This window comes from Salarias fasciatus, chromosome 9, assembly GCF_902148845.1.
Source record: "Salarias fasciatus chromosome 9, fSalaFa1.1, whole genome shotgun sequence".
In the NCBI taxonomy this organism is placed as follows: Eukaryota; Metazoa; Chordata; class Actinopteri; order Blenniiformes; family Blenniidae; genus Salarias; species Salarias fasciatus.
This window is the reverse complement of record NC_043753.1, coordinates 907,651-979,575: the sequence shown is the minus strand read 5'-3', so window position 1 is coordinate 979,575 and position 71,925 is coordinate 907,651. Positions and strand designations below refer to the sequence as shown.

Genomic DNA, 71,925 nt, shown 5'->3' with positions numbered 1-71,925 from the left:
TCTGTTCACATTCTCTTCTGTTTTCCATTCATCAGCAAACCGAAGCAGGAAACAGCAGACGAATTAAAATCCCACGAAAACCGACGAGTAAATAACAAGCAAGGGCAGACACCAGGGACTTCAAACATAAGGCCCGTGGGCCTAGATCCGGCCCGTTCATTAGGCATTACAGGCGAGGGCGCCAAAAAAAATTCACCTTCAACGAAGTTTTTAAAACTAGTTCTTACTATGAACTCCGAGGACGGAAAAATCACACTGATTCAAAAGCAAAGCTTTTCTCTACGTAATGTCACTGCAGATAATAAAACCAAAGAGGACGGAGGAAAGAGCAGGACGGACTAATATGAGAATATTTCACCAAATTGAGTAAAAAATAAAAGCTGGTTCACGTTCTGTTCAAAGACGATCGCTTGAACTGCTTCTGCTGCAGAAAGATTCGACAGTCAGATTTAAACTGACTGAAGGACGGAAACATTCAAACTACCAGCTCCAGTGAACCGTCCTCATTCACACAGTGTTACGCAGAGTTACATACAGAACTGTTCGGTGAAAACCCACTGTGGTCCGTAAACCGCAGAGCCCATCAGCTCCATTTGAACTTTAAGGTTTTGCTTTCTTGTGGTGCAGATGATGACAATAATGTCACAAAGCAGAAAGAACAAGAAAAACGCCAGCACTAAAACCGATTCCAGTATCAACATAAAGTCCATTAAACACAGTGAAACGACCCTGCTGGCCCACGGGCCTTATGATGGGAACCCCTGATCTATAAGTTGGAACAGTGAAGGTCACATAATGTTTCTGTCACTGATTTGTCGTCAGGATTTAAAATAAAGCAGAGAGAAGATTCAGTTCATCCGTCGAACTGCTGACAGTCAGACACTTCACGAGCCGCGTCTCACAAAATCTGCAAGTCTCAGTAATGACTGCGTGTGTGTGTGTGTGTGTGTGTGTGTGTGTGTGTGTGTAAGCAGACAATGGGAGGAGGATTTGGGAGGCTTCACGCTGAGCTGCAGGCAGCGGCGCTCTGAGCGACTTCAGCACCACGGACAGAGGCAGGGACAACGTTCCGGACTGAAAACAGAACTTTTTCACCAAACTGCTGCTGCAGCTGCTCTGGAGAGGAGCTCCGCCTCTCCAGATGTTCTGAGGCATCTTCACCACAACCCCACCGTTCAGCCACGTGAACCTGAAACTTCTCTGACACCAAAACACAAAGACTGGGTCTGAACGAGGTCCAGGATGCTCACAGCACCACATTCTCCATCCGAGTTCGCTCTTTCTTTACCTTCTCTGCTTTTGAACATTTAGCAGAAGTCCAGTTAACGGCACGGTGGAGGGAGCACCGTCAGAAATCCCCTCGCCGTCCTGGAATAATAAGAATCTCGTCTCCAAACAGCGACAGCCTGGTAAACAACCTGGAGCTCATTCTGCTACTGAGGAAGAAGAAAGTGAAACAAGAACGCCTCGTCCACCTGATTAGAAACCACTCAGAGAATCCGCTGCTGAAAGCAGACGGCAGTAAATACGGACGTGATTGGTCGTGACTGTGTTCGCTGAAGTGTGCACGAAGGGCGCGCACACCACAGATTACATCCGTCACAACTATCAGAATGATTTCTTGAAGTGCAGAATTGCTTTCTCCTCTAAAACAAAAGCGCTCGCGTCCCCCTGAGACGTGCTCCGACTCCCTCCTCTGATCGCAGCACCGGTTCTCCGGTGATCTGCGTTTGTCTCATTCAGACCTCCAGGAAAAACAGCGCTCTCTGCAGACGACGCCGTCCTTATGAGACCAGAGCGCCGGAGCCGCCAGCTTCCACTGAGCAGAGGAGCGTGGCTGCTGAGGGGCTCAGGTCTGAATCCAGGGTTCTATTACAGGAATTGACTCCTTCCTGCAGCTGTAGTGCTCATGAGCAGCAGCAGTGTTTCTGCACGGAGTTGGAGCCTCGACTGCTCATGGCCGAAGCGCCGCCGGCAGTCGACAGTTCATTCATCACCACTCGGCGTCCCAACGCCGCGTCGGCGCTCATTTATTTGCACAGATGATTTGTGTCAAGTCAAATTCAATTACAGCAGCGAGGCGGGGTGTGTGTGTGTGTGTGTGTGTGTGTGTGTTGGGGGGGGGGGGGGGGGTCGCCTGTTTGCTGAAGATCTCTGAGTAAATCCTGCCGGTTCGTCATGAAGCCCACAGCGGAGAGAACGGCTGGAAGTGACAGAGTGGGTCAGGGTGGAGGAGCTGACGGGGTCAAATGTAATTACAGAGTGTGTACACACACACACACACACACACACTCTCTACACACACGCCGCGTGAAAGCTTGTTTGGTCAGAGCCAACAGATTGATGATTATCAGGATCTGTATGTGGCGAGAACAAAGTGCCTTATCTCTACTGATGGGTGGGGGGAGGCGTGTGTGTGTGTGTGTGTGTGTGTGTGTGTGTGTGTGTGTGTGTGGGGGGCGGGGGCACTTGCACTTGCTCGGCCAGCGGCAGGCCGGGCGGCACCGACAGACAATCAGAGGAGGAGGACGGGTCTTCAGAGACCCGGACCGCCGCTCTGCTGACTGGACTGTGTCCACAGAGGGACGGAGGAGACGGAGGAGACGGACGCCGCTGTGACGCGTCTGTGAGGACGAGCGACGCGCTGGAACTCCTGCAGAGATACTCAGTCCAGACGCAGCGACAAGTACGAGCGCATGACGATATTTCATCAGAGCAGAATTCAGTCTGTCTCTGTTCTTCACTCATTAATATTAAAGGACCTCCAAACCGCGGACGAGTCCTCCCGGCAGTATCGGCCCCGATAGCCGATACCGGTGTCGGTATCGGTGTGAGGGAGGACATCCGTCATTTGACACCAGCAGCTCTGGCTTCAGCACTTTCAGCTAATGAAAAACCATAACCAGAGTTTCCTTTAACCCCCTTAAAACTCCTCCAGACCGAAACACCGGGCAGCAGGAGAACCGAGAGAACCTGAATGATTCAACGGCCGTGAAATATTCAGCAGCTGTAAATCTGGGAGGAGCAGAGGGTGGAGGAGGCGGAGGAGGTGGAGGAGGTGGAGGAGGCGGAGGAGGTGGAGGAGGTGGAGGAGGTGGAGGAGGCGGAGGAGGTGGAGGAGGAGGAGGAGGTGGAGGAGGAGGAGGAGGTGGAGGAGGCGGAGGAGGCGGAGGAGGCGGAGGAGGCGGAGGAGGCGGAGGAGGCGGAGGAGGTGGAGGAGGTGGAGGAGGTGGAGGAGGTGGAGGAGGCGGAGGAGGTGGAGGAGGTGGAGGAGGTGGAGGAGGCGGAGGAGGTGGAGGAGGCGGAGGAGGCGGAGGAGGCGGAGGAGGCGGAGGAGGCGGAGGAGGTGGAGGAGGTGGAGGAGGAGGAGGAGGTGGAGGAGGTGGAGGAGGTGGAGGAGGTGGAGGAGAGCTGTAACAGAAACTCCGCTGACCGGTCCTCCACTAATGAAGAAGAGAGGAGGAGCTTCGGGAGGCGGGGCAGAGGAAGAAGACAAATCTGTTCTCCAGGAGGGACGGGGACCATCTGACTGACTGGAAGGAGAGGACGAACCGGGACAGAGACAGACAGGCGCCGTTTCCACGGCAACTGAAAACCATTCTCCTATCAGCATCATGGCTTCACAAACGACTGACGTTTACACTGCAACTTTTAGGAAACCGTAGTTTGTAGTTGTTGTACCACTAGTTGGCGCTGTTGGTTTCTGTAATGAAACCACACACACACACACACACACACACACACACACACACACACACACACACACCAGAGAACAATACGTAAACTGTGACTTCTGAGTTTCTTCTTAAAGCTATCATGTGTAACTTTAAATGTCTCTGAATGTCCGTGTTAGCCAGGACACTACTAGTGGAGATGACAAAATGCAGATTCAGCCGATCGGCTCCTCTAACATGTCGCGGGATTTTTCAATATATATAATTCTTGCTTTGCGTGTCGACCGGCGACATTCTCGCGCTGGCGCAGGAAATTACGCATTTTACGTCACAACAAGAAGGGAGGGGAGGACGGGAGCGTCTCATGGCAACAGGCAGCGCCAGGCAGACCGAGGAAGCGACATGGCAGAGAATCCAAAGAAACGGCCGAGAAAGAGTCCTGAAGTGGATCCTACCACCAAAAAAAGCCTGGACAGTGGGCAGAAGGACTGCTGGGGAAGAAGGACAGTGACCGACGGAGAAGGCAAACGAGGATTTGTATTGGCGTGGCTTTTCCTCGGTGGAGAGCGTTGAAAGCAGAAAAAAGAAAACAATAATTACGGAAGAGTCCATCTTTTATTCACCAGCTGTCCTTATTCACACAGAATAAAAACTGTTTCCAACGGTGATTCGCGCTGTGGAAACGCGAATCACCGTGGCAGCGGTTGGGGGTTGGGGGGGGGGGGGGGGGGGGGGACACCGGGGACACCGGGGACAGCTGGGCGTTCATCATGTGGAAGCGCCGCTTTATTGTTGTAAGAACGCAGAATTCCGCTAGAGGGGGACCGAAGTTACGCACCATAGCAATTAAGTTCACTAAATAGGATATCATGTGGTGATATTATGGGATGGTGATGCAGATCACATGCTGACATCCTCATCGATATTCACCTCCACCCGAAACGGACGCTCCGCATTTCAAACCAAAACATTCACACGGTGCGTTTAACAGCAGCTAAGGGACAGAAGTCCAAGTCCAGTGGCTCAGCAACCCCCTGAACCCAAACCAGGAAGAGCTTCCAGAACCGATTCTCCCCTGAACCCAAACCAGCAGAGCTTCCAGAACCGATTCTCCCCTGAACCCAAACCGGCAGAGCTTCCAGAACTGATTCTCTCCTGAACCCAAACCAGGCAGAGCTTCCAGAACCGATTCTCTCCTGAACCCAAACCGGCAGAGCTTCCAGAACCGATTCTCTCCTGAACCCAAACCGGCAGAGCTTCCAGAACCGATTCTCTCCTGAACCCAAACCAGGCAGAGCTTCCAGAACCGATTCTCTCCTGAACCCAAACCAGGCAGAGCTTCCAGAACCGATTCTCTCCTGAACCCAAACCAGGCAGAGCTTCCAGAACCGATTCCCTCTCAGGGGAACTGGACCACATAAACCATGGCAGTCCAGCTTCCTCCAGTGGCGTCCTTCAGCCCAGCAGCCGGTCCGTTTAAAAGTGTCTGTCTGTTGACTTCACAGGGTTCCTCGTCTGGGTTCCTCCGGAGCAGAGTTCTGCCCTGGTTTCAGTCTCGGCTGCCGTTCCCTCCGGATCTTATTAAGTTCTGTTTAACAATCATCGCAGCAGCTGCAGAGGCCTGCTCACGCAGGAGAGGGAGGCTGCAAAACAAAAACACTCCAGCTGACAACCGCTCCATCCGTGACCGAGTGTTAGTCTGACTGCCGACTGTAAAACAAGCGGAAGGCTCTGGAATGAAACCCGGCGGTGGAACCGTCACAACAACTGTCACTGGCCGAAACAGCACTGTGTTCATTTAATGTTCATCGACACACACACAGATACACACTGCTGTTCCTGTCAGTTCATCCCTCCATAGAAAACCCAAATGAATGCATGAAATAAACCTAATGTGGGAACAGACGACTGAAAGCAGCTGCTTCAACATGTCTGAGCGAGACTGAAGCTTTTCTTTCTAATAGAAACGCTGTTATTCCTTTACATTTCCATCTGTCACTGCTGTCCTGGAGTCTGAACTGTCAAACTGATAATGACACAACGATCATTAAACAATGTGAACTGTGGCTTGAAGGAGGCTCGTCACTCAGAGACATGATTCACCTGTTTTCCTCGTCGCCTCAGCTGAACCGTCTTATTCACCTCCAGAGCTCCAGCACCTCGGCACTGGGCTCGTGGTGCTGCTGCCAGCTGACGGGCCGGTTCTGGATCAGAAAGGCCAAGTTCAGAGCAGACCGACTGACAACAAGACCCACTGACAGCCCAACCGATGGACCGACAGAAACAAGCAGACTGACTGACAGACCAACCAACCGACTGACTGACCAACAAGCAGACTGACTGACAGACCAATTGACCGGCCGACGACAAGACCGACCAACTGACCAACCAATGAGCAGACTGAACAACCGACCAACGAGTCGACTGACTGACCGATGAGCGGACTGACCAACCAACCAACTGATCAACCAATGAGCAGACTGATCGACCGACCATCGAGTAGACTGACTGACCAACCAACCAACGAGCAGAATGGCAGACCAATCGAGAAGCAGCCTGACCAACCAACCGACTGACGAGCAGACCGACTGACCAGCCGACAGAGGAACAGAGGGACCGACTGATTGAGGCTCATTGGCCAGTGGAAGATCATGAGCATGAAGAGAAAACTGAGCAAAGCAAGTAGAGAAGGTAAAAAGGTCCAGGGCTGTGCCCGTCTACACAACAACAATAGCAACAACAACAACAACAACAACGCTCGAAGTCACTGAAAACCCAACCATGTGTGAAAACAACCAACAGCAGGAACAGCCTGGCACGCTCACCGCAACACACACGGACTGTTGCCATGGAAATGAAGCTAAACCACAACAACAAGGTTTTGGCCTGAGACGTTGCGTGAGCGGTTCCTCCTCGGTATGGGAACGTCACAGTTTCCTCAACAGTCCGGATCCACGCACAACTCAGACTGAAGGAGTTCGTCCACTCGGTCAGATCCAGGTCCAGATCAGCCGTCGTCAGCTGACTCGTTCAATCAACTGGAGATATACCGTCAGCGTTTTCACAAAGAAAAGCCTGAACCGGGAGCAGAAAGCAGCACCCGGAGTGTGACCTGGACCAGCAGGGCTGCGGTGCGGAGCCAGGATCGCCGCCGTCCACAATGACTCACGCCGGAGGTCTGTTCGGGCTCATCCAGGCCAGACGAGGCCGAAGCACAGACCTCTGATGAGGAGGGTCAGATTAAACCTCCTCAATGGCTCCTTATCTCGCCGTCTCATTTCCTCCTTTACCAGATACAGCAGATAACATCGTTACCACGGCTTTAGCCACCAATTAAAGCCGGCCGCCGATTACCAACACACAATGCAGCGGCCGGCAGGCGGAGTGAGTTATTCTCCTCGCGGCTCTGTCCACACGACCTTTACTGCTGACCTTTCTGCCAGCGAGGCTTTGATTGAAGCCTTCAGGGGAATCTCAGCGAGGCGGGCCCGGCAGGGTCTCCATAATGCTCCTCACTGACGGAAAACCTCTTCAGCATCCATTCATTTCTAATTATTTTATGGTGGAATTTTAACAGATAATCAATAAAAACCCCAAGAGAAGCTCGAGTAATTCATTTTACTCACAGTGACGTTCGTCACAACAGCAGATTCCTGGAAAACAGGCTGGACAACGCCGGGAAACACTGGGAAACGCTGGGAAACACTGGGAAACACTGGGAAACACCGGGAAACGCTGGGAAACGCTGGGAAACACTGGGAAACGCTGGGAAACGCTGGGAAACGCTGGGAAACACTGCTTATATCTGTGAATGAAACGCTCCACTGTGGCTAGGCTAACATGCTAACAGCTGACTGAGCGAGTGGCTAAGCTAATATGCTAACAAGTGATCAACGCGAGTGGCTAAGCTAATATGCTAACAGCTGATCAACACAAGTGGCTAGGCTAATATGCTAGCAGTTGATTGAGGCAAGTGGTTAAGCTAATATGCTAACAGCTGACTGAAATGAGTGGTGAGGCGGATATGCTAACAGCTGACTGAGGTAGCTAGGCTAATATGCAAACAACTGATTGAGGCAAGTGGCTAGGCTAATGTGCTAACAGCTGACCAGGCTAGCGAATACACAAGAGTAAAACGCTACGAATGAGAAAGATGCTCAACCCATCAGCAGCTGCAGAATCAAGACTCCATGATGTAAAAACAAAACTGACGACTCTATCGTAGACGAAATATTTATCACACAAATCAAACTGCAGAACATGTAGATGCTACATGCTAACAATGGCGTCTTGTTTAGCATGACTTCACTGAGAACAGAGAGATGAGCTTTGTTTTGTTTGGGTGGACAAATTAGCGTTAGCATTAGAACAATATTACCATGCAGTGAACGGGACAACCTGCTGTTGTTGCCTTCATTCATCCATTCATCCATCCATCCATTCACACCCATCAGTGAAGGTTCATGTGAATTTATTCACCACTGCGTTCTGGCGGCTCCGCATGGAGAAGACATCAGAATTTCTGCTGTCTTGCCTTTCCTGCTAAAGCATTTTCATTTTCAAATTTGACATTTAATATTGGGTTTTGGTCATTATTTGACGGGGCATGTTCAGAAAGAAGTACATCTTTCAGTTCCTTTTTCATAATAATGAAGTCACGGAATCAGTCGTTCTAAAGATGGAAAGGAAAACGCAGTTTTTATTTCTAGTAAGTTCATGTGAAAGTCTTCATAAGGTCTGAGTGAGTCATGCTAAAAGTTAAATTCCAGGTTAAAGACATTTCTTCCGTCTTACACAGCGGATGTGGTGAATGAAGAGACGGGAGGAGAAAAAAGAAAGAGAAAAAACAGAAGAGAGCAGGTGGTGCAGAGGAACGAGGGCTGACCAGGCTGAAGAGGAGGAATGATCCGAAAACAGCAAGAGAGAGAGAGAGAGAGAGAGAGAGAGAGAGAGAGAGAGAGAGAGAGAGAGAGAGAGAAAGGAGCGGCGAGAGCAAACGGCTGTCAGGGAAACGGGAGGGAGGACGAGATGAAGAGGGTTCAGAGTGATGAAGGAGTGCGAGGGGAGAGGTGAAGAGAAATAAGATGTGCTTAAAAGGCAACGAGAAAACGAGGGAGGAACGGCAGAATGAAGGAGTGGAGGAGAGGTCCTCCACCCTCCGCGCGGGAGGAGGAGAAAACAAACTGCACCGCAGATAGACAGATAGAGAGGTTCTGTAGGTCTGGACTTCCTTCATCCGGGGGGGGGGCAGAGGGAGGGAGGGAGAGAGAGGGAAACAGAGAGAGCGAGTACAGAATGAGACATAAATCCAGATCAATTGAATAATGGAGGAGTGTTAATGGTTTCCTAATTATAACCAGGCCTCCATTAGCCGCCGCCGGCTGACAGGCTGGATGGATGCTGCTGCCGCTACGACACACACACACACACACACACACACACACACACACACACACCCACACACACACACACACACACACACACACACACACACACACACACACCACACACACACACACACACACACACACACACACACACACACACACACACGCTCTTCATGACGACATTCATTTCCAGGTCATATGAAGAGAATCCTGAGGTGACCTCTGACCCCCAGACGAAGCTCCAGTTTCACGGCGTTTCCAGTGAAAAGCTGCTTCCAAACCTGCGGCTCCAGGGCCGTCCTCAGAGAGACGTGTTTTCAGAGGCTCCGACTCGTCGTGTCAATGAATGAATGAATGAATGAATGAATGAATGAATGAATGAATGAACACCAAAACACAAGTTCTGCTTTTTCACTTCAAACGAGGCCTGAAGCCGAGAAGAGCTCAGAGAAAAATGAGAACAAATGAAGATAATGTCCCGTGTGTGTGTGTGTGTGTGTGTGTGTGTGTGTGTGTGTGTGTGTGTGTGTGTGTGTGTGTGCGTGTGTGTGTGTGTTTCTGGGGACGTGGAGCCTCAGGTGTCCTCCTCCGAACATCATTACCACCATGTTAACATGGTCCATCATCACGCTGCTTAATCGACCTTCGCTCGGCCACGTCAAGGTCAACGGCTGCAGACTCCCTGCAGAGAGCCCAGAGAGCTCCGCAGGGAGAACGCCCAGAAGGAAACGAAGCTCTGCTCCTCTGAGCCTGGTTCTGCAGGCTCGTCCTCTCAGCCGTCCTCAGTGACGGACACCGGAGCCGTGGTGAAAACGGCCTGAGGCTGGTTTTACTGGATTTACTGGCGGTGTGTTTTTCCCGCCTGCTGCTGGAGCGTTTCACCCCGGCCAGGTAGGTCCAGGTGAACGAGGCCGGCGTGGGGAGGCGGAGAGAACCAGTTCTCTGATCGGGAACCTCCTCATATTCAGTCGGCGTCCTGACTGTCAGGACCGGACCAGACCGGAGCGGACCGGACCGGACCGGACCGGAGCGGACCGTACCAGACCGGAGTGGACCGGACCGGAGCGGACCGGACCGGACCGGACCGGAGCGGACCGGAGCGGACCGGACCGGAGCAGACCGGAGCAGACCGGACCGGACCGGACCGGAGCGGACCGTACCAGACCGGAGTGGACCGGACCGGAGCAGACCGGACCGGACCGGAGCAGACCGGAGCGGACCGGAGCGGACCGGAGCGGACCGGACCGGAGCAGACCGGAGCGGACCGGAGCGGACCGGACCGGAGCAGACCGGAGCGGACCGGAGCGGACCGGACCGGAGCAGACCGGACCGGAGCGGACTGGACCGGAGCCTCCACCCAAAACAAAAACAGCTGATCCTGCTGCTGGAATAGGAATGAAGGGAGAGCCGGGCTCAATCCAGAGAGGATGAAGAGGAGCAGCTGCTGATGTGATGAAGAGCAGGAGGATGAAGAGCAGGAGGATGAGGAGCTGCAGGAGGAAGAGATGCAGGATGAAGAGCAGGAGGAAGAGGAGCAGCAGAGCCTTCATTACAGGCGGACTGATGGTCTGACCTGTCAGCAGGACCCTTCATGTTCTGGTGAATCACCACGGAATGAGGGTGGAATGAAGTGTGTGTGTGTGTGTGTGTGTGTGTGTGTGTGTGTGTGTGTGTGTGTGTGTGTGTGAGAGAGACTGGACACACTCCAGTCACCTTCAGACGAGGGTGACATGGCCGACCTCTGGTCCGACGTCAGCGGGAATCGATGGAGCGTTCTCCGCTCTGCCCCTGGGAGCCCGTTGCCAGGCCGAGCGAGAGCGGGATTAACACACACACACACACACACACACACACACACACACACACACACACACACACACACACACACACACACACACACACACACACACACACACACACACACAGAGGAGTAAAACCCTCCTCATGCACGCTGTAGATGAAGGGAAGTCTTGAAGGACGTTTGTGAAAAGAGGAAATGAAACAGGAAGTGTTCCTGAATATTTCTGGTGATGAATGTTCTTCCATCGCCGCCTCGCAGTTTCACCACCTTGAAACATTGACCTCCGCTGCATGGCGTGCGCTCGGCGCCGCCTCACACGTTTCTCACACGTGGCGTCTTTTCGAGCTTCGAGCTCTGAACCAACAGGAGGATTTAAAGTTCACTGATCCAGTGAAGCCAGAGCTGGAGATTCATTAGAAAACCAACTTCGGCCGATCAGAAAGTCTGTTAAAGGTAAAACTTTCCTCAAACAAAAACCCTGAGTGGACATCCACCCGCCACCTCAAGCAGTGCAGACGGTGACGGCTGGATCCCCGCCGATTCATTGACCACTGGATCCCTGCCGACCCAGTGACTGCTGGATCCCTGCCGACCCAGTGACCACTGGATCCCTGCCGACCCAGTGACCACTGGATCCCTGCCAACCCAGTGACTGCTGGATCCCTGCAGATCCAGTTACAACTAGATCCCTTCCCTGCTGATCCAGTGACCACTGGATCCCTGCCGACCCAGTGACCACTGGATCCCCGCCGACCCAGTGACCACTGGATCCCTGCCAATTCATTGACCACTGGATCCAGTTACAACTAGATCCCTGCTGATCCAGTGACAGCTGGATCACTGCGGATCCAGTAACTGTTGGACCCCTGTAGATCCATTGACTGCTGGATCCCTGCTGATCCAGTGACCGCTGGATCCCTGCAGATCCAGGGACAGTCAGACCCCCGTTGATCCAGTGACCGCTGGATCCCTGCTGATCCAGTGACAGCCGGATCCTTGTTGATCCAGACCCTGAAGAACAGCAGCCAGCAGAAACAGGCTAAACATCGGGACACTGAGTCTTCATGGTACCGGGGCTGAAGCACGGTTTCAGTGGCTCTCCAGGATCCGCCTGAGCCGGGACCTGGTCTCTCTGGAGTCCAATTGAACTTCACCTTTTTCAGGAATCACAGGAAAACAGGAGGAATTCGTCAGGAACTGTCAAACATTCAGTCAGATGAAGCTTTACTGTCGAGTTCTCTTCTTACAAGAAGCTGAGAGACGACAAACTGCTTCACTGAGGCTCAGGAGCGACAGGACGAGAGGGACGAGGGACGGGGTATGAAGGGACGAGGGACCGGGTATGAAGGGACGAGGGACGGGGGACTGACGGAGGGATGGATGGATGGAGGGACTTTGTTAAAAAAACATCTTTTAAAAGGTTTGAGTGAATGTTAGGATAAGAAAAACACCTCTGAGTGTGTGTGTGTGTGTGTGTGTGTGTGTGTGTGTGTGTGTGTGTGTGTGTGTGTGTGTGTGTGTGTGTGTGTGTGTGTGTGTGTGAGAATGAGGCTGGTTTTCAGCAGCAGATGAAAGAGGAATCTCCTAATGACCGTTCTCCTCATTAGAAGTTTCCGTTCATGATGCTGGATGAAGAGACGTTCTCTTCTGATCGGACTGCTGCTGTTCACCTGCAGAGCCGAACAGCAGAACAGCCGAACAGCCGAACAGCCGAACAGCCGAACGGCCGAACAGCAGAACAGCCGAACAGCAGAACAGCAGAACAGCCAAACAGCCCAACAGCAGAACAGCAGAACAGCCGAACAGCCGAACGGCCGAACAGCAGAACCCTCTTTATGAATATGAAGCAGAACAGCAGAACCCTGTTCGAGAACATGGACCCGGAGGAGAAGAGGAAACACAGAAACACCGGGGAGGATCACCAGACCTCTGGACGGCTGCAGACGGTTTCCAGCAGCTTCCGGGGTCCAGAAGCTTCTGCAGGTGAAAACCTTCCGTAACACCGGCGGATGTAAAGACGCGTCCTTCACCGACACCGGCGGACATTTCTGACCACGACGGGACAATTCACAGAGACGAAAAGGACAGAAACACTGAGAAAAGGATGTTTGACTGAAGAGAAAATCGATCAAATCAAGATTCTTTAAAGGTAGGGGTGTGACGGTACACAAAAGCCACGGTACGGTACGTACCTCGGTGTAAGGGTCACGGTTCGGTACGTTTTTCGGTACAGCGGGGAAAAAGTAAAAAAAGCTCACAAATGTACCAGAACATTTTTCCCAAGCTTTCCCACGCGACACATTATTGGCCCAGGTTACATGGTGTTTTTTTAGATCCGATTGTAAACAATCGTATTAAACACGAGTGTATTCATGTACAGCATACAAAGCATCCACGATGAATCCTCGTTTACAAGGACCCTGGGACGTGAGCACAAAGTCTCACCAGGAACTTGCAGGTCTTCTCTCTGCAGCAGCAGTCCTCAGCGCCGAGCAGAGAGTTTTTATCTGCTGATCTCTGCTCTAATAATGTCCCAAAATCTCCATGATACCTGCTGAAGGAGCGGCTGCTCCCCTGACCGCAGCACCGCCGCGCCGAGCAGCACGTCTTGGTGTGAGGTCTGCGCTACATGCCGATGTTTCGAATTAACTGGTGACCGTGTTAACTTGTGACCAATAGACTGAAACATGTAGTTGTTCTGGCGAACGTCGGTTATGGACAGTTCCAGTGAGTGTATACGTGTAAAGTCTTTTGTGAGTCTTACTTTAACAACTGCTGTAATCAGCAGGTGTTTACGCAGACCTCCGCCGTCATTCGTTAACACGGGAACCAGTTAATCCATAACACCAGCCGGCGATCGCTGGTATTCTGCTATGGAGCTCTTTATACAACTCGCTGTTGCACAATTTGGTTCCATCTGGCCTCTCCAATGTTTTTTATGTCGGGGTTTTGTATTAAAAAAGTGTTTTTCCACCACCGTGGCGTTCTCTGCTGGTTTTTTGACTGTGCTGCTTCCTGTTTACTGGCACGTCACACGTCACTCCGTATGAGGGAACGCACGCGGAACAAACACTCTCCCGTTTAATCCGCTCCGCCACACGCTGCAGCTCTCATTCCGCTTGTACTTTCTTCTTTGTTTGTTCATGTTTGGACCTGCTTGTTCTACTTCTTCTTCTTCTGTGGTAATGGTGGTAGTCGGCAGCTTTTAGGCTCATTACCGCCATCTAAGGCTGGAATTTTTTTTTTTTTTTTTACTCACTGGTGTATTCGTCCTGTGATTGTGTGTGCCGAACCGTGACCCCCGAACCGTGACCCCCGAACCGTGACGGTACGGGACGAATACAAATACCGTTACACTCCTATTTAAAGGTTCAACAGTTTAAACTAGGGATGCACATGGTCAACCGTTGAACGTTAACTGATAACAGGAACTTTGACCTATTAATACCATCAGTTTTTGTTTTTTAGGTTTTTCTTAGCTCCAGCTGGGAGCTCTCCACAGAGCCGTCTTCATGCAGCTGGTGTTACATCACAGATATCAATGACGACACCTGAAGTCGCCGACTAATTCCAGATGCCATCATGTTGTGCAGTAGGGAGGGTGTGTGTCTTTGTGCACATTCACGCAGGTGGCACAAAACTGCGTTACAGTGATTTTTTTTTTTATCTCCAGACACGCTGCGGGTCGTTTTGGCCTCATTCTGGGCTCAGCTTCGGCGCTACAGGCTGTTTATCTGCTCCTTTATTACAGATTATTTCGAGATTAAGCTCATTAAGCGCATACACTGTCAGTACGTTATCATTTAAACCGACACTAAGGAACTTTTCAACCTCAATAAAACATTTTAATATCTGTTGTGATGATACTTCGACTTCCAGCAGCTGAATGAGCCTCTGTCAGCCTGAGGGCGTCAGTGTTGCTTCACTTGGACTGAGCAGCTGAGAGGAGGGTGGTAGGAACCCTGCACACTGAAACACTCCAGATGTGTGGACTGCTTTACGGTGTGCGTCACATCATGATAGAACATTGTTTAGCCACCGTTAGATTCATGACCTCGTCGCTATCCGTCCTTCACACAGCCACTGGAAACAAATGAAGGCGAGTTCAGTCCGACAGCACGCCACCGGGAGCAGCAATTTACCACGCCACGCGCTAGGCCTCATGGGAACTGTAGTATTGCTTCAGGCAAAACACCACCGCTTTGTCCACTGGCGCCGCCAGAATCAACCAAAACTGAAAGTTTCTCAGTGTTGCTTTAATATTAAAGTTTATTTAGCCTTTTTTTCTGTTTCTGAATCGTGGGGCGGCGCCGGAGCGATTAGATACTTTCACTTCTGTCTGCAAACCTTCGCCTCCCTCCAGACAGAGTCTCTCTCTCCGGCCACGAGTTTTTCTCTCTCTCGGTGTCTTTCTGTGGAGCCGTCAGGCTGGAGCTCCGTCTCCTGTCACTTTTACCGTCAGGTTGTGTTTGCTGTGGCGCTGTGGCGATGCGTACACCGGCGCAACACGCGGTCACAAATTCTGGCTGCGCGGACGTCCGCTGATCGGTCCGCACGGACCCGAGCTGACAGGAATTCATGACGATTTTTACGTCACGCGGACCAATGCGCAACGCACACCCACGCGGACACGTGAAGCATGGACAGGTGGTTATTAACTGGTTATTAACCGGTTAAAGGGCGTCAGTTATCGGTCATAAAAAAAAAAAATTTACGTATGCATTCCTGGTTCAAACAGGTTTTTATGAAACAGCTGGACGCTGCGTTTCTCAGTACCGGTAACAGGCTCCCCAAGGCGCCGAGCCGCTGAACCCTCACAGGAAAACACCCTACAGAGAACAGAGCGGCGTACAGAAACTATGGAGGACGGGGAGGAACTCTCAGCACTCCGCCCCCATTCACAAAGAGGAAGGAGAGGGCAAAGGTCAAAGCCATTCGCTCCTGTTTACGGTGGATTTGTCACTGTGGGGTTCTCATGTTCCACCCAATTCATTCAGTACATCAGGGGAAGGGGTGATTTATAGGGGGAGGGGTTATTTCACATGACATCATGAAGGGAGGAGGAGTCAAAGACACTGTGACGGCAGCCAAGACGAGGACGAAGAGACACAACTCAGCCGGAACGCTGCCAGAAGAGTCAAACATACGGGTTGTTTCATTCATTCACTGAAGAAGGAGAATCCAGAAGGTCCTGAGCAGAGTGTGTGTGTGTGTGTGTGTGTGTGTGTGTGTGTGTGTGTGTGTGTGTGTGTGTGTCTGGCAGCACAGAAGGGCCTAATTGCAGGGGCAGAGGGTTGGAGGAAGTGTCTGTCTGGAACGCTTCACACAGTCAGAGACAGAAAAGAGACCAGTGTTGACTAATTAGGCGATATTACATGTCCAGCTGGCTGGAGCTCCGCTGCAAGGCTAAATGAGACACACACACACACACACACACACACACACAGCTACAAGCGTTCACAGATAAAAGACAGCTTCTGGAGGTGTGATGGTGCCAAACTTTGCAGGATTAAACCTCCAGAGAATCCAGTTTGTGATGAACCGAGGGCCAGAAGAGACAATTCTGTATGAACACACACACACACACACACACACACACACACACACACACACCCACACACACACACACACACACACCACACACACACACACACACACACACACACACACACACACACACACACTAAAGAAAGAACCCTCATCAGAGGCAGCTGAAGGCAGCTGGCTGTACGTTGTGTCTGAGGTGAAGGAGGATCTTCATTCATCATTACTTCACACTGAATCTCTGCAGACATGAAAGTCGACCTCCACAGGAAGTTTCCTCTCCCGCCGCCGCCGCCGCTGTTAATAACCCATGGGGGTCTTGCTTTTTGTGTTTTGGCGTCTCCAGAGGACACCTGTTGGTCCTGCTCTCTTCGCCACCGGACAGCTCCACCTGCAGCCGCTCACCGTACGTCACGCCGTGCGCCCGGCGCCATTCATCATGTGGACGACGCGCCGCCGCTGCTGATGTCATATTCACAGGGTGTCGCCACTTTAACAGATGCAAGACGCCAATCAATAGTCTGTTTATCAGGTCGGCGGCGCGCCAGCGGGCTACCCGACAAGGCGCTGCGGCGCCGAGGCAGGCGTCAAAAAGACAAAAGACAAGCTCGCAGCTCTTCAGCTGAACTCCGAGTGAAGTCTGGACCGATGGTCAAACCGGAGACTCGTTCAAAAAAACACCAAATTCACATCGATTTACAGATCAGAACTCTCACAGATCACAGAGCTGTCCCATCTCTTCAAAATAAAAGCATGTCCAATTCACATTGAATGGCAACAATCAGCGCAAGAATGGATCAAGTTCCACTGGGATCAGTAGATCAACAGGGGTCCACTTGGATCAGTTGGTCAATATGGATCTGCTGGGATTGCAGGATCATAGAAATCCACTGGGATATGCAGCTCAATAGGGATCCACTTGGATCAGTAGATCAACAAGGATCCGCTGGAGTCAATGTATCAACAGGGATATACCATGATCAGTGGATCAATAGATCAACATGGATCCAGTGGGATCAGTGGATCAATGGGGATTTGATGTGATTGGGGGATCAACTGGGATCAGTATATAAACAGGGTTCCGTTGGGATCAGTGGATCAATTGGGATCAACTAGGATCAGTAGCTCAACATGGATCTGCTGGGATCCATTGGGATATGGTGTGATCATTGGATCAATCGGGATCAACTGGGATCAGTAGATCAATGTAGATCCAGTGGGGTCAGAAGACAAACAGGGATCCACTGGGAGTTATGAGGTGGACTGCTGCTGAAGACCGAGTAGCAAAGTGAGAAAATACGTCAGCAAAGGCTTTCCATCGACGCTACGTCACCTCCGTCAGGTTCTGTCAACGCTACGTCACCCTCATCACTCTGAGTCGATGCTACGTCACCCTCATCACTCTGAGTCGATGCTACGTCACCTTCATCGGTCTGAGTTGATGCTACGTCACCCTCATCAGTCTGAGTCGATGCTACGTCACCTTCATCAGTCTGAGTCGATGCTACGTCACCTTCATCAGCTACGTCACCTTCATCACTCTGAGTCGATGCTACGTCACCTTCATCAGTCTGAGTCGATGCTACGTCACCTTCATCAGTCTGAGTCGATGCTACGTCACCTTCATCAGCTACGTCACCTTCATCACTCTGAGTCGATGCTACGTCACCTTCATCAGTCTGAGTCGATGCTACGTCACCTTCATCAGTCTGAGTCGATGCTACGTCACCTTCATCAGCTACGTCACCTTCATCACTCTGAGTCGATGCTACGTCACCTTCATCAGTCTGAGTCGATGCTACGTCACCTCCACCGGCCTTACTGCCTCCCTCAGCCGTATGGCAGGGCGTAGCTTTGATCTACTGACTATAAACTAAACACTTCTGAGAGGAAAAAGCAGAACTGAGTGTTTCTCTGGAAATCAGCTCAGTCTGAGTCCTGCTGAGTTTCAGTTTGATGTTTGAGGAAACTAAAAGTAAATCTCATTTTTCCGATGTTATCTGTATTGTTCTTTATAAATGTGGTGAGAGCTGCAGGATATCATGAAACTGTGATAAAACACACCTGATCTTAATCCTGTTGCTTTGGCAGGCATTTGAAGACACGCCAACATTTCTAAACTCTTTCCAAAATAAAGCCGATTCGGAGGAGAAGCCTCGTTTTCAAAATGTCACAATGTAACAGAAAACCCAGTATTCCACGTCTGTGGAACATAAATCTGATCGAAGGAGGCATTTCAGACGGTCGTGGTGCTTCTCCGTCCTCTGATTCTCAGCAGAGATGATGAGGTGTTTGAATAAAGTTAAGCTCAGAGGAGAACGTTCTCCCTCCCTCACAGAGCCCGGTCATGTTCTGATCCGTCACGGAGTCCGGCCCCTGAAAGCTTCTCCGCCGAGACTCCGTCTCATTTCACTGATCTGACGGATGCTTTCTGCCACCCAGCCCGTAACGCCCATGATTTAGAGGATGTGCCTCCCGGGCGGCCATTATCTCCATCCCACACACTGCTGACGGTCGTCACGGAGACAGAGGCGGTCCATCACGGGCCCGGCGGAGCGCGGCCAGCCGCACGGGTCCTGGTCTGTGACCACGCCCCCTTTCAGTCCCAGTTAACCCCGAAACACCCAAAACCATTCCAGGATCAGCAGGAAGATCGACTTCTGATCCCCCAGAGTCCAGGGAGAGGAGGAGGAGGAGGAGGAGGAGGAGGAGGAGGAGGAGGAGGAGGAGGAGGAGGAAGAGGAGGAGGAGAGGAGGAAGAGGAGGAAGAGGAGGAGGAGAGGAGGAGGAGGAAGAGGAGGAGGAGAGGAGGAAGAGGAGGAAGAGGAGGAGGAGAGGAGGAGGAGGAAGAGGAGGAGGAGAGGAGGAAGAGGAGGAGGAAGAGGAGGAGAGGAGGAGGAAGAGGAGGAGGAGAGGAGGAAGAGGAGGAGGAGAGGAGGAAGAGGAGGAGGAGGAGGAGGAAGAGGCAGGATGAAGGGGATTAAAACTGGACGGGGGACGTCATGTTAAGACACGGAGCAGCAAGCTGAGGGGCAATTAGCAGAAAGCACAGCCAAGAGGCTCATTAGGAGGAGGAGGAGGAGGGGTGGAGGGATGGAGGGGTGGAGGAGGAGGGGTGGAGGGATGGAGGGGTGGAGGAGGAGGGGTGGAGGGGTGGAGCAAGACAGAGGAAGGTGGGGTTTCTCCTGTCACAGGTCAGTCGAGACGTTTCCTCCTCCAGTCCTCTCCTCTCTCCCCGACTCTCCTCTTTACCTCCGGCAGGCTCTTTAAAAAGAGGGAAACTACCCTCCTCCATCCCTCCTCCATCCCTCCTCCATCCCTCCTCCATCCCTCCTCCAGCATTCCTCCAGCATTCCTCCAGCATCCCTCCATCCTTCCTCCATACACTGACAGCCCTCGTGTCTCTACATTAACACATATATAATATCTAATATTTCTATATTTGCGGATCTCGGCTCCAGCCTGCCTCCTGCTCACCGTCCAGAACCAAACGGGGACCAGAACAGCCTCGGTTCTGTGCGTTCGCCGACACCGCGCCGCTTTTTATAAATCCATGAGCTCATTTTCGACTCTCGGCGCCACTATTACCGAGACTAATTCCTGCCCGTTCTGCCACGCGGCGAGTGAAAGAGTTCCTATTAACTATTGATGAGGCCGTCGCTCAGGAGAGCGCGGCGTTGAGAAGCGAGGGAGTTCAGGAGGCTTCAGTTTAACCACGGCGAGCCTGGAGCTCCCGTTACGCTCAGGGCTGTCAGCAACGCGCTGCTGTTAAACACACTGTTTGTTTCAGACGGGTTTTAATGGGACTCCCTCGGGACGGTGCGTCCAGTCCAGTCTTAACTGCCAAGTCTCCCCACTTCGGGCTTCCTCCAACGAGGCGACGCAACAAAAACATACAAGAAACGCTCAATGATGCCAAACGCCGGCGATCCGATGCGTTTCCTGGGCGTGAGACTGAGGACAGACGGACATGTTTAGGCTGGAATCAGCAGACTGAGCCTGAAAAAGACTAAAGATAATCCGCCAAACACCAAGCCAGCAGACGTCCAGGCTCTTGTCCAGGCTGAAGCACGGTGGAGGCATCATCATGCTGTCAGGCTCCTCCTCTGCTGCTGGAGACGAACCAAAGACTCTTGGGAGATAAATCAGACTAAACACAAGAGGAAACTTGTGCAGGAAGCTGGAGGGACTGACGTAAGAGCATGAACTGGACATCCGTCCGACGCTCTGAGTGGACGGCTGCAGGTCACATGTTCCTCTCAGAGGCTGCCAGCAGCTGAGTGACCCTCTAAATGACAAGAAACTTCAACCTCCCTGCTACTGTAGAGCAGAGGGGACAGACGGAGGACAGACGGAGGACAGCCTCACACTGCGGAGACATTTTCGTCCTCAGATTCAGACCAGTTCACTGAGTGAGGCTAAACGGCTGCTTTATACTCAGAATGGGTTTATTCAGAACTGAGTAATTCAGAATAACACTCCTGATCTTGGTGTTTACATGATAGAGATGAAGGACTACCTCCTCTCTGACGCCGGGATCTGTGCAGCGTTCTGATTGGACGGGCCGGCCGTGACGTCTCCAGGAAGTAAACAGCGTTTCTCTCGTCTTTCTCTCTGGACTAACTTTGCTGCTGCAGCTTTGAAAACGTTTTCGTTGTTCTGCTTCGTCCGTCTGCTCTCTTCATGATGTCAATTTCCACTAAAGCTCCCGTTAAACAAACCGTCTCCGTACGAGTAGACCCGCGGGACGCCATCCTGGAATATTGCGTCATGGCGACAGACGAGCAGAACGAACGGAACGACGTCGCCGCTTTTACACAGGAGAAGGAGAATAAACCGGCCGGGTTATTCAGACTTAAACTTCATCCTGAACCGAGTTTTCAGAGTTTCCGTGGCGATTTCAGAGCAGAATGAAGCTTTAAACAGGAACCAACAGCTGCAGAACCAGACTCAGAGGACAGAACCCTGCAGAACCAGGCTCAGAGGACAGAACCCTGCAGAACCAGGCTCACAGGACAGAATCCAGCAGAACCAGGCTCAGAGGACAGAACCCTGCAGAACCAGGCTCAGAGGACAGAACCCTGCAGAACCAGGCTCAGAGGACAGAACCCTGCAGAACCAGGCTCAGAGGACAGAACCCTGCAGAACCAGACTCAGAGGAGAACCCTGCAGAACCAGGCTCAGAGGACAGAACCCTGCAGAACCAGGCTCAGAGGACAGAACCCTGCAGAACCAGACTCAGAGGAGAACCCTGCAGAACCAGGCTCAGAGGACAGAATCCTGCAGAACCAGGCTCAGAGGACAGAACCCTGCAGAACCAGGCTCAGAGGACAGAACCCTGCAGAACCAGGCTCAGAGGACAGAACCCTGCAGAACCAGGCTCAGAGGAGAACCCTGCAGAACCAGACTCAGAGGAGAACCCTGCAGAACCAGGCTCAGAGGACAGAACCCTGCAGAACCAGATGAACCAGAAATGTGCTTCGACGGCGGAGCGTCTGGTTAATGCGTCGATCTTTTAAACGAGCTGGTATTTTCCGGAGTGACCATCAAAACAGCCTGAAATGTCAAAGCCATCGAGAGGCTGAGGAGAATCACTCACCGCTGAAATGCCAGAGTCAGGCGCATTAACAGGCGCCGTTTCACACAGTTTCAACAAACACCCCCCCCCCCCCCCCCCCCCCGCTGAACTAGCTGCAGATAGCGAACACACGGCCGGCGGTGAAGGAGGGGAATATTGGAACGAACGCTGGACGGCTATTTGAGGATCAGCACGACAGACGCAGCTGATTGAATCATCTGGATTCGTGTGTGTGTGTGTGTGTGTGTGTGTGTGTGTGTGTGTGTGTGTGTGTGTGAGGGTCTGGAAGACTGGGGGGTTTACTCTGAAACATTCTGAAACACCAGGCCCCGTCTGAAGACCGTCCATCCAGCATGAAGCAGCGTCCTGACCCGAGGACCAGAAGACGTCTGTCCTCATGGCTACAACAGTCAGAGTCGGTGTTTGACTGAAAGGAAGACATGATTCTAATGATTCTAATGATTCTAATGATTCTAATGATTCTAATGATTCTAATGATTCTAATGATTCTAATGATTCTAATGATTCTAATGATTCTAATGACGACACATTTATTTTATCCTTTTGTGAAATATGAGTGTCCATCCATCCATCCGCCCCGTCCTCCTCACTGGAACCTCACAGCACACTGACAGAAACAACCTGCAGAACCAGGCTCAGAGGACATGCTGAGCTGTCCCAGGGTTCGGGGACGGACGGACAGAGAGAAGGACAGAACAGACGTCCTGTCTGCGGCTGTCCTCCCAGCAGGACCTTCTGGGTCTGCCTTCCTGTCTTCAGTGGTCCACTCAGGCAGGCTCAGGGAGGACTGGTTCTGTCTGCCGCCAGCAGCCGTCACCAGTCGTCCAGCGTCCCGCCGTCTCCGTTCCGTCACAGCAGGTGGAACCGCGGTTACTGTCACTGCAGGGAGAACCGCTGAAACAAACGGCAGGAGAACGGCGTGACAGGAAGTGTATCTTTAAAGTCTGGGTTCATTCAGGTGGATGATTGGACTCTGATCAGACGGTGAAGTCTCTCCGCCGCTCAGGTTCAGCGCCGGTTCTCCATTAAGACACGGCGCCCTGAGGGCAGAGAGCGCCGCCCCCCTTCCTCTGTGGAACCTGAGCCTTAAGTGGCGGCGCCGGGGCTTAGCTACACCGGGCCTCCCTGCTGAATAATGGATGTGTGCCGGGCCGCCGCAGGTCGGCGGGTCTCATGTGTGGTCACCGCCCCGGGTCAGAGGCGGCGAGGCCCCGGTGCTAAGGTTTCACCGGGAGTCAGGGGTTATCCCGCCATCTGGAATCAGGGGCGAGCTGACCGGCGTCCGGTTTCACTCCGAGGTCATCTGGCCGGCACGCAGCGTCCCGCACTCACCGTCACCGCCGTGAAGGCAGGAAGGACTTCCTGAACACCGCCGGGGGGCGTTCACCACGCCGGAACGCCACAGGGGGGCGTTCACCACGCCAGAACGCCGCCGGGGGGCGTTCACCACGCCAGAACACCGCCAGGGGGCGTTCACCACGCCAGAACACCGCCAGGGGGCGTTCACCACGCCGGAACGCCACAGGGGGGCGTTCACCACGCCGGAACACCGCCGGGGGGCGTTCACAACACCGGAATGCCACAGGGGGGCGTTCACCATGCCGGAACGCCACAGGGGGGCGTTCACCACGCCGGAACACCGTCGGGGGGCGTTCACAACACCGGAACGCCACAGGGGGGCGTTCACCACGCCGGAACACCGCCGTTACACATTCAGAAATCCGTCATTACAGGAGGACAGATCCGACTGTTCAAGTCACAGATTTAATAAACGTAGCTTAAGAGATGGACAGACTCTACAGCCAATCAGAGGAGAATCGTATCGGTCAACTTCCCTCCGGTGAAGCTGGAAGAACGTACGACAGTCCAGACGACAGACCGACGGCTGGTTTCCATCGACTGAATGGATAAGATTAAATTTATCACCAGAACGAAGCTGAAGTCAGAAGTTATCTTGAAATACAGACTCAGAACAGATTGAAGGAATGTCGGCCATCTTTGTTTGTCGCCCCCTCCAGGAAGTCATGTGACAGAAACCTCATCTCAGAGCGACAGAGGATGAAAATCAAGCATCTTCTCAGCGTTTCGCGTTGCAGCGTTTCAGATCAGACCGTCTCCTGACCTCTGCTCAGGGTTACAGCCGTTACACCCTGAGCGACTGTAGTGCTGCAGCGGTGGTCGCTGGCTGCAGAGGACACCTGGAGTTGTTGGACCTGTTGCACTAATGAGTTTCTATTGTTTTCTTGGACATTAATTCTGAAAATTGCTGTTTTTTTAAACTAATTAGATTTAAATATCACTTCTTTTTTTCCGTCATGATTAATCGCGACCTTTCAGAGGGAAAAGAAGCTGCTGCTGTTTGCTGGGCTTGTTGATGACGCCCGCCCGCCCCCCCCCCCCCCGCCCCCCCCCCCCCCCCCCCCGCCCCCCCCCCCCCCCCCCCCCCCGCCCCCCCCCCCCTCCATTACCTGCTCCCAGTCCATCAACTCCCCCGCCCTCCTCCACCCTCCTCCACCCCCTCCTCCATCAGCGCTACATTAAGCCCTAATAGCATCGGGAGAGACGCGCTACCTAATAACTCGGTTCTGTGCGGGCGCCATTTATCCTTCGCCCGGCTTCTTAAGCGCTGGAATAAATATGGCTGCCACCGCATTAAGCTGATTGGGCGGAGGGAGACGTGGCGTCTCCGCTCCATCATCCGTCACGGCGAGTATCTCCCAAAACCACCGTCCGGCGAGTGAGTGGCGCTCTGTGTGAAAACACGACCGGGACGTGAGACGGCGACGCGCCAGGCGGGAGAGTCCGGCTCGCGGGTTCAAACCCCGGCGGATCCAGCAGGCCTGGAGCAGCTGAGGCGGAATAATACTGCATGAGTTCAACACCATTAACCGCGCCGGCTTATTAAGCCTCTCCGAACGCCGCCTCTCAACAATATGTCAACACCATCCATCAGCAGCGCAAGCAGCAGCCGGCAGCTCTCACTGGAGTCAGGCGGCGGCGGCAGCGGCGGCGGTGGCGGCGGCGGCGGCGGCGGTGGCGGCGGAGGCCTCCACTGATGGAGGAACAGGAACAAACTGGGTGGTTTGGTGAAACGGGGGAGTTCGGTCAGAAACAGCTTCAGAGACGATCACAGGAAGGAAACCAGGTGGAGGTCGAACGAGTGAAACCGACGCTCTGGAAGGTGGAGGAGGTGGAGGAAACGAGGCTTCGTCTACAAGACGTTCCGACGGAGAAGAAGTGAGGAAGCAGCGGGTCGACAGACGTTTAAATACCGGCGACAGCAGAAACGCTGCAAACGCTGTAGTTAGCGTGTCCGGACACAAGCTGGCGCCGTTTACAACCTGACGAACAAGTTGGTTTGTTGTTACTGTACACTCTAAGACTACCAGGACCAGGAGAGTCTGGACCGGGACCAGGAGAGTCTGGACCGGGACCAGGACCAGGAGAGTCTGGACTGGGACCAGGACCAGGAGAGTCTGGACCGGGACCAGGACCAGGAGAGTCAGGACCAGAACCAGGAGAATATGGACCAGAACCAGGGGAATCTGGACTGGAACCAGGACCAGGAGAGTCTGGACTGGGACCAGGAGAATCTGGACCAGAACCAGGAGAATATGGACCAGAACCAGGGGAATCTGGACTGGGACCAGGACCAGGAGAGTCTGGACTGGGACCAGGAGAATCTGGACCAGAACCAGGGGAATCTGGACTGGGACCAGGACCAGGGGAATCTAGACTGGGACCAGGACCAGGGGAATCTGGACTGGGACCAGGAGAATCTGGACCAGAACCAGGAGAGTCTGGACTGGGACCAGAAGAGTCTGGACTGGGACCAGGACCAGGAGAGTCTGGACTGGGACCAGGACCAGGAGGGTCTGGACTGGGACCAGGACCGTGAGCAGAGCAGCTGTTTACTGCCGTCGCAGCAGCAGCGTTTCAGAAAAACAGCGTTTTCTCTCGTTTACACGGAGATGCAGTCGGAGCGTTTTGAAAACTTTTGTTTCCACGGAGACGAACTGGAAACATTTTCCAAAACTTCCACCTGTTTTCATAAGTTGTGTTTTCAGAGACCGGATATTGTTTGTGAACAGACAGAGAACAAGACGAGCTTCCTGTTTCCGTTTCATTCACAGCTTCGGTTGGGTGTAAACCAGCGGTCAGGAGACGTCCGGTCTGGAGTCCAGGGAAGGATCTCTACAGCTTTATCTTTTTTCTTTCATTTCCAATAAGAAATCCCACGCAAAACGACAAAGACCATGAAATGAAAAACTCCCACAAATCAAAATATCAAAAACTTCCTGCCATTAACGGACTGGGGTCTGGATTCGGCCTGCAGCCTCCGGGCCTCCAACATGCAGGATGAAGGGATGAATTCACCCGTCTGGCCCCGTGACGGTCAGAGGTTTGAGGTTAAGACGTTCAGATCACGAGGTCCAGAGGAGGAAGACCCATCAGGTCCAGTTTGGAGGCGTTTCGGGGCTCGGCCTTCGCTCCGGAGAGCGGCGAGCAGAGGAAGCTGGAGCCTCAGGCGTCTGAGGTGAAGCAGCAGAAACTTCCCAGCAGGCCGAGCGGCGCCGCAGGCAGAACCAGCTTTGAACTCAGACAACCTGGATGTTCAAACGCCGCTTTGAACCGCCGCCCGCGTTTTCATCTCTCGCCTTTATTTTTGTTCCTCATCATAAAAGATTAACCACCAGCTGGTGGCGCCGTGTGGAATGAAAACATGCGAGAGGAGCTTCTGCTGCTCGCCACGACGGTCCACATCACTCTACCTGTCCAGGTGGAAACGCTGGCTGCTTCGGCGCTGAGCTGCAGAGGACTTTCATTCTGAAAGTGCACATTTAAATTTCTTTAAGAAAGATCATGAAACCAGGAAACAGAACCGCTCGACACAAACTCCAAACTAACTTCAGTTCTGCGCTCCGCTGAGCGTCGAACTGGCAGGAAATCACATTTCTCTGCTCTTTAAACAGCGCTGGAACAATAGTCCCCATTAGTCCTTCAGCAGGCCCATTATCCCGTCACACGGCTGCTGGCGCCGAGCGTCGACAATAGAAGCGACACTTCAACAAAGAGCTGCAGCCCTGCTGGGGGGCCAGGTGCTGCTGCTGCAGGTATCCTGCTGGAAACCCTCCTGAAGCCCCTGTGAGGCGAAACTCCCCGCTCAGCGCGAGACGAGAGGCTGAGAGGCGCCGAGCGGCGGCAAGGCTGCACTGTCCTCACGCCGAGCGCCGCCGATCCCGCCGGAAAAACAGAAAATGAACGTCCCGTCGACCGCGAGGGTCCCGCCTGAGGACAACACCCCACCTGGAGCAGCTTTCAAACTCAACATGTGGAAATTCACCAATAAATCCGACAGGAAGAAGAAACGCTCCACGTTCGATCCCTGAATCGGAGCGTGTGGATGAGAGCAGCGACTGAAGAGTCCTGCAGTGACGGATTCGGTTCTCCTGTGGACGGACTGACTGAGCTGTGAGGCCATTTCCTTGACCCAAGCCACCGGGGAACCAGGTCCTCTGAGGCCTGGAGGCTCAGAAAACCTGCAAAAACTCTAAATATTAACAAGTTTGTTAGACTTGTTATTAATGAAAGTATCTCATCTAACTTCATCTAAGATCATTTCAATTGAAAAGTGTGTTTCGGAAAGATGAAGTAACTTTTTTAAAAAGCGATACTTCAACATTTTTGGCAAATTGGCCCATTTAGTGCAATTCATTAGTCATTTCGAACAGCACACTTGCTGTTTTTGTGAGAACGAGCTGTCGTTTATTCAGAGGCGAGTCGGGGAAGGTTTTCGGGACGGACACAATGGAAGTGGACGGTATTTTTGGTTCCCCCTCGTCAAACTCATCAAATACACAATCCAACAACCCCAAAACACTTTGGTGGACACGTTATAATCCACACATTCACTACGCTGTGGAATATTAATGCAAAATTACCAGATTGAGTTGTTTATGTGAAGATTGCTAAGACAGAACTACTTAACATGGCGTCTGGGCGTAGTGATTTCAAAAGAAAAAGTAGTTCCCAGTATTTGCTTCAGTGTCGTAACACTACAATATTATTTGTTGGTGTTCCACAGCGTAGTGAATGTGTGGATTATAACGTGTCCACCAAAGTGTTTTGGGGTTGTTGGATTGTGTATTTGATGAGTTTGACGAGGGGGAACAAAAATACCATCCACTTCCATTGTGTCCGTCCCGAAAACCTTCCCCGACTCACCTCTGAATAAACAGCTCGCCCTCACAAAAAAAGTGAGTGTGCTGTTCGAAATGACTAAGGAATTGCACTAAATGGGCCAATTTGCCAAAAATATTGAAGTATCCCTTTAAGAGACAACTTATCATAAATCAAGAAAATTTCCACTTGTTTAATTAGTGAAGTTTTTCACTTAAATTAAGGTACTTTAACTTTGAAATGAACGGTATCACACTCAGCTGTTCCACACTGCCCCCACAGGTCGCCGCTGGTATCACTCCGTTTGCTCCGAAAGTCTCTCTCTGGAAACGATTTAAATTACACAGTGATGCAGACAGAAGACAGACAGGCGTCCCCGTCTGTCCCCGTCCAGCATGTCTGGGCGTCTTCACTGCTGGGTCAGCGGCTCACAGTGATTTGTGAGGAGAGAAACTGAACTGATGCAGCGAGACGCCACACTCCTGAAATCTCACTCTGAGTGTTGCACCATCGCCTCACTCCGGTTCACGAGGATGAAAAGAGGAGCGGCTGCTTTGATGTTTCAGCGGGGGGAGAGGGAGGAGTGGCGGCGGCGGCAGGAAGGGGAATCCTCAGCACCGCCCGGATCCCAGCATGAGACTGCAGATTCACGCTGGAGGGGCGGAGTCTCTGTGGGAGCCGGGAAACACCACGGCCGCCGTTTGGAGGCGAAAAAGACCGAAAGAGTCGAGCAGCAGCAACGCAGCCGCCGCTCATCGTCCACGTACGGAGGACGCGCGAGGCTGCATGGCGTTAACAACTCGTGTCTCAGCATCGGAACGTAGCTAAAGGCTAGCGTTAGCGCTTCCTCTGCAGGTTTTCATTTTCCACGCTGGTAAACAAATTAAAACTGGTGTACAGACAGAGAAGAGAGAAAACTTGATCCTCAGCTGGAATTTAAATCACATCCGTCTCCTCGCTGCTCCTCAGTCTGACACATCTCCCCGTTTAGCATCGCCACGGCGCCGCCGACTCCCTTCCTCCCGGCCCTCAGCGGCGGGCAGAGGCAGCGATAGCCGCGATCGCCGGCCCATTAGAGCGTTCACACCCGGGGAGAGTGAAACGACAGTTACTGGACGCGGGGCCGGCTCTGATTGGCTGTGATTGGCGGCCGCTGCTGGAGCGGCGCCAGACGCTCTGGTGGAGTAATGAAGCCGTACGGACGGTGCGGCTCCACCTGTTCACCCCATTACTCCCTCACCGCCGCTCCGTGGCGCGCAGGCCGAGTCGGCACGCCGCCCAGGAATCATCGGGTCAGCCAAAGCCCAGGCGCCGCTCACACATGGAAACGACGATGATGAGGAAGGTTCTGCGGCACGGCGGCGGGTCGGGAGCGAGACCAGGAGGACGAGGAACCGCCCATCAATACCAGAACTTCAGAACCAGTCATGAAAAACAGGTTCATCCCGACACCGTTTCCACAGAGAACCTTCCTTCAGATTCATCAGCGAGGTTTTCAACCGCCACGTCTCTCCAGTCAGCGAGCAGAACGTCTCCCGGGTGGGGCAGCTTTCAGAAACTGATTTCATTGCTCCATCCATCCATCCATCCATCCATCCATCCATCCATCCATCCTGGGACCAGGACTAGGAGCAGGAGACGATGTCGTGGGAATGAAGACCCTCTGGTGGAGATCATGGTTCTGATCGTTTAGCTGCTTCATTTGCATCATTTTCAAAACGCTGCCATTTAAACGAGAAACGTCTCTCAAAAACCAAGTCAGCTGGTTGTTTCTCTCTTCCGTTCGGTGCTTTTCACCATGACAGCTAACGCTAACACGACCCAGCTGTTATTTCACCGGGTAAAAACAAACTCCAGAGTTCCAAACGGTCCTGGGTAATGCAGGATGAGCAGGACCGGCGGTAAACAGGCCTGTGGAGAGCCCGGCGCTGGTTATTGTTAGCCGAGTGAGCAGCTGCGGCTTTAACCCGACATATCGCCACGCATCAGCGAGCTCACCAGCAAGGCGGCGATCAATGAGACGCAGATACGGCGAGCGGCATTCCAGCCGGATTAACACCGTCAGCGAGCAGCAGCTGCTCAGCGCCCAAACAACAACCATTTATCAGCTCACCTGTCGGCGAGCGCCGAGCGGCTCGGACTGGACACATACCTGCGGGTGGGGGTGGTGGGGGTGGTGGGGGTGGGGGTCGGGGGGCGTAATGGGAGGCAGGGAGTGCGTACAATCAAAACATTAAAATAAAGTCACTGCTGTGTTTCATTAAGGTGACTCGTCCTTCTTAAGGGAATGAACTCGTATTTCTAAAGGTGTAAAATGAGGGAAAAACTCATGGACAAATGGACAACACTACCGCCTGCGGCCAGGAGAGGGCGCTCCAGGCCGATGACCACTATACACCTCTCCTGGACCAACAGGTCAGCTGTTAGCTTGTTAGCGTTAGCGTCAGTGTCAGCCAGCTGTTAGCTTCATGTGACGATGTGTTTGCTGCTGTCTTCCTCCTCAGTCGTCCTCAACCCCTCGTCTTCGTCCTCAGTCGTCCCGACCCCTCGTCTTCCTCCTCAGTCATCCTCAACCCCTCATCTTCGTCTTCAGTCGTCCCGACCCTTCGTCTTCATCTTCAGTTGTCCCCACCCTTCGTCTTCCTCCTCGGTCGTCCCGATCCTTCGTCTTCGTCCTCAGTCGTCCTCAACCCTTCGTCTTCATCTTCAGTTGTCCCCACCCTTCGTCTTCCTCCTCGGTCGTCCCGACCCTTCGTCTTCGTCCTCAGTCGTCCTCAACCCTTCGTCTTCGTCTTCAGTTGTCCCCACCCTTCATCTTCGTCCTCAGTCGTCCTCAACCCCTCGTCTTCGTCTTCAGTCGTCCCGACCCTTCGTCTTCATCTTCAGTTGTCCCCACTCTTTGTCTTCCTCCTCAGTCGTCCTCAACCCCTCGTCTTCGTCTTCAGTTGTCCCCACCCTTCGTCTTCCTCCTCGGTCGTCCCCACCCTTCATCTTCGTCCTCAGTCGTCCTCAACCCCTCGTCTTCGTCTTCAGTCGTCCCGACCCTTCGTCTTCATCTTCAGTTGTCCCCACCCTTTGTCTTCCTCCTCAGTCGTCCTCAACCCCTCGTCTTACTCCTCAGTCGTCCCGACCCTTTGTCTTCGTCTTCAGTTGTCCCCACCCTTCGTCTTCCTCCTTGGTCGTCCCGACCCTTCATCTTCGTCCTCAGTCGTCCTCAACCCCTCGTCTTCGTCGTCAGTCGTCCCGACCCTTCGTCTTTGTCTTCAGTTGTCCCCACCCTTCGTCTTCCTCCTCGGTCGTCCCGACCCTTCGTCTTCGTCCTCAGTCGTCGTCCTCAACCCTTCGTCTTCGTCTTCAGTTGTCCCCACCCTTCGTCTTCCTCCTCGGTCATCCCGATCCACGCTGGATACACGGAGCTTCGAGCCAGCCACTATAAAACATTTTTTTTATACTTATGTCTGACTATTGCTCCAAAATATGCATTATATCCCAGGTAAAATACATATTCTCAAAAAGTTCACGTCATAAAAACACTCCAAATACCATGCCTTATATTACACTGCCATATGGCCGCTACGCTTTAGTTTTTTCCTGGGGGAAACCCTGCACTACCTTCCAGCCCTGCAGGGACAAAATCACGACTGTAATCCAACTCTGAACTGAGGATCGTTCACACAAAAACCCTTTAGAAACCATGATCTGGTCCGTAGACCCGCATCAAGACCCAAACACATGAAGGAGACAGGAAGTTTAGACCCCACAGCGCCAGTCTGTCAGGCTGTACACACACACACAAACACACACACACACACACACACACACAAACACGCACACACAAGTTAAAAGGCGAGAGACAGAGAAGCATTTCCATACTGCACACATGCATATTCAGATCAGCCTGAAGTGGCGAGAAAGAGACTGAAAGAATAATGAAAGATCTGCTTTGAACCTCCGCACTGTCAGAGGAACACACACACACACACACACACACACACACACACACACACACACACACACACACACATACACACACGTCTGGAGTCAACTTGGACAGAAAGGGAGGAGGAGGAGGCGGAGGAAGAGGAGGAAGAGGAGGAAGAGGAGTGAGGGCGATGAAGGTCCAGACGGTAACAGGAAGTGAAAAAAGCGCAGACAGCAGGCGGTGTAACGAGGAGGCTCAACATGAGGCTCCACACACACTTCAGTGGACGTTGCTGTCAGGGGTGGAGCGCAGACATCAGCAGTCGGAGTGGAGGCCAGGTGAAAACACGGCGCCACTTCCTGGAGCCGTTCGTCGACATTACCAGAGGAAACGCCTCTTTCTGGACGTTCACACCGCGGCGTTCTGAAATCAACCGTTTCAGCGGAAACGACAGACGTGGGAAACGATGCGGTTTTGCACGTTGGGCCACGAGTTGGCGCCCTGGTTGGGTTTCGTAATGAAACCCTGCCATGCTGTTTATTCAGTAAAACAGTTTCAGGTTTCTTTGACTCACTTAATCTTCCTCAGCTTCTCAAAGAACCTTCTTACTCACCTCGACTGTTTTTTTTATAAACATAACAGTCTCTGGTGAATCTGCGGCGTTTCGCTGCAGATCGTCCAGATTCCACTTCCCAGCGTTCGGTCCCGTTGGTCCGGCGGAGTGCCGCGAGGCGCTGAGGCAGAAAACTGTGGCTGGAAGCAGGTCAGCGCTCCATCAGACGCCGACCGATTAGGGTTTTGATCAATCGACCTCAAACGCGTGAAATTGGACGGCGGGAGGAAAAAACCCAGCTGCCCAGAGAAAACACGCCGCCTGCCCCGAGAGCCGGAGCGGGAATCAAACCCGCGTGCAGCGAGGCGAGGGCGCCGCGCCGGCCCACTTCACGCCGCTGACGGAGTCTTTTAGCACTCCGGGCCATCAGACACGGTCTTCCTCACGCCGGCGGCGAGCGCCACGTGACGGGCAGCGGCCTGGGAGTACAGGGCGAGCCGGAGGAGCCGGTCAGGCTCAGGAGCTGACGGAGGAAACGGAGGCGAAGCCGCTGCTTCTCAGCTCCTCCAGACATTTAACCTCCGCTGGAAAAAAACGTGATGAACCCACCGGCCTCAGATTCACTGATCATCTGTCGTCTTCAGTGTTTTCACTGCAGACAGACGGATCGCGTTTTTCAGGGCCGATTCCGATCATCTGGACTCAAGGAGGCCGATCGCTGATATTTACAGTCGATATTCATTTTCAGTGAAAGTGAAAATATTGGTGATGAAGTTTGGAATAGTACAGAGCCTCTCGGGCTTCCGTAGCTACTTCCTGTTTGCGTTTTGCAGGCTAACGGCAGAGCTGCGCCTGTTAGCTCTGAACTCATTAGCGCTTCTGTTTTCATGTCGCCAGTGAAACGCGGCTCAGTTTAATCTGTTCCCGCCCCCCGGAGAGCAGCTGGGCGTCCCCGGGCTCAGACGCCGTCCGCGGCTGCGTGGCTCCAGCCGGCAGCATCAGCGCTGCCCTCGGAGCTGGAGGCGGGCTCGCCGCCGCGCCCGGCGCTCGCCTCTCCAGAGAGGCGGCAGGTCTCTAAGTGCTCTGCTTAGCGACCGCTGCTAGGCAATCAGGCGACCGCGGACCGCCCGCTCCCCCGGGCTCGCCGCCTCGCTGCATTATCACAGCCCGGCGCCGTCAGGAGACACCTGAGGTCCTCCAGACCTGGACCGGCTCAGCAGGGGGGCTTTCGCCAGATCCCAGCAGCTGACCGGACCCAGCACTCGTCCAATTAGCCATCAGTCTACCGGGGGTCTCTCGTCCCTCCAATCAGTGGAAGGCGTCCCGTCTGAGCAGCGTGGGGTTCAGGTCTGGAGCGGCGGGTCGTCCCTCCAGTCCAGCTGCTCAGCAAACGAGATGCAAACACTCCGGTCTGAAGAGAGAGACGAGGACGAGGACGAGGACGAGGACGAGGACGAGGACGAGGACGAGGACGAGGACGAGGACGGGACGTCTGATTCCACACGTTCAGCCGGAGTGAGACGCAGCCGGCTGCATCTCACCTCAAGACGCCGCCGGAAATAACCAATAACCCCCGAGTTTGACTGTCCACGGCCCACTAACGACGGGACGGAGCAGCTCCATGATCAGACCCGGAACGACCTCCGGAAGCCGAACCTCTCAGCGTCAGTGCTGCTGCCAGTTACTCGCCTCTTCACTGAGCTTCATGTAGAAAAACACGACTTCTCCCCACAGAGCGGCTCATTAAGCCGCTAACGCTTTTCTGTCCGGCCTCGTTTCTCAAACGCTACGTCAGCTGACGACCCAAACTCCGGACAGAGAGAGGAGGAGGAACTCTTCCTCAAACCGTCCCACAACATTTAGACTCCGTGGCTTTGACTCTGTTTGCTCTGCTGTCTGTCTCAGTCCTGCTCTCCGATCCTGAACCCCCAACCGGAACCATGAAAGTCTCCCCTGAGTCTGGTTCTACGGTTCCCTCTTGACCCTCTGATCCACTTGGTCCTGAAGGAAGACCTGGTCTCAGTTCTCTACCTGGAATATCAGCAGAGTTTTACAAATAAATGAGCCTCAAATAACCTTCAATCAAACCCAGAGGAGAGTCTGGTCTGTTAAAGAAGCTTCAGTCTGTCTTCAGGAAGACCGTCTCAGAGACGTCTCTGTCTGTCCAGCTGGGACAGTCAGACCTCTGTCTCTCAGCTGCAGCGTTCAGGTCTCCTTTCAGCCCCAGCAGCAGCTCAGCACTAACAAATGAGACATCTCTGAATTGATCCACTTCCTGCTCGGCGGCGTTCCTCCAGGAGGCGGAACGGCAAAGGTCAGGAACGAATGAGATGTCGGAGAACCGGGGCAGAGACGGGAGACGGGAGACGGTGGGGCTGCAGACATCAGGACAGCATCAGTCCCCCGGCGATAAGAGCCGGGCTGGGACAGAACCGGGGAGAGCAGAGGCAGGGACGTGTTCTCCGTCTGCAGAGGAAGAACATGAAGCTCGCATTCAGAGTCTGGTTTTTACTCCCAACTTCCCTCCTGGAAACAAAAACCAGGACACTCCTGCGGCAGGAGCACTGAAGCTACGATATCCAGCTATTCACAGCAGAAAACTGCTCCGTGCACGCGCGTGCACGCGGCTTGCGGGTTACCTGGACAGCGTGATTGATTAAGCCGGCGGGCAATTGGAGTCGGACAATTGAGCATGTGAGCGAGAAAGGAAATCCATCATGGTGAAGGCTGGAGCCTCGGCCTGGCAGCAGATAAATGGGTTCAGACGAAGCACGCATGTGCTCAGCGTGTGTGTGAGTGTGTCTGTGTGTGTGTGTGTGTGTGTGTGTGTGTGTGTGTGTGTGTGTGTGTGTTTTCTGTACGTATGTGCGGCGACACAGTTCTGCTCGGAGTTCTGCTCCCTGTAACTTTGTAAGATGGAGAGAGTCGCTTCTGGTGTTTTTTCCGCCCTCGTTGCTCTGCAGGAGCAGGGAGGATGGGGGTGGGGGGTGGGGTGGGGGGGGGGGGGGGGGGGGGGGGGGGGGGTTGGTGTTATGGGTGTAGGGGACGGGCGGAGGCGGCGTAGTGTTTCCTCTGGCCGTGCATTATGGATGAGGCTGTTCCACGCCGTTCGATCGGCCGCCCGAGCCGAGGTTACCCAAGACTGCAGCTGTGTCACATGTGGCTCCGAGCGACCGGGGGTCAGGGGGGTCGGGGGGGTCGGGGGAGGGTCAGGGGGGTCGTTCCCGCCTGGCGCACACCGCCGGCGAGCAACGGTCTTCAGGTTCAGTCGCACCTCAGAGCAGGAAGCGGCGGGAAGCGGCGGGACGGCTGGCCCATCGCTCCATCTCATGTTTACAGAAAGACAGCTTTTCAAAAGCCTCCACTGCGTCTCCATGGAAACGGGGGGAAAACAACTTTTCTGACACGACACTGCTGGTCACGCACGACGCGTGCACGGTCTCCTTCCTCCTGACGACACCAGCATCTCCACGCTCCACGGTTTGACTTCAGTCTCCACCCAGTTCAGGTCCAGAAGACAGAATCCAGAACGCAGCTCAGCACCGCTGCTCCTCCATCAGCTCCATCACCTCCATCACCTCCATCACCTCAACCTCCATCACCTCCATCAGCTCCATCACCTCCATCAGCTCAACCTCCATCACCTCCATCACCTCAACCTCCATCACCTCCATCAGCTCCAAACCTCCATCACCTCTAAACCTCCATCACCTCCATCACCTCCATCAGCTCCAAACCTCCATCACCTCAACCTCCATCACCTCCATCACCTCCATCAGCTCCATCACCTCAACCTCCATCACCTCCATCAGCTCCATCACCTCCATCAGCTCAACCTCCATCACCTCCATCACCTCAACCTCCATCACCTCCATCAGCTCCAAACCTCCATCACCTCTAAACCTCCATCACCTCCATCACCTCCATCAGCTCCAAACCTCCATCACCTCAACCTCCATCACCTCCATCACCTCCATCAGCTCCATCAGCTCCAGACCTCCATCACCTCCATCACCTCCATCAGCTCCATCACCTCAACCTCCATCACCTCCATCACCTCCATCACCTCCATCAGCTCCAAACCTCCATCACCTCAACCTCCATCACCTCCATCACCTCCATCACCTCCATCAGCTCCATCAGCTCCAAACCTCCATCACCTCTAAACCTCCATCAGCTCCATCGCCTCCAGACCTCCACTTTCACACTTTAAGGCTCTGTATTGGTCACATTGAGGTGAAAACACAGCAAACTTTCAATGGAAAAACAAAGGTTTGGCAGACTGTGTGTGTGTGTGTGTGTGTGTGTGTGTGTGTGTGTGTGTGTGTGTGCAGCTGCAGAGCTCCTGGAGGGACGCCGGCTGAATCCCCCGTCAGGAGAGGGAGGCACTTAGTGACAGAGTTACAGCTCCACTCTCATCCTCTGAGGACCCCCCCCCCCCCTTCACCTGCTCCACCCCCCCCCCCCCCCCCCCCCGCTCCACCCCCTCCACCCGCCCCCCAGGGGCAGAGGCTCGGGGAGTTCTGTCTTTATTACCCTGGCAGCTCCTTTATCGCCACGGAGGCCGTCCATCACGGCGGCAGCCAGCAACCCGTTACCTGGTTCGAGTCCAGCTGGCAGCGGCGCCGACATAAATACACTCCTGAACCCCCAACACACACGCACGCACACACACACACTGCGGTCTGATGAAAACAGCCTCTGAAGCTCCTGATTCCAGCCCGACTCATTAAAACCATTAAAGCAGAATGAAGCAGGTCGACTGCAGACGTCCAGCAGCTCATCAGGTCTCCATCACACACGCCTGAGAGGACACACACTCTGTCTGACAACATATCGATCTGCTCGCTTCCATGGATTCATTTCTAAGAAAGACAGAAAACATGAAAGAAAGAGAGAGAGAGAGAGAGACAAAGAAAGACAACGAAAGGAAAAATAGAAAGATAAACTGTGTCTGGAAATATGATTACTTCCATTCACTTCTATTGATTCCCCATATTTACAGAGGAAAAAAGCCACACACACACACACACACACACACACACACACACACACACACACACACACACACACACACACACACACGCAGGTTTGTATTTCTATCCTTGTGAGGACACTCATTGACATAATGCATGTCCTAGCCCCTAACCCTGACCCTGACCCTAACCCAGACCACCACACAGCCGAACCCTAAAGAAATGTTTTGACCTTTGACTGTTTTCAGTAACAACAACATGGTCAAGAAAACACTGTTTCCCTCATTAGGACCAGAAAAAGGTCCCACATGGCACGCCGTGCAGGTTTTCCTATCCTTGTGGGGACATTTAGTCCCCACGAGTATAGAAAAACGCGTACACACACACACACACACACACACACACACACACACACACACACACACGATGTGAAGTCTGCTCACATTCAAAGATCAGATTTTGTTGATTTCATTACAGAAGAAAACTGAAGGCTTCATTTTAGACGTCTGTTCTGAGTATTTCCGATCAGACCAACGAGGAGAACCAGTCCATCAACAGAAGACTAACGGCTGAGCCGGTCGGAGAGAAGAATCCTCATTCCAACCGAAGCCGATGAAAAACATGACATGAAAACAGGGGAAAGTAGAGACGCAACAAAATCCCCTTTAAAGAACCAGACGAGAGAGAACCGTGAGCTGCGTACCGATAACGACAACTGAATGAGAGCCACTCAGTCAAAGTCAGACTTCAGACCCAGAGCCCGATACCGATGTCGATATCAGACCTGGTGCCCGATACCGGTGTCGATATCAGTTCCTCTCTGTGGAAAACCAACCAAATGTACAGAACCACCTGGACGTCCTCAGCGGAGGAGAACTCCACCTGCTCTAAACCCATTAGACGTTCACGGATCGCTGAACGAGACCCATCAGGAAGCCCGTCGGTCGTGGTCACGAGCCGCTTCGGTCGTGACGCTCCGAATGCAGCAGGATGCGTCGGAGTCGCTGTGAGAGCGCCGCGCTGGGATAATAAACGCCGACACACCGTCTCACAGCGATTTATTCATGGACACGACCCACAGAGCAGCTCGTCCCACTAATGGACGATCCTCACAGACAGGCCGCCGCTGGAACCGACATGGGAGGAAAAACATGTTTTCAACGGCGTGAGTCACTTCCAGGAAGCCTCGTTACCCAATCAGAGCATCCAGACAGCTACTGAGTCACTCCAGACTCAGATCCAGACACGAGGGGAGCGGAGACAGGGTGGAACTATCAAGACCAGCAGGACACTTTGACATGAGTGAAAATGAAGATGATGAGCGACGAATCGACACCAGGATGAAGATCATGAGATCAGAGAAACCGGACGAGACTGGACGAGAAACAACTGGCATGAAGACAGTCCGGAGCAGCGGAACCAACAGGAAATAGAACCAAACAGCACAAGCTCCTGTTAAGCCACGCCCCACACTCAGAGGCCACGCCTCTTTCCCACAGATGCCGGCCGTCACCCCTCTGTCCCACCAACAGAATCCACAGCGAGCTGTCCCAACTCCACGCCAGCGCCAAACCACACCCTCACCATCCCTCCCAACTCCACCCTTGCGGTCGCGCTGCGCCGCCCTCCCACACGACGGCGCTGCGCCTTCCTACCGTCCTTCCTGTAGAGGTTGATCTCCACCTTCCTCTCCTCGGAGCCCAGCAGGGCCTGCGCCATCTGGGCGATGGCGAGCCGCTTGGTGTCGGGCCCGTACAGGAAGTTGCAGGTGCACGGCTTCTGCATGATCTCCGCCCGCGAGTAGCCGCACATGTGGCAGAAGCCGTCGTTGCAGAAGATGATGGCGCAGTTCTCCACTCTGGCGTTGGCGATGACGAACTTTCGACCTGCGGGCCGAGAGAGAGAAGGAACCGTTAAGGCCAAAGGTCATTCAAGCCCCGTTTCCACAACGACGGTTCAACTGAAAACAACGTTTTAGAGTTTTTCTTTCGGAGAAGCTTCACGTCGGAATGATCTCTAACCTGCATCATCCACAAAGCTGCAGATCCAGAGCGATTCGGGGTTAAACCGGTTAAAATTCCTGGCACAGAACGAAGAAGGTCTGAATCAAACAAGGCCTTTTATCATATCCTGGTTATGTTGTCATGAAATGTGCAGCGAGTTGAAATGTTCCCCCATCTAGATCCTTTTCAGAACGTCGCTGAATAAATGTGAAACTTTCCTGAAGTGAAAACACAAAAACCACGTTTTTACTTGAAACACTGTCGTGGAAACGGGCCGGGATGATTTTAAATTGCTGTCCTGTGCTTCCAGGAGAACGTCCACCGTCCGCGTGTTCCCATCATGCCGAGCTTCAAACTTCATAAATAAGCAATGGGTGGTGGTCTGATATGTGACGGAGGATAAATAACGTGGATGGGCTGGTCAGGCTGACGGACGGCTGCACTACAGAGCGTTAAGGTTCTGAAAAGAAACACGACAGAAGAACTCCACCCGGTCTCCGCCTCTCCTCAGCCAACCCCAGCACAGCATCCCTCTCACGGCCAGCCTCCAGCTCAAGCTGGAAACCAGAGAAGACCCAGTCGAAAGGAGAAAACCTCCATGAACCAGCCTCCAGACCAGCAGGGCGGCGAGCGCCGTCGCCCCACTTCAAGCTTCAGATCTCAGCCGCACGTCTCCGGACCGACGGATTGGTGACTTGCAGCACTTTGAAATGGATCTGTGAGCGACGGCTCGGGGAGGATACGCTCTCCCGGGAGCGTCTCAGAATTAAATTGAATGATGTTAATGCTTGAGGAACCGTAACGCAGTCCGCAGTGCTTCCCACTGCACCACCATCCATCCAGCGGAGCGGCAGGAGGACTGCCGTCCGTTAATCAGGCCGAACGCTTCTCTCCGTCTGAGTCACGTCGACATGTCTTCAGACTCGCTTCAGGACGAAGGACTTCCCTGACGAAGTGAAACAACCGACTGCGACGTTCGGAACAGACCGAGGCGAGATCAAACCGTGGAACACAGATAACCCGACAGTTCCAGACCCTCAAGACCGGTTCAGAGACCCCCCACCGAGCTGCCTGTTGGCGTTCTGTCCATGTTCTCCTTCATAATGTTTACAGCATATTGCTCCCTGTGGCTTCACTGCTGAAACAAACAGCACCAACTAGTGGACCGACAGGAAAACTACACGGTTTCCAGGATGCTGGGTGGAACCGTCCACGTTTTACACAAAAAGGCAAAAATGATTTGTTTTCTCTCGACGCATCGTCTTGTTAACAGAATCTGAGTCTCTCTGCCATGGATGTCCTGGCTCATTCTCCAATCATTTTACAGGAAATTTCAAATTGATTTCAACTGATTTCAAATTAATCCCCGACTGAAATCAACCAACTGTGACGACAACATTCATCCAACAATCTGCATAATTCTGAGAACATGAAAGCTTTGACCACATCCACTGAATTTACCTGAAAAGGAGGAGAATCCGTCTGCAGCAGCTACACTGAAATACCTCCAGGTTAAATACTTCAGGGAAAAATACTTTCTCACGTAGAGCAGCTACCTTCTCTAGACTACGTATTAACATTAAACCACGTTTAACATTTTAATCGAGACGAAAACGTTCCCAGACAACCGATATTGAATATCTACAACCTTTATTGAATATATGAAAATGAAAAAAGAGCATTTTTTTAACAGTAATCTACATAACGAGAACACATGGAGGGGGTCCAGACGGAAAACCGCTGGACCCAGACTTCTCATCTGCACCAGGTTATTCTGCAGATGTTAAACTTTCATCTGATAAATACAGCCAAACAAGCACTTTTTTTAAATTTTCACAAATCCAAAAAAAGGTTTTACAAATAAACCACGTTATTTTATTGAAAGTTTAACATCTTAACAATAACCTGGTCCAGTTTTCAGAAGTCTGGACCTGTTCCAATGTGGTCCAGGTGTGGAAATCAATCATATAAGTAGTTTTTTTTTCCCATTTTCATAAATCCAAACAAGGTTTCACAAATGAGAAACGGTGTTTTAATGAAAGTTTGACATCTGTAGAATAACCTGGTCCAGATCTTAGAAATCTACGTTCAGTGGTTTTCGATCTGGATCTTCTTTAAAGTGTTCTAGTTCTGTAGATAAAGATTAAAAATGCTGGGTTTTTTTATTTCTTTTTCATAAATTTAATGAAGGTGCAAATATTCAATATTGGAATCTTGTTAAACGCGGTTGTATGTTTGTATGCGGTCCAGACGGTTTGGATTTACACAAACAAGCCAGCAGCGGCAGCAGCTCGTGACGGAGCTGCGCGCGCACGACGCCAAACTTCACTCCTTCCGTGTTTTCCACCCCACTTTTAAAACTCCCGCCATGAATCCTCCGAAAACAGCTCCGCGGGTCGGTGGCGGGCGTACCCTCGACAGTCCCGCTCACTTCAGTGCTCGTTCAGGTCCAGCTCAGAGGAGAAACTCTCACCAGACGCCGCCATGTTGCTTCCCTGTTCCAGCAGCGGCCACACGGGGGCGCTGCCTCAGGCTTACAGGGGCACTGCGCGGGAAAACGGCAACCGACCCTGCTGTCAATCTCCAGACCAATTATCTCTATTTTCTGTAATTGAACCATTTAATATGAACTTAGGAGACGTCCTCTGCTCAGGAGATGTTTATCACTGGTATCTCAGACTAGTTTAATATGATTTTCTTTTCATTTAAGGGCAAAATTAAGTCTTTAGTGAATGTGCTATTATGTTAGCAACACCCAGTGGGAGGGGCTTAGGGAGGATAAAGCAGCCCTATTGGCTGCAGAAACAGAGTTCAACAGGGCACTGCAGTATTCTGGTGAGCTGCTATTAAGGCCAGAAATATTGTACACACTTTTTTGCTTTTTTATTTTTTCAAATTTGTATTTTTATGTCCTTACAAAAACACCTCAGGCTTTTAACTGACCTCTAATATTTTTCTTATTTTCATCATTTATTTATTTCTATTATTTACTTTCACTTTTTAACCACATTTAATATTTTACAGGTTTTACTCCAGTATAGGGTTAGGGTTAGGGTCATTCACTCTGGGAGTTTGATCTGGGTCACTGTGGTGGATCCCGTGTGCTGTCCTCCCGTCCTGGCTGGGAGGCTCCACACCTCGGTGTAGGGGTCCTGGTCTGGCTTGGTGGGGGGGCGGGTCCCGGAGCACCAGTAGTCTTGGTCCACGACTTGTCCTGGTGAGGACGGCCCATTTGGTAGTGTTTCTCATGATGCTCGGTGCCGTGTGTGTGTGTGTGTGCGCGCGCGTTCTTGTATTTCTATCCTTGTTGGGGCCAAATGTCCCCACAAGGATAGCAAAACGTGGAACGACGTGCCTTGTGGGGACCTTTTTCCGGTCCTAAGTAGGAGAAACAGTGTTTTCTTGACCATGTTGTTGTTACTGAAAAAAGTAAAAGTGCAAAAACATTTCTTTAGGGTTAGGCTTTGTTGTGGTGTGGGTTAGGGTTAGGGTAAGGGTCAGGGTTAGGGGCTAGACATGAATGGGAGTCAATGGACGGTCCCCACAAGGATAGAAATACAAGACTGTGCGTGTGTGTGTGTGTGTGTGTGTGTGTTTTCAGTGAAGGTGGCTGTTTTTATTTTATTATATATTTTTTCTTTTTAATATTGTAATGCACTGTGTTGTTTTTTGTGACATGAAAAGCACATTATAAATAAAGACTGATTTCTCACTGGAGTTTGTGAAGCGTGAAATAAAAGCCTGAAACATTCATCTTTGACGACGCCATACTTGTTGAGACGTTTTGTGGAAAGAACCCCGTCACAAATTAGAACAATAAATAGAAAGGCAACAGACAACTTGTTCTGTCCTATATTCAAAAAACAGCAACTAAACAACTAAATGGAGACAGAATATATTATTAAACTGCTATCCTCTACCCCCGAACCCCAACCAGGGTCCGAAACCCTGAAGGTCTGTCCTTTTCTCTCCTCCATCCTCAACCAGAAGTCTCCCCCTCTGACCCTGGTTCTGCAGGAAGTCTCCTCCTCTGACCCTGGTTCTGCAGGAAGTCTCCCCCTCTGACCCTGGTTCTGCAGGAAGTCTCCCCCTCTGACCCTGGTTCTGCAGGAAGTCTCCCCCTCTGACCCTGGTTCTGCAGGAAGTCTCCCCCTCTGGCCCTGGTTCTGCAGGAAGTCTCCCCCTCTGACCCTGGTTCTGCAGGAAGTCTCCCCCTTCTGACCCTGGTTCTGCAGGAAGTCTCCCCCTCTGGCCCTGGTTCTACAGGAAGTCCTCACTGCAAGCAGACGGAACGTGAAGACGTTCTCACCTTAATCCACTGCAGTTTATTTTATTTTGAAATTGCAGCAGGTGTTCAAAGCAGGCAGATGGAATGCTCCTGCACGGCAGACCGGGCCCACGAGCCATATGTTTGACCGCCTGACGAAGGTCCCGCTCCGTCACCTCCTGCCAGCGCGGGGTGACACTGTCGCTTGTTCCTGTGATCAATGGCTGAATGAAATTAAAACAAAGTCCACACACCGGGGGCAGTTCTGCTTCTAAGTGTTCATCATTAAACCTAATGACGGCGAGGCCCTGAACAGGAACCCTCACATTAACGGCGAGGAGGGCAGGAAGTCATTACTCCCCGAGAATCCGTTGACAGAGGTGAGGCGTCACAGTCCCCCCGCCGAGCGGTGATTAATCACTGCTTCTGTAAGACGTGGCGAGGCGCTGCTCTGCATTCACACTTCATTTATCCTGGAAATCAGCTGCTGGCCGCTGATATTTACATTTCTTGCTATTCTGAGCCGGTCTACACCGATACCCGCAACCCAATACCCGTACCCCTATCCCCGTACCCGCACTTCGATACCTGCACTCCGATACCCGTACCCCACCGACAGCGGCTCAAACAAGGGAAACAGAGACAACACAACACGACTCTGTGTCAGAAACACACACACACACACACACACACACACACACAAACAGTGAGCAATAAAAAGCTTCATCACAGACTCACAACGCTCAGCCAGCAGGGCGGCGCCTGTTCAGACCATCCTGGCCCACTTTCAGGGAGAACTCTGCATCAGAGCGGAGAAATCAATAACCTGACCAGTGTTACGTCAGAGGGACCTTCAGCTTCTAAAACTAGCATATATGAGGACAGACGGACAGATGGATGGATGGGTAAACAGACGGACGGGTGCGCGATGGATGGATGAATTGATGGAGGGACTGATAGATGGGTGAATGGACGGACGGACGGATGGATGGATGAATGGACAGATGGACTGATGGATGGATGAATGGATGGACGGGCAGACAGACGGACGGGTGGTCAATGAATGGATGGATGGACAAACGGATGGATGGAGGGACCAATGGATGGCTGGATGGATGGCTGGATAGCTGGTTGGACAGATTAATGAATGGATGGATGGATGGATGGATGGATGAAAGGATGGACAGATGGATTTAGGGAAGGATGGATGGACGGATGGACAGACAGACGGACGGACGGATTGATGGACGGACGGATGAACAGATGGATGGACGGACAGACAGATGGACAGGACGATGAATGGACGGATGGATAGGCGATGGATGATGGATGGATGGATGGATAGGCGATGGATGGATGACAGAGGACGGACGGACGGACAGACGGGTGGATGGACGGATGGATAGACGATGGATGGATGATAGACGGACGAACGGACGGACTGATGGATGGATGGACGGATGGATGGACGGGTGGATGGATGCACGGATAGATGGATTTAGGGAAGGATTGATGGATGGATGGATGGACGGACGGGTGGATGGACGGATGGACAGATAGACAGACGACAGGCGTACCAATGGATGGATGGATGGATGGAGGGACGGATGGCTGCACCGTGAACAGTGTGGACGCTGGCTCAGCCGGCCGGACAGGTGCTAGCATGCTCCGCGCTCTGCGCGGAGGACAGGGACCGATCAGCAGCGGCCGCCGCCGCATAAACAACCCGAGCTGCAATAAACAGATGATTTCCAGCGGCCGCTGCAGATCTCATACTTCATGTTGTTATTGAGCACAGACGATAAACACTCGGCGCCTCTGGAACAGGTCATCCTCAGATCTTCCTCGGTTTCTTCCAGACGTGCAGAACGTTCCGGAGGCTTCCTGTCCGCTGGTCCGGCCTCCAGTCGCTCTGTTCTGACGATGGAAACCACGGCTCAGGTCCTCATCTGGATTCAGACCCGGACTCTGACCGGGAAGCTCTGGCAGCAGGAGATTTCCCTCAATAGTCCATTTCTGACAGATGTACTGAGATTATCCTGCAGCAGGACCGAGCGTCGGCAGCCAGCAGATAACCTCCAGAAACGCCAGTGAACCACACTGTGATCCAGTTCAAACTACAAATACTCCCTAAATGAAGTGAAATCCATTAGAAGGTGCAGACTGCCAGACGAAGCAGCGATTTCACAGCCTTCCTGCTGAATGAGCAGCTCCAGACATCACACTGTAGAGGACTCGTGGCTGTCTGGTCCTCTGGTGGACGGCGGCCATGTTGGTCCCCAGTATGATGATCCAGTTTCCCCATTCCGGTCCTGCAGGATTCACTTAAGGCCCGGAGGTTTGATTCCTGCCTCCATGAAGGAAGCAAAGCAGCAATAAACCTCGCCGCTCCCTCCTCCTCTGTCTCCCACGGAGGCCTTGGTTCTCGGCTCCACGGGGTTTCCTGGGGATTTCCGGAAGCTCCGTGTTCACCCCGATGCCTGGTCATCCGGGGGAGTCCAGGGACGTCGTGGTTCTTCAGCAGCAGAGTTTTCGCCGTGACCGCAGCTTCGAGCCGAACAGCCAGAGAAACACCAGCGTGAGGCGTGCCAGATCGCACGCCGGCTTCAGATGGAGAGCGCTTTGCGTGAGTCAACCTCAGCGAGTGATTTCACTCACTGCGTCTTTCTGAGTGTTGAAATGAAAGCTCCGTTTGATTCACAGCTTCCTGATGAAGGGCTGAGCCGCAAACAACCAGGACATGTGACTGGGGGGTCGGACCGGGCCCAGAACTAAACCAGCAGAGGGGATTCAGTAAAGAAAAGACTGAAAGACCAAAAAATACCCCCCCCCCCCAAAAAAAAAAAAAAACATTTTCAATAAACTGTGAACAAGAGTTGTGGGGAGCCAGCTGAGCAACGCTCTAATTAATATCTCTGCTGAAGATTTTGCATTAACAGTAAAACAGTTCATGGATGAGTTGCTTTATGCATGTCGGCTTCTATAAATGGCAACCTTTTATAGATCAGGGGTGTCCAACATAAGGCTCATGGGCCAAAACCAGAGGCTCCAATCTGATCAAAGCACCAAGCAAATGGCAAAAAAAATTGTAGGAAAAAATGATTTTGTTTAAAGAAATTTCTGAAAGAGTAGAAGACAGCAGCACTGAGGGCTCGTTTCCACGACGACGATTTCAGGTGAAAACGCTAAACTTTCGTTGAAGGGGACGTATTCTGCTTTTTTCACTTTGTGAAGAGGTTCTTACAGCAGTGTGTTGCCGCAGCCTCATTATGAAAACTGCCCGTTTCCCCCCTGTCTTGTTACACCTGGAATCACTTTGGACCAGAACCAGAACCACTGAGAGGAACCTGGAGCCGCTCTGGACCAGAACCCCTCTTCAGGTCCCCATCAGTCTGCAGGACCGGGTTCTTTCAGGTCTGTGAATCCTGGCGCTGAGCCGGGGCTCCCGGTGTGACGGAGGCCTCCAGACCTCCGCCCTCCATCAGGCCCACCTGTCCCCCTTCATGCTGCTGACATGAGACCCGGACTCTGTCCTCCTGCGTGTCTTCCTGCCGTCCTCTGCAGCAGCCGTCCATCACGCCGTGCTGCAGGACTCTGGACCCGCCTCCCTCGCTTCCCAGCATAAAGCCGACTTCGCTCTCCGGCTGAACGCAGCCTTATCGCCGCCTCTCGCCTCCACCCATCCCTCCGTAAACCGGACGCCTCGTCCATCAGAGCGGCGCGTCCCGGACGCAACAGGCGGCTCTCGCAGGAGGCGTGAAGCGGCGCAGCGTCCTGCTCAGATATTCATGGAAACATCGAAGATGGGCTGCGCCGTGAATTAGTGGCGGCAGCGGCGGCAGCGGCGGCGGCGGCGTTCCTCTGAGGCTCATAAAGCCTGATGGCTTCGTCTGGCTGCAATGAACACTGGGTAATACAGAGGCAGATGTGTGTGTGTGTGTGTGTGTGTGTGTGTGTGTGTGTGTGTGTGTGTGTGTGTGTCCACGGTACATTTCTCCTCCTAGCTTTAGTTTAAGTGGTTTTCAGTCATGGACGATGGCTGGAAGAACAGAGAGGACGACCCCCCCCCCCCCCCCCCCCCCCCCCCCCCCGCCCCCCACCCCCACAGATAAATGTTTTTCTTCAGCTGGACCAGACCGGAGACAGTAAACCTTTCCTGACGTCCGTTCTGAAGGTTCCAGCGAGTCCAGCAGGTGGTCTCCATACTGGACTCTGTAAACCAGGTGTAATGTGATTGGTCCAGCCTGTCACATGACCACATCACGAGGAGAGAGGAGGAGCTGTGATTGGCTTATTGATGTGAAACTCAGAGTCTGGTCCAGAAGAACCCAGAGACAAAGGCCAGAACCTGGTCTGGAACCAGGAGCCTTATGTGTTTATTTACAGTCTGAAAATCAGCCTTGTTGAACGGGTTCCAATGAGGCTGTTTTTGAAACCAACATCATCGCCCCCTGCTGGAATTTCCCCGGTATCGCAGCTTCTCTGCACGTCAGCATTATGTTCGCCTGGTCCAGAACACAGCTGGACACAAACGAGCACCACGGAAACAGGAACAGGGTCGAGCCCCCCGTCAGCAGCCTGCGGACGTCCAGGGGGGGGCGCTGCTCGAGGCGGCAGGATCTGGAGGTCAGGTGTTCGGGTGAAACGAGGATAACGGTGAAGAGGTCTGTCCCAGTGTGCTTGGTTCACACTTTCTCCCGGCGCTGCTCGGTGATGGAGGTTCAGATTTAGCCGTCTGACTTTGCTCGGCCCTCTGCGGCCCCCCTGCAGCCGCTGATCGTAACAAATGAGCCGGAAGCGTTTGACTGTCCTGTTCGTTCTGCGGCTGGAAGGTCGTCCAGTTGTTCTTTATTACTTCAGAACTGAAGCGTCCGCAGTTTGTCACGGCGACTTCTGCTCCCACCTCGAGTTCTGCTTCATTCAGGAGCCGTTTATCCAACAACGCTTCAAGGGAAAAACAGATTTCCTCATTTCTGTTTCAGAAGAGTCACGTTTACGTGGCGTGATTTGAAAACGATGTAAATTTACACAGAAAAACTGAAAAAGATTTCATTTTCATGTTGGGCCACTAGTTGGTGCTGCTGATTGTTTTAGTCATGAAACCACACACACCTGCAGAGAACAACACAAGAGTGGAGAACCCGGAGAACAACACGCTCTAAACATTAACCATGTTTCATAAGGACAGAACACCGAGTTGGATTGTTCTTACAGTGACTGTCAACTCTGAAACTACCAAGTCCAGGAGGATCCGGACTGGGACCAGGACCAGAACCAGAACCAGGAGAATCTGGACCAGAACCGGGACCAGGACAACATGGACGTTCCCACTTGAATCCATGTAAATCGAGGTTTGGTGGCTGGGTTCACCCTCATGCGTCATGATCCCATCCTCATTACACCGTTCGTCCATTTCTATGTCTCTGACTGATCGACCCCAGGCTCTAAATCTTCAGTTTGTGGCTTGTATGTATACTGCATTCTGCGGTCTTCATGTTCCAGCTCACAGTGAGGAAGGTTCTTTCAGGGAGGTGTTCTGCCATCCCCTCCCTCCCCGCCGTACCGCGAGCGCTCCTGCTAATTAATCCCCCACAGTCTCCTCAACATCCTCACTGTTCAGACCTGGATTACTACACAACCGCACAACCCTGATCGGCGTTACGTCCGGAACTCATGTTTAGAGCGATCAAACACTCGGACCGCTCCACACACTCCTCACACTCCACACACTCCACACACTCCCCCGGCTAATTCCCCCAACGAGGCTCTGAGGCCTGACGGGAGGGAGCTGATGGAGAGGCAGATTAAAGAGGGGCTGCTGCCATCCGGCCAGGAAAACACCGCTTCATATTCCCACTGACACACACACACACACACACACACACATACACTCTCTCTCTCTGCGTTTGAGATGCACATACATACCCACCGACGCAGACTGAATAATTCACTAAGACCAGACCTTGGGGGCTTTGCAGTCTGCCAACGTGTGTGTGTGTGTCTGTGTGTGTGTGTGTGTCTGTGTGTGTGTGTGTGTCTGTGTGTGTGTGTGTGCACATGGAATCTCCCCGAGTACACTGCGTAGGCGGATGAGGAGGGAAGCCCATGTTCGAAGTCAACACAGCGGCTCTGTGCCTGTAAGCTAGAGCGAGAGCGAGAGAGCGAGAGAGAGAGAGAGAGAGAGAGAGAGAGAGAGAGAGAGAGAGAGAAGGGAGGCATCAGGGACAAAGGATGGACGGAGACATCAAGGGAGGAGTGGAGGAGAGGAAGGACGCAGATCTGTTGGACGCTCACTTTGCTGAGCAGACGAAGAGTTCTGTGGCAGAATGAAGGGATCTTTCTTTTTTTTTTTGGTTCTCTACCCGTTTCGAACTGTGCAATTGCCATGGAAACTGAGGATCCGACACATGGCTCCAGAGAGAGCCGGCGCTCAAAACACTCTGACAAAAACTAGACCCTTCAGAGTTCAGAGCCTCTTCAGATATCAAACTGGAGGAAACATTCAGACTGGTTAAACCTTCGCCGGGGTTTAGAACGAAAAGAGAAGTGTTCCATCACCAGGAGCTCTGATGCCAAAACAGTTCATTCACCTGTCGGTCGTCAGGACCAGAGTGTCCAGCCCATAATCGCAGAGCGGAACGGCCAGCAGTTCACGGCAGGTCAGGGTTCGTCAGTCAGCGGGCCGGCCGGCGCTGCATCGCTCCCTGCAGACGACGCTCCGCTCTACGTTTCTAAAGCGGCCCACGAACAGGGGCGACTGTGCAGTGAAAGTCTGCTTTACTTCCTCCGTTTCACATGATTTGGGTTTAACTGAATGGTTTGCAATACCTGCCTCATCGTGCTATGGAAAAAAAAAAACAAAAAACGACTGGTAGGTACAGCTGAGTGGTGCATCATGGGGGATTTGGAAGAGAGTGTGGACACCACTGAAAGCATCGCCTGCAGGCTGGAGTTTGTAGGTTGTAACTCAGAGGCAGGGTTCTACCGTCCGGCGTGTGGAAAGAGATGGATCTTCAAGAAGCCGTCGTCTCAACCGGCTTCTCACGGCCAGGATCCAAATCCCACCAGATCCAGGAGCTCACATGAGACGGCGTCTGATTTCCCCCGAGCCCCTTCAGGCTGGTGGACAAAGAGGGACGGTCCAGAGTCTGATTCTGGTGTCTCTCATGCGTCCACACCCTCTGCTGCCTCCAGGTCTTTTCTCCTGAGGGGAATCCCTGACCGCCGGGGAGAAACGACCAACGGCTTTCCGAGGAGACACGCCGAGGATCAGGCTGGGACACGTCACTTTATGTAATTACTGTACTTCAACTTTTCCACATTTCGTCACGATACGACCACGAATGGATTTTTTGTGACAGAACAAAGTGAAGTGGATCCGAACCCATATAGCAAACTGAACTGAGGAGGATTTTCAGATCAGGACTGTCTTTACCTCAACCTAAAGCTTTATAAAATAAAAACCAGGCCCTCCCTCTCCTGTCCAGAGTCCAGCAGATGAAGTTCAGTCACTGAGATCCTCCGTCATCAATCCCCCACGGCTCAGCCTCCAGCACTGCTGTGGAAACAGAGACGTTCTCCTTCCCGGGCGGCCGCCGGCGTCCCGGCCGCTCACGGCCCGCGGCGTCCCGTACATTCCTACGCAGAACCAGGACTCGGCGTCTCCGTCGCCCGTCGTTTCCGTTATGAAGCACGTCGTAAAAGACTCATAACGTTCGATACGAACGGGAGAGATTGCTTCGGCCGGAACACTTGGTGTGTAACGTCTGGAGTGTTTCTCCACGCCGCCGGCTGCAGGCCGCAGAACACACTCCACTGACTCACACTGGATGAACGCTAACGGCGTTCCCCCTCTCTGCTCCTGCTCCCTCTGCAGCACCGTTCATTTACCAAGACCAACGCTCCACAGTAATAACAGTTCCTCTTCCAGAGAGGTCAGAATCAAGCGGGGCTGAACTCCAGTGGACGGCCCGGCAGTGCCGCCGAGTCCTCAGCGTCAGCAGCCTGCATGCTCCTCCATCAAACCCCACTTTTATATTTATAGAAGCAAAATCAGCCGTCATTTCAAGACTCTTTCACACAGAAAACCAACACTTTCACTTAATAGAGGAAATAAAGGAAAAACCTGCAGAACCAGAACCAGAGGAGACTTCCTGCAGAACCAGACCCAGAGGAGACTTCCTGTAGAACCAGAACCAGAGGAGACTTCCTGTAGAACCAGACCCAGAGGAGACTTCCTGTAGAACCAGAACCAGAGGAGACTTCCTGTAGAACCAGACCCAGAGGAGACTTCCTGTAGAACCAGAACCAGAGGAGACTTCCTGGAGAACCAGAACCAGAGGAGACTTCCTGCAGAACCAGAGGAGACTTCCTGTAGAACCAGAACCAGAGGAGACTTCCTGTAGAACCAGACCCAGAGGAGACTTCCTGCAGAACCAGACCCAGAGGAGACTTCCTGCAGAACCAGACCCAGAGGAGACTTCCTGTAGAACCAGACCCAGAGGAGACTCCCTGCAGAACCAGACCCAGAGGAGACTCCCTGCAGAACCAGAACCAGAGGAGACTTCCTGGAGAACCAGAACCAGAGGAGACTTCCTGCAGAACCAGAACAGACTTCCTGCAGAACCAGACCCAGAGGAGACTTCCTGCAGAACCAGACCCAGAGGAGACTTCCTGCAGAACCAGAACCAGAGGAGACGTCCTGTAGAACCAGAACCAGAGGAGACTTCCTGTAGAACCAGACCCAGAGGAGACTTCCTGTAGAACCAGACCCAGAGGAGACTTCCTGTAGAACCAGACCCAGAGGAGACTCCCTGCAGAACCAGAACCAGAGGAGACTTCCTGCAGAACCAGAACCAGAGGAGACTTCCTGCAGAACCAGAACCAGAGGAGACTCCCTGCTGTCCTGGTTGGGGTTTGGAGCCAAGAAGGCGAGAGACTGATAGGACAGATTGTGGAGAGGGAATCGAACCCTGGTTCAGATATAGGGGTAGGGAAGGAGTTCCACTCTGAAGAACAGCACCTCAACCACAGCTAGCGAAGCATTAATGCTAACCGCTAACAAGCTGGGCGGCTGTGGATCAGTGTGTGGAGCGGCTGTGTGTCCATCAGGAGGTTTCAGGTTCGATTCCGCCTGTTCCTTGAGCCTCGTCCAGTTGTACTCTAACCTCTGAACACTTGAGCTGGTGTCTGGAGCCTGATGCTGCTGTGCTGCAGTGTGAAGCCCTTCAGGTCCAGCCGTCTCCTCTCAGGTGGGACTCGCTCCGTCCCGAGGCAGCGCCAGGAGGACGATCACACCCGTCCACCGGTCGGAGGAGCTTCACGGTCGCCCTGCGGAGCAGAACCACTGTCGCAGCGCGCCGCCTCGCTTCTGGATGAACTCGTACTTCTGTGGGAAGTGCTGACGGCGGCGGAGCAGGACGGAGGACGGGGGACGGAGGACGGGGGTCCCGTCACGTCGTGACAGGCTGAGCATTTGTTTCTGTCCTCTCACGGCTGCAGTGGAATGCTGTCCAAACAGCGCCGGAACAATGAGCCTGCCTCCGATGCTCCGGCTCGTCCACCGCTAAAACACTGAGCCGGCTGCTCGTCACGGGAACGCCGCTCGCCGTCCTGCCGGGCCTCGAGCGAGTCTTCCCACTCAAACACATCCGGCTCAACACACACACACCTGTCCTGGATGGAAATGACTGCAGATACAGTCGAATCGGTGGTTTCTCAGAAGGTTGCAGGTTCAATTCCCCAGATGTTAAAGTGTCCTTGAACCACAAAGTGCTCCCAAAGCCGCCTCCATTGGTGTGTGTGTGTGTGTGTGTGTGTGTGTGTGTGTGTGTGTGTGTGTGTGTGTGTGATTAACAGTGTAAAGAGCTGAATCAGAGGGAAGCTCTGACTGGGACTTATGTACCGTGCAGCACCGTTGTGGACTCTGAACCAGTCCCATGGTGGAGTCTTCATCTGGACCTCAGCGTAGGGCCGAGCGATGATTCTATCGCTGTAGGTGTTGACTGATAGACGTGTGGTGCAATAAGAGAAAACAGGATCCATAAAAAGATCGATAGAAAAAACAGTTTTGCTTCTCTTTCATGACAGCCGATCATGAAGCTTAACACAGAGCGCTACTTCCTCCCAGCCAATCACAAACCACAGACCGAGCCCCGCCCCCTCAGGCCACAACAGAGAACATGTGCAAACCATGTCTCAGCAAGGAGACAGGTACATCATGGACCAAGACGAAGACCAGGACGGAGCGAGGAGGAGGAGATGGGTCCATCAATACGCCAACATTTAAGAATCCTGCAGAGTTAAAACCAAGAAAGCTGCATCTGACCTGAACCCAACACTCCTGAATACATATGGAGAGAGAACGGTCTCCCATGGTAAACCCTGCGAGGACGCTAGAAAATTGTGTTAAAGTTGTGTACTGAGAAAATATAAAAACGCTTCTGCAAACAGTTCAGACAAAATAAAGCATGAGTGAAGCTGAAAGATGAATCTGCTTCAGCGTTAGTCTCGGGAAGGTTTTCTGTTTGTCTGCCTCTCAGCATCGAATTCCCAACGTTTGTCTTCTTGTTTACAACAGCCTGAAGACCGCTGTCCTCACTGCAGATTACTTTAATAAAAAATATCAACCCCACACTGCACAGCGTACCGCTACTCAATAAAAGTTCCCCAAAACAGCCTGGCGAGAGTTCGGTGAGGTTAGAAACCAGCAAGGTCAGCGGCAGGTGGACAACAGACGACCAGCGACATGAGCCGAGCCACGCTACACGCTACATGCTACACGCTACATGCTACACGCTACATGCTACACGCTACATGCTACACGCTACACGCCACATGCTACACGCTACACGCCACATGCTAAATACAGTCTAACTGATTCGCTCAGTACCAGCAGCCTTGGTCCCCCGGTCTGCAGTACACACAGCTCAGTGTGTAGACAGACGATACACACCGAGCTGTGCTGCAGACCGCACGGCTGACGGAGGTGACGTAGCGCCGACGCAGAGGCTGATGGAGGTGACGTAGCGCCGACGCAGAGGCTGACGGAGGTGACGTAGCACCGACGCAGAGGCTGACGGAGGTGACGTGGCGCTGAAGCAGAGGCTGATGGAGGTGACGTAGCGCCGACGCAGAGGCTGATGGAGGTGACGTGGCGCTGAAGCAGAGGCTGATGGAGGTGACGTAGCGCCGACGCAGAGGCTGACGGAGGTGACGTAGCACCGACGCAGAGGCTGACGGAGGTGACGTGGCGCTGAAGCAGAGGCTGATGGAGGTGACGTAGCGTTGATGGAGGCGACGTAGCGCCGACGCAGAGGCTGATGGAGGTGACGTGGCGCTGAAGCAGAGGCTGATGGAGGTGACGTGGCGCTGAAGCAGATGGAGGTGACGTAGCGCCGACGCAGAGGCTGATGGAGGTGACGTAGCGTTGATGGAGGCGACGTAGCGCTGACGCAGAGGCTGATGGAGGTGACGTGGCGCCGACGCAGAGGCTGACGGAGGTGACGTGGCGCCGACGCAGAGGCTGACGGAGGTGACGTAGCACCGACGCAGAGGCTGACGGAGGTGACGTGGCGCTGAAGCAGAGGCTGATGGAGGTGACGTAGCGCCGACGCAGAGGCTGACGGAGGTGACGTAGCACCGACGCAGAGGCTGACGGAGGTGACGTGGCGCTGAAGCAGAGGCTGATGGAGGTGACGTAGCGCCGACGCAGAGGCTGATGGAGGTGACGTAGCACCGACGCAGAGGCTGATGGAGGTGACGTAGCGTTGATGGAGGCGACGTAGCGCTGACGCAGAGGCTGATGGAGGTGACGTAGCGCTGACGCAGAGGCTGATGGAGGTGACGTAGCGCTGACGCAGAGGCTGATGGAGGTGACGTAGCGCCGACGCAGAGGCTGATGGAGGTGACGTAGCGCTGATGGAGGCGACGTAGTGCTGACACAGAGGCTGATGGAGGTGACGTAGCGCTGACGCAGAGGCTGATGGAGGTGACGTAGCGCCGACGCAGAGGCTGATGGAGGTGACGTAGCGCTGACGCAGAGGCTGATGGAGGTGACGTAGCGCCGACGCAGAGGCTGATGGAGGTGACGTAGCGCTGATGGAGGCGACGTGGCGCTGACACAGAGGCTGATGGAGGTGACGTAGCGCTGACGCAGAGGCTGATGGAGGTGACGTAGCGTTGACACAGAGGCTGATGGAGGTGACGTAGTGCTGACGCAGAGGCTGATGGAGGTGACGTAGCGCTGATGGAGGTGACGTAGTGCTGACACAGAGGCTGATGGAGGTGACGTAGTGCTGATGGAGGTGACGTAGTGCTGACGCAGAGGCTGATGGAGGTGACGTGGCGTTGATGGAGGCGACGTAGCGCCGACGCAGAGGCTGATGGAGGTGACGTGGCGCTGAAGCAGATGGAGGTGACGTAGCGCCGACGCAGAGGCTGATGGAGGTGACGTAGCGTTGATGGAGGCGACGTAGCGCTGACGCAGAGGCTGATGGAGGTGACGTAGCGTTGATGGAGGCGACGTAGCGCTGACGCAGAGGCTGATGGAGGTGACGTAGCGCTGACGCAGAGGCTGATGGAGGTGACGTAGCGCCGACGCAGAGGCTGATGGAGGTGACGTAGCGCTGATGGAGGCGACGTAGTGCTGACACAGAGGCTGATGGAGGTGACGTAGCGCTGACGCAGAGGCTGATGGAGGTGACGTAGCGCCGACGCAGAGGCTGATGGAGGTGACGTAGCGTTGACACAGAGGCTGATGGAGGTGACGTAGCGCCGACGCAGAGGCTGATGGAGGTGACGTAGCGCTGACGCAGAGGCTGATGGAGGTGACGTAGCGTTGACACAGAGGCTGATGGAGGTGACGTAGCGCCGACGCAGAGGCTGATGGAGGTGACGTAGCGTTGATGGAGGCGACGTAGCGCTGACGCAGAGGCTGATGGGGGTGACGTGGCGCTGACACAGAGGCTGATGGAGGTGACGTAGCGCTGACACAGAGGCTGATGGAGGTGACGTGGCGCCGACGCAGAGGCTGATGGAGGTGACGTAGCGCCGACGCAGAGGCTGATGGAGGTGACGTAGCGCTGACACAGAGGCTGATGGAGGTGACGTGGCGCCGACGCAGAGGCTGATGGAGGTGACGTAGCGCTGACACAGAGGCTGATGGAGGTGATGTGGCGCCGACGCAGAGGCTGATGGAGGTGACGTGGCGCTGACACAGAGGCTGATGGAGGTGACGTGGCGCCGACGCAGAGGCTGATGGAGGTGACGTAGCGCCGACGCAGAGGCTGATGGAGGTGACGTAGCGCCGACGCAGAGGCTGATGGAGGTGACGTAGTGCTGACGCAGAGGCTGATGGAGGTGACGTAGCGCTGATGGAGGTGACGTAGTGCTGACACAGAGGCTGATGGAGGTGACGTAGTGCTGACGCAGAGGCTGATGGAGGTGACGTAGCGCTGATGGAGGTGACGTAGTGCTGACGCAGAGGCTGATGGAGGTGACGTAGCGCCGACGCAGAGGCTGATGGAGGTGACGTAGCGCTGATGGAGGTGACGTAGTGCTGACACAGAGGCTGATGGAGGTGACGTAGTGCTGATGGAGGTGACGTAGTGCTGACGCAGAGGCTGATGGAGGTGACGTAGCGCTGATGGAGGTGACGTAGTGCTGACACAGAGGCTGATGGAGGTGACGTAGCGCTGATGGAGGTGACGTAGCGCCGACGCAGAGGCTGACGGAGGTGACGTAGCGTTGACGCAGAGGCTGATGGAGGCGGTTCACCTCAACACCAAACGTACAGTTTATCTCTGGAGTATCATGTAAATCCTCGGTACTCGGATCAACAAGCAGCTGAAGACTGGAGCTGGAACTTGTGCTCGTCTTTTTGAAAAGTTGTTGCATCCCTGCTGAAAACGGAGCCGTCAGCTCAGACCTGGTGGCGCCCCGGGCCGGACTCAGTCATGCAGCGTGGCTCTTTTCAGAGCGGACCCGCCGGCCCGAGCCCCGGCAGCCCCGTGAAGCGATAAACCCGTAATCACCGCCGGCCTTAATGGGCCGTCTCGCTCCGGATGTCTTCGCCGCGACCCTTTTCCTTAACGAGGTTATGCAGATTTATGCAAACCAGGACTAATCCCACTGGGGACTCCGGGGTCTTTAAGTCGGTGAGCCGGCCCCTTTTTTTCTGTGCCGCCGCCTCCGAGTGGATCCAGAACCACGGCAGCAAGCCGGGAGGAGTCCGGAGGAGGCTCGAGCAGAGCGAGGAGCGAGGAGGAGCGAGGAGGAGCGAGGGAGGCTGGACGGCAGGGCCAGAGCCAGCGGACATAAAACCCTGACAAATGGAGGCCTGGCGGACGGGTCGCGGCTACCGGGGAGCTCCGGTGGTCCCCGGTGGTCCCGCTCAGTGCCTCCTGACCCTCACACCGTCCCACGGTCACATCATCTGATCGTCCCCATTGAACTCAGACCCTGCTCAGGAGCCGGAAACCTTCCTGAGACGTTGGAGGATCAATGTGTCCCGACCGTCCTCCCACCGTCCTCCCACCGTCCTCCCACCGTCCTCCCACCGTCCTCCCACCGTCCTCCCACCGTCCTCCCACACGGCGCTCCTGGACCCTGCAGCCACGCTCTGCCGTCCCTCTATTGTCCTGACGATTTCTTTGAAGTGCCGCACGCCGGCTGCCGCTCGGCGCCATTCAGCGTCCATCGACCGGGAGAGCCTCCAGTCAGACACACAATCCAGCCCAACAGCCAGACCACCTGGACACTCAAACTCCGTGCTGCGGTGCCAGTCGAGAACATCAATATCTTCACAAAAACATCATTACTGCAGAAAATCACCACAATCTCAACATACATTCAATTTGAATCCAACAGTCGGGGTGAAAATCCAGAGCATTGGCTCAAAAACCCGTCCATGAACACAACATTCAGGGCAAAGTCATGATGAAGGAGAATCCTGTAATCACACCGGTTAGCGTGGATGGTCCCAATAAACACTGCTCTTTATGGAAATCTCATTTTTCCCAGAATTCCTCTCCTTTTCCTTTCAGCATCGTGACCCTCAGAAGGAGTGAGTCAGTTTCACAGAGCTTCAGGAAGTTTTCCCAGACGGGGCAGAAGAGCCTCATCAGTTCCTCCGCCTCCTTCCAGAAGGTTCTTACGTCTTTCTGGACCAAAATACAGGAAAAGATTCTGCAGTAACCGTTCCACGTTCTCTCCAGCAGGAACCACGTGAACCACGTTTAGATCTTCATTTAAACTCTTCCAAAGAAAAAGAAAATAGAAAAATCCCACTGGAGTAAAAAACTTATTTTTTATTGGTTTATTTTTCCAAATCTTCTGAATGAGGAATATGTCGGTTCTCTGTTCAGCCCAGTTTAATATGATCTACTGAATTCCTCATGGAACTTTTGCATCATTTCACTTTTGGCTTTTTAGATTCATAAAAAATGGAATTAAACATTATTGGTTTAATTCAAGACTTAATTTCTTTTAATGAAAAAAATTATGGAGCTGAAAATATTGATAAAAGTCTTCGTGACTCAAATCCTCAGCGGAGACCTCGGCTCTGGTCCGACGCTACGCTAACGGAATCTCATCACTTTAAAAAAGCCTTTCACAGTTTGCTGGATGGTTTGGCGACCATTACCGGGCCACGGGCCTCATGTTGGACACCCTGATCTGACCGTCAGCCGCTGCCGTGTGGATCTACTGCTGCCTCTTCACGCTCAGCCTCGTCTTCCTCACTGAGCGTCTCACACACTGAGTGTGTGTGTGTGTGTGTGTGTGTGTGTGTGTGTGTGTGTGTGTGTGTGTGTGCGCAGACACACAGCTGCTCCTCATCAGCCAATCAGAGCCTCTCAGTCCGGTTCACCGAGCTTCACTCTCCCCTGCAGCAGATCAGCTGGATCCTGCACTGCGACCCGGTTCTGCTTCCAGAACGAGTTCAATACAGATCCGTCCAGAGAGACTGAAAAACTGTCACCGGCCCGAGAACCTGAACTCATCTGTCCTGAACCCGGAACAGGAGCCAGAGACCAGGCTGAGAGGGAACCGGGGTCCAGATGAGGGCCGAGAGAAAGAGCACTGTGATCTGGAAGAACCACGTTCAGATATAGACAGACCAACAGCTTCCACAGGAACACTGAGGATGATGCAGGTAACAGGAGGCAGAACCAGGAGAACCTGGACCGGGACCAGGACCAGGACCAGGAGAACCTGGACTGGGACCAGGACCAGGACCAGGACCAGGAGAAGCTGGACTGGGACCAGGACCAGGAGTCCTGACACTCCTTGTCCTCGTCTCCACTGAGCATGTGCAGAACCAGTTTCTTTTCCACCGTTCACACATCGATGGTTTGTTTCACTAAAGTTGCGTCTGCAGCAGCTGGAGCACCGTTGTCATGGAAACGCAGAACCAGTTTCCCCTTTTCCTCTTCTAAACGTCGTTTGCTGAACCCCTGCAGCCTGGAACCGGCCCGCCGCCGTCAGATCCAGGACTCGGTCCGCTCTGGTACCTGGTCTGGGCGTCCGGCGCCTCTCTGCACTAGCCCCGCCTCCCTCTGTCTCCCAGGGCGGTGAGGAGGAACAAACACCCCCGTGGTGTCAGTCTCTGAGCTTCTTCTGGTCTCGTCTCTCCGATCGGAGCCGGAAGGGACCAGTGTTTGATGCCGGGCTCTAAGGGAACCGCCGGCATCTCGGCATCTTCTCAACAGTAATGCCATGATGGAGGCTCAGCCAATCAGAAGCTGATGACGAGGGAGTGTGTGTGTGTGTGTGTGTGTGTGTGTGTGTGTTTTCTCCTGATGTGACTGAATTCATCAATGAAGAAAGCAGAACGGTTCCAGAAGCTTCAGTCAGCTGGTCTGAGACAGAAGAAGAGCTGCTGAGCTGCTGTCTCTCAGTGCTGTGAGCGTCAGGTCGCCCGTCACGCTCCAATGAAGCACCTGTTTCCTCCTGGAGCCGGGTCAGGGGTCAGGGGTCAGGGGTCAGGGGTCAGGTTCATCCACATCCTGGACATCAAACCGAGCTGCAGTGAATCTGGACGGTTTCCATGGAGACGAAGTCGGAGCATTTTCAAAAAGTTGCGCTCCCAGTGTCTCCAGCGTCTTCTGGAGGACTCTAGATCAATGTTTTCATCTCCACAGAGACGGGTTTCCTGTCCTCCTGTCCTCAGCCTCCCGCCGTCCAACACGTTAATCCGACAGCGCCGCCGCGCCGCTCTGCACGCCGCTCTGCACGCCGCTCTGCACGCCGCAGTGCCAGCTTGTGTTTTCCTTTAATCGGTCGTCTCTCCGTCCACCCGTCCCTCCGTCCCTGCACGCCTCGCCTCGTTTAATGAGCGAGCGGCGGACCTGGAACAGCTGCATTTAAATCAGGCTCCGGGTCGAGCGCCACAGCAGAGACGGCAGCACAGAGCCGCTCATTAGGACGTCCACAGGAGGACGGACGGAGACATGAATCACCGCTCCCAGCTTCTTTTTCATCCACAATCTACTCCGGGAATAAACAGTATCAGGTACCTAGAAGTGGAGAGAACGGCCTGATAGAACCCGACGAGGACGGTTCCGTCTTCTGTCCTCAACGTCTGCAGTTTTTAACCATCAACCAAAACCATGAGAGTAACTGCAGGGAACTCTGAGTCCTGCTACATGCTACACGCTACACGCTACACGCTGGCGTTTCGGGGTTCACACCCCTCAGTATTAGGGACGGGTCCCGTTCACGAGTGAGCCGATCCGGTACCGACACCCGGTACCTGGGAATCCATCCCGGTACTCAGTGGAACCAGCGTCGGCACTTTGGTGTGTTTATGAGGGGACTGATACTAACTTGTTGGTGGCTGCAGACAACGAGCCGCTAATGGATGCTAGCGTGCTAATCTATGCTAGCATCCTAACCGATGCCGAATGCAGCAGTTGTAGCCGTAGATCTGAGGCTGGTCTCTCCTCAGCCTGGAGGAACATCTGGGTCTTCACCAGGAGATCCAGGTCAGAAGTTTTCCCGCCGCAGACAGCGAAATCTGCATCTTATTTTGAAAAGAGGACCCGTGACTTGAAGTGTTTCCTCGTCCCGCTTCCTTTGTTGACCTGCTAGCTACTGACCGCATTACGCTCCTGTACTGCAACGCTGCGTCCTGGTCCGGCGTGGAAACTCCCCTACCCTTCCACTGCCTCACAGCCACCAGGAGGCGCTCAGGGACCCAAACATGGAACCGTTTGGTTTTACGTCAGCAGTACCGACGGAATTCCTTCGGTATCGATAAAAGTACCGGATCCGGCCCATCCCTGCTCATTACGGTGGAATCTGGATTTTCTCCATCCGTCCACCAACCCACGATGCACCACTCCTCTCACTTTACCTTTACCAGAGTTGGGGTCCGTTACTCAAAAAAGTTAAGAGTTACCTGTTACTAGTTACTTTTGAAAAAAGTAGTACCTTACACTACTTGATTACTCCATGGAAATAGTAACGAAGTTACACTCCTCGTTACTGCATAGAGCTCCGGAGCTGTGCTCCTTATATCCTCCGCGGAGCGCCGCCATGCGCAGGTCTGTGTCTCAAAACTTTTTTTTTTGTTTTTAATGGATTGAAAAGAAAACACGTCTTTTAAAATGTTTTATAGCCACTGGGATTTACTTCACGTGCTGACACGCCGTCCCCTGGACCACTGGAAGGAGGATTCTGTCCATTTGCGTAGTCCGGCTCTGATTGACTTCCAGCTGAGCTTCGAGCTAAGCTACTGCGATGCTAACAGCTGGGAGCCAGAGACACAGGGATTTATGAGCTTGTCTGACTTTGTCAGCGACAGGGAAAGGCCGTGGGTCCCTGATCTCCGGAGTGTTCCTTTAAAAGCGGCATTTACAGTCGGAAGGAGTGCAGTGTGTCAGTGGCGCACAAATTTATATAAGGCAACCAGTTTTACTTTGACGGTTCCATCAGCCCTGACCCGGAGGAGAGAGCGAGTAGTTCCTCGTATGGCCGCCGTTCATCTACTGGTGGTAATAAAAAAAAAACTCCGCTTAAATAATAATACTTTGGTTGCTCTATTTGCAGTCATTGTAAAAGTAACGATCGTCGCGTTTCATTTGTAACTCTAGTTTAACTACCAATCTAGAAGGAGTAGTGCCGTTACACTACTCGTTCCCATCAAAAGTAATTTAACTACTTGTAACGCTCGTTACTTGTCGTTACACACCCAACTCTGACCTTTACACTGAAGGAACCTGCTGCCACTTTTATTGTGGAAGCAAAGCTCTGCTCTCTATTGGTGATGCACCAGTATGAACAAGTTGCCTGATATCTGATATTAATGTGGCGTTGTGGCTGATAGCTGATGTTCACCAATACTGATTTTGGTATAAAAGCAGGTTTCTGTGGTGATTCTGTGAACTGAAAACCAGGAGAACACTGAATATGAAAACCTCTTTATCTTCCAAAACAAAGGTAGTTCAGTGACCGTGCTTTAAAGCTTGTGTCAAGTTCCTCCATCAAAGTTCAGTTGAACTTGAAAGGTTTTCATCACTAATTAAAACACCTTGACGAGGTTTTAAAACTTAAATCAGTCTCAGCTCAAATCAGTGAAACAGACTAAAGAGATATCAGGACAGTCCTGACGACGTCCTCGCCGATCAGACTTACTGATGACAGAGTCTGGAGTCACTGCAACTATAAAGTTAAATTAAATGTTCAAACACTGCAGCGATGTTTAGAGACGAAGCCAGAGGAAGACATTCGAACAGAAATCATGTCGGATCGCATCAGACTGATCGATCAAACATCAGAGCTGTGGCTGAACCTGAGCTCTCAGAACAGGAACCGGACCGGAATGAATATCAGCAGTTAACATCGGACCAGTTCACCTGGTCAGCATCGAGACCGACATGTTAAAAATGGCCGATATCGGCCGATACCGATATTAGCGCCGACATGAACCGGTCCAAACGCTGCTGCTGTGTTCAGGAACTCCTGGTTCTGATCCTCGCCCTTTAAGACAGTGGCATTGGTGCTTCACCCCCCCCCCCCCCCCCCACCCACCCACCCACCCACCACCCCCTCCAGCAGGTGCCATCTTGCTCGGCTGGATGTGTGCCCGTCCAGCTCAGAATGTGCACGGCGGCGGCGGCACAGCGGGCCTCTGCTGGGCATCGCTTCAACGGAAAGAAAGACGACGAGCGAGAAGAAACAGACTGTCAAACGAGACAAAGAGCAGCGAGAGAGAGAGAGAGAGAGAGAGAGAGAGAGAGAGACGGAGGTGGAGAGAGAGAGAGAGAGAGAGACACAGAGAGAGAGAGTGTTTACGAGCTCCTGGAGTTTACACGTTGGCCACGTCCGTGCCCGTGCAGCCTGTTCTGTTGTGCGGCCGCTCGGTTAACGTGCGTGGGCGTACGTGCACGAAACAGAGGGAAGCAGAGGGGGTGGAGGCGGAGCCACAGACCAGAGCTTTCACACCAGCAGAGAGCAGCTCCAGGCTCTGAGTCACGGCCGACTCCGGCGGCGGCGGAGCAGCGGCGCCGTTAACACCGCCCGGCCGAACAGACGGAGCAGCGAAGCAGGGCTGAGCAGCGTGCACGGCGCTCCACCTGGCGCTCCGCCCGGCGCTCCACCTGGCGCTCCGCCCGGCGCTCCACCTGGTGCTCCGCCCATCCCTCCGCCCATGCCTCCGCCCGGCGCCTCATGCAGCTCGTTCTGGGAGGAAGCGCTCAGCTGGACGACCTGCAGCCGTTAACCGCTAGCGAGCGCCGGGCGCCGCCGGGAGCTCTAGGAGGGCGGGGCCGTTTCCAGGGAGCGCTGTGGGCCCGCTGCCAACTCCGGGTTCCCTCCACGACTCGGGTTCTGCTGAGCAGCTTCAAACGATCCGCCGACGCCGATACCGGTGCCGGGTGTCGATCCGTTCCCGATACTGGCGGGGGCGGCGGCGGCGGCGGCCACCAGCAGACGCTTCACGGCCACACGGCCTTTTAGCGTCGACCACATGTGGAGGATCAGTTCGGCTTCATGGCTTTAAAAAGTACGGATATCGAAACTCGCTATTGGTTAAAGTCAGAACTGCAACTCGTCCTTTCAGAAAGTGGCGCCGTGCGTCTCGACTACAAACCACTGATATCACATGATCAAACATGTCGGCGTGATGGAAAGAGACCGAGTTCTGAAGAAACCTCTAATCTTTAAAGGGGCTGTATCAGGCAAAATTCACTTTCTGTATGTTTTAACCTTGTTCTAGTTCTGTTCTCACCAAAAACTCCCCAAAGCGTTTTTTTCCTTCCTGCCTGAGTGTTTGAGCTTTCCTGGTGTTCCTGCTGCTCAGAGAGGCAGCCCCTCCCACCAACGCTCTGTTTCCCACGTTCACGTCACACGGAGAAGATGGCCCACTTTCACCAGATATCACAGGAAAAGCTTCAAAATGAAGGAACTGGAACTTCTCCAGATTCCTTCAGCAGCAGCAACATCCCATCATGAGCTCAGCGGACGGAGCGCCTCATGTCTCCAATAGAAGGTTGCCGGTTCGATTCCTCCCTCACTTCCACAGTCTTGGTTTTGCCGGTTTGTCTCTGACTTGGATGTTCCCCGCTGACCTCTGAACCCTCCGCCGGCTTGTTGCCGACCTGCTGCCGGTCAGGGCGAGCTGTGCAATGTCCCGCTTCACTTCCTGTCCCGCTCCTCTGAGCGTCTCCGTCCTGAGGACCGTCTTGCTCGGGCCGGCCCTCTGCTCGCCGTTCCGGAGCCGGAGAACCGGGTGTGTGGAACACCGAGGGGAGCTGAAGGTGTGCACGTGAGACCCCGGAGCAGCTCGTCTCCGATCAGCCGGCCAGCTGCCGGCCGGCCGTGCGCGCCGCCGTCAAACCGTCAGCAGCTCGTCCGTCTGGCGGCGCGGCGGCGGAACGCGGCGCTCTGAGCTTTCAACAGACGTTCGGGGGAAACGCACCCGTCCGTCCCCACCACCGTTTCCTCCAAACCGTTTCTCTTTTTTTACCTCTGCGGACCGTTAGTCACCAGCTGTCAGCGGCAGAGCCCGGCCCGCTCGGCCAGAGGAGGCGCTAGAGGACCAAACGCGTCTTCTGTCAGGAAACCTCACCAACGTCACCGACGCCGCGGATCCAGGAGGAAATCACTGCTACATGCTACATGCTACATGCTACCAGCTAAAGTGTTTCAGGGCTCATACACTTGCGATGCTACATGCTACATGCTACATGCTAAAGCCTTTCAGGGCTTCTTCCTGAAGTAGCTAAAGGTTAGCGCTCCTCCTCCTTTCAGAAGGATTTTACCCTTTATTGTCTCTACTTTAGCAGAGATTTGCACCTGAAACTGTACTGAACAGAAGTTTGACCCCGTCGCGTGCACGTCTGACCCCGTCACGTGCACATCTGACGCCGTCACATCCAGCTTCACCTGCTCTGTGAAGCTTCTGGAACATTCAGTGATGAACAGTCAGAACTGCTGCTGGACGCAGAAACTACCTGCAGCCAGATGAGAGGCAGCACCTCCACCTCCCGTGTGTGTGTGTGTGTGTGTGTGTGTGTGTGTGTGCAGGAGGGTGGGTGGGTGTGTGGGCGCAGGAGTCAGAGTGGGGGGTGGTGGTTGCCACGGTGACGGAGTGTTTGTCGAGGAGCTGTAGAACAGCAGCGTCCTCCCGGAGGGCGGAGGCTGAGCGCCGTCCTGCGAGGATGACGAGGAGAAGAGGAAGAAAAACTGAGCGACCTCCGCCGAGGTCAGGCGTCTCGTGGGTCGGTCGCCAAGGAGGCGGGCGGTCAGCGGCGAGGAAATCAAACATGGGGGATCGGAGTACAGTGAACGGAGAGGGATCGGAGTACAGTAAGCAGAGAAGGATAACGGAGCATGAAATCCCAGGACCGGGTTTCCGCCGCAGTTCCTGTTTCTCTGCCATCGACCTAATGAGCTCTGAAGCGCCGTCACGCCGGCCGTGTAACGGCGAGGGCCGAGAACAAACCCGCGGCGCTCCTCATCAATCATGGATGGCCTGTCAAGGCCTCCCGGACCGTCTTCAGCCAATCAGAGCCATTCCTCAACATGTGAGCAGGGAACGCCACGCCGGGTTTTTATCAATCCAGAGTAGAAACGTTGGAAATACCAGCCGCCGCTCTGCCGCCGCTGACGGCGGAACGCTGCCGTCTGTCCGCCAGCTGCTGCTTCCTGCCAGTCCAGCTTTAAACTGCGAAAACGCATCGTTTCTGCTTTCGCGTTTACACAGCAACGCTGTGAAAACGCTGCAGTTCCCATGCGGCCCTGAGGGGGCGCTGCTGCCTGATCTCATCTGGAACGGCGCTGCAGAGAATGAAAGTCATTAACACTCACATCACCTACCGAGCCAGGGCACAACAACTGGTTGCCACGGCGCAGGACTGTTTCCCCCGTTTCCATGGCGACGGAGTCAGAAGAGCCTCTTATAAAGTTGCGTGGTCAGTGGCTGTGAGCAGCGCGTCGCGCGAAGTGAAAACAGCTAAAATACAAAATGACTCAGGAAAAGACGAACAATGGCTGAAATGACAGAAGAGCTGAGGAGGAGTTCTGGTTGTTCTGTTGCTAAAGTTTTAGAAAAGAACAGTTTTTGAAACATGTAAGTTTTTCTTTAAAATCAGAAACAAAGAGGAGAACCCAGTGGAACCAAACTGGCTGAAGGAACAGTTCTGCCTTTTTTCAGGATTTCACATCATTTCTTTCTCCATCATTCTTCAGCATCGGTACGTAGCGGAGCACCGCCGTCTCCAGATGAACGGGAGCTTTCAGCGTGGAGGAGGGGGTTCCAGGTGTGTTTTGTGGAGGAGGGGGTTCCAGGAGTGTTTTGTGGAGGAGGGGGTTCCAGGTGTGTTTTGTGGAGGAGGGGGTTCCAGCTGTGTTCTCAGAGGACTGAGCGGATCAGTCAGATTCATGTGCTGGAAGTGGAACCTGGTCTCTTTATTCCAGCTACCTGATAAGAAGCCGACACGTTCCACCTTTAATGACACGTAGAGAGACTCCGCAGGGGGTCCAGCAGCTGGAACAGCTGGAACAGATGTTTGTTTGGATGGGTCCAGTCCTCAGTCTAATGGAGAACCACACCTGAAGACCCTGAGTCTCAACAGAGAACCACATCTGGAGAACCTCAGACACACCAAACCCAACATGTGGCGTCCACTGACGGCCCTCCGTCGGGTTCTGACCCTCGTCTGGAGAGAACGTCGGACCGTCTTGCCCTCGTTAACGCCACGTTCCAAATGACGATCCGTCATTTTACCATCTTGTTCCAGAAACGTTCTGCGTTTCCATGGAAACGGCACAAACAATGGAGAACACGGAGAACCATCCACTCTAAACGTTAACAATGGAGAACTCACCCTGGACGGTTCTCCGGTCGGTTCTACCACCGCTCACTCTCACAGTCACCCCTACAGTTCTGGATCTCTGCCGGTCCTGACCCCGAGTCCCACACCCGTCAGAGCAGCAGTCCGGTCCAGACCGGGTCCTGTCCGGGTCCAGAACCAGGCGGTTCCTGTGTGACCGTTTAGAGCCGCTGTCTCGACCTGAGAGGTTTGATGAATGGAGCGTCGGAGACGGCCGGTCAGGACGGAACGGAACACACTTCGTCTCACACCGGAATAAATCCGCCTTCAGCTGAGAAACGTTGATTTCTGAAAACCGTCTGAAGTCTTTCCTCCTCCAGATGATTTAAAGCCGCCGTCTCCTGATTGGTCGAACAGGCTGAGCTTTGTTGGAAACTGTTCCAATAGATTTTATTTAAAATTGGGAAACAAATCATTTCACGTTGGTTTCAGGATTTTTGGTTCAGTGATGTTAAAATGGATTTTTGTTCAGCAGTGATGTGTTAACGCTCATGTTCGGCCTTCAGCGCCGAATTATCTTTGCTGATTAAAATTAAAATGTTCAGTGTTTTAAAAACACAGGAGGGTGAAACAGCTGCGTTTTTGTTTGTTGCAGTTTGTTTTTTTAATTTACACTCAAAACTTTTAAAAAGAAAAGTCAAAAGTTACAAATAATTAGCCTCAGATGTGAAATACATTTTTACTTTTTTTATTCGCCCAAATCAAAGAATCACGATTCCGATCGAATCGGCCAAAAAAACTAATCGGGGAAGAAACGCATCGTCCTGCTGTGTCGGTTCTTTTACTCTGAAAAGCTTTGCAGGGAAAACGACTGAAGTTTCTTGTTTGTTACTTTGAAGGAAACATGATGAGCTTCTGGAACTCAGTGAGGGAATCAGACCCGAGACCCACAGAGGAGCAGAACCTGGCTCAGCGGTTCGCTCTGCGAGTCTCACACACACACACACACACGCACACGCACACGCACACACGTGATTTGCAGATTTGCATCCCGGGTTGAGCAGCAGCAGGGCAGGGAGCGGCGGGTTCGGGTCCGGGTCCGGGTCCGGGTTCGGGTCCGGGTTCGCGCCTCCAGGCTCGTGTTTGTTGTGGTGTGAAGTGTATTGATCTGTTTCCTCCTTCACACCCCGCGCGGAGCGTGCAGGAGGAGCGCGTGCGTGTGGACCTGCTTTACTGAAGCTTCCCGCGGCTCGTGCACAACAACTCCTTTACACGGACTCACGGAGCCAATCAGGATCCACCGCAGCGCCGGAGTCCCGCCAGAGTCCCGGCGTGTCCAGGACGCACGGATGCGCTCACACGCACACGCACGCACACCCAGAACGGGTCACCGCCGGGCGGACTTCACGCACTTCGCGCGGGTTTCTGGCTCGTTTCCCACCTTCTCCACGTGCTGCAGGGACGGACCGGGAAGGGGAAGTCGAAGCACCGCGAGCCGAACCGAACCGAGCCGAACCGAGCCGAACCGAACCGAACCGAGCCGAGCCGAGCCGAACCGAGCCGAGAGACAGGAATGGAGCGGGTCTTACTTTGACTGTCAAATTTCCGGATGATGGTGTCCAGGAAGGTGTTCTGGGGGGCCACATGGCCCCGCCGCACCGGCATCGCGGGACGTTAATCCTCCCTCAGCGCAGGACGGGTCCGACCCGCGCACGGCGCGCGCTCCAGGACGCGCAGCAGCTGGAGCTGGAGCTGGAGGTGCGGGTGGAGGTGGAGGTGGAGGTGGAGGTGGAGGTGCCCCCTCCCACCACAAAACTTTTCCTTTTTTCCTCCAAGTTCTCCGGGAGCCGGGCGGAGCGGCGGGAGCGGCGGGAGGCGGGAGGCGCGCGGCGACGCACGGCGGCTCTGCCGTGTTTCCAGGTTGAGAGGCGACGGTGTCTGTTTCTGTCCTCCTGCTCCTCCTCCTCTTCCTCCTCCTCCTCCTCCTCCTCCTCCTCCTGAGGGGAGGCGCCGCCTGTCAGGTGATGTTTTCCTCGCTGCTCTCGCGCAGCGGAGCTCTCATCCTCCCGGGAACCGGCGGAGCGGCGGCGGCGGCGAGGAGGCGTCCGTGCTCTCCTCCTCCTCCTCCTCCTCTTCCTCCTCCTCAGCCGGAGACGCGCAGCTGAGAGCAGAGAGTGCGTGTTTTGGAGGCTCCTGCCCCCCCCCCCCCCCCCCGCGTCTTTTTAACCCTTCACTTCACTTCACGCATCATCAGCTGCTGCTTTTTGGAGGCAGAGGAAAAACACGCACGCGCGCAAAAAAATTGTCTAAAATGATGGAGGAAGCACCCCCCCCCCCCGCACACACACACACACACACACACACACACACACACACACACACACACACACACACACACCTCTCCTCCCGCTGCACCTATCAGACCCATGAACGGTTTGATAAAAAATAAAGTGAAGGATCGATGATCAGTCACGTGGCTGAACCACACACACACACACACACACACACACACACCTGCTGGAGGGGGATTCTGCGCTGTGACGTCACTGCGTCGGGGTTCCCCCCTTCCGGCGTGATGCCTTCAGGGCGCGTCGAAAGTTTCTCTTTCATTTTAATGCCTGAATAATGACAGTAAATGAAAATGAATTCAAATCAAACTGCAGCGTCTCGCGCCTCCCCGGAAGCTCTGCCTGCTCTCTTCTCTTCCTGCCTGCTCAGCCCCGGGTTTAATCTTCTTATTGATGTTTTAACTTGATTCTGTTCATTCTTTTCCCTCCGGGATGAACGAAGCGCTTCTTTCTTCTGTTGTAAGTTTCTTTCGTTCTCTGTGAAAAACTGAGTTGATTTGCTGAAACATTTTCCTTTCGAAGGATTTTAAATTGAGGCGATGAATGGAATTTGTTGGGAATTGGTGATGTTATATTGACTGACAGCAGAGCGTTTTTATTCGAATGTATTTATTAAAGTACGATTAAAGTGGGTGTTTCCACTGAGACTGAAGACTTGCACTTCGCTGTGATTTCTCCACCAGGCGTTTGTCTCTTACACAGTATAAACAGCAGTTGTATGAATGATTGGTTCTATTGCAGCGCCACCATTTTGCATATTGTGTAAATATTTGCATGTTTCTCATTTTTTTACCACAGCAGCTGGAAACACCTGATCCAGGTGGCGTTTCCACTTCTGGAGAGAATTCACGAGACTTTAAAATCATCGGCTTTATTCTGGATGTTCCAGCATCGTTTGGCTCTGGAGAGCTTCAGTGTGTGACGAGTCCAGGCAGCCCTGGAACACCGTACACTCAGGTCACAGGACTTTATTTTGGTGACCAGCTGCCAAGTTTACATGTAAACAAAAGGAAGAAACAGAAATAAAGTCAGAAAGACGACAGGAGGTGAAACGAGGAGCTTCCTCTGCCTCAGAGAGCCTCGCTCGGGTCAACAGAACACTGATCCTCTGAGTCCTGATCGAGGCCCAGATGAGTCTCCGGGCTCAGAGAGCAGAAATCCTTTTAGAAGAGATTTCATCTTTAGTTTCCCACGGCCCCTGAAGGCATCACAGACAGTCTGCTGCTCACTCTCTCACTCTGAGTGGAGTGAAACCAGGTTCACACTCCTGCTGGCTGGAAAAGCCCCGGCGGAGCGAGGCCCTGATCAGTCCAGACCCACATCCGTCACCCAGCCCCACCAGCCCCACCAGCCCCACCAGCCCCACCAGACCCATCAGCCCCACCAGCCCCACCAG

At 53.4% G+C, this 71,925-nt stretch overlaps 1 protein-coding gene across 1 annotated transcript; it reads right to left on the bottom strand.

The window, feature by feature from the left end:
• Positions 1-33,102: 33,102 nt before the first annotated feature.
• LOC115394659 (potassium voltage-gated channel subfamily H member 2-like) lies at positions 33,103-69,950 on the bottom strand. Its single transcript, XM_030100014.1, has 4 exons — positions 69,771-69,950; positions 39,292-39,522; positions 35,797-35,888; positions 33,103-33,183 (listed from the first exon to the last, which is right to left on the bottom strand). The coding sequence occupies exons 1-4, from the start codon at positions 69,844-69,846 to the stop codon at positions 33,103-33,105; spliced, it is 480 nt and encodes a 159-aa protein (XP_029955874.1). The 5' UTR covers positions 69,847-69,950.
• Between the last annotated feature and the right edge of the window lie 1,975 nt (positions 69,951-71,925).

Coding starts and splice junctions, on each gene's coding strand:
- LOC115394659 (XM_030100014.1), bottom strand. CDS start 69,846: ATGCCGGTGCGGCGGGGCCATGTGGCCCCCCAGAACACCTTCCTGGAC. Junction 39,523..69,770: donor CCGGAAATTTGACAGTCAAA/GTAAGACCCGCT, acceptor CTCGGCCCGCAG/GTCGAAAGTTCGTCATCGCC. Junction 35,889..39,291: donor CAACCTCTACAGGAAGGACG/GTAGGAAGGCGC, acceptor GGTGTGCGCCAG/GCGGGAACGACCCCCCTGAC.